The 60,948-nt window shown below is 41.8% G+C and overlaps 2 protein-coding genes across 4 annotated transcripts; one reads left to right on the forward strand and one right to left on the reverse strand.

Annotated features, from left to right (window-relative positions):
- The first annotated feature begins 19,091 nt into the window (after positions 1-19,091).
- On the forward strand, positions 19,092-58,415 carry LOC122571998 (cell adhesion molecule 3-like). Its single transcript, XM_043736435.1, has 6 exons — positions 19,092-19,781; positions 32,709-32,917; positions 40,725-40,860; positions 47,450-47,583; positions 50,741-51,047; positions 55,044-58,415. The coding sequence occupies exons 1-6, from the start codon at positions 19,745-19,747 to the stop codon at positions 55,130-55,132; spliced, it is 912 nt and encodes a 303-aa protein (XP_043592370.1). The 5' UTR covers positions 19,092-19,744; the 3' UTR covers positions 55,133-58,415.
- Positions 26,242-29,245, reverse strand: LOC122571999. Of its 3 annotated transcripts, XM_043736436.1 has the most exons (4): positions 29,158-29,245; positions 28,772-29,036; positions 27,248-27,732; positions 26,242-26,818 (listed from the first exon to the last, which is right to left on the reverse strand). In XM_043736436.1, exons 1-3 carry the CDS (start codon positions 29,191-29,193, stop codon positions 27,707-27,709), a joined length of 327 nt encoding a protein of 108 aa, XP_043592371.1. In that variant the 5' UTR covers positions 29,194-29,245; the 3' UTR covers positions 26,242-26,818; positions 27,248-27,706. The 3 variants fall into 3 exon arrangements, 1 of the variants encoding a protein (XP_043592371.1); XR_006318328.1 differs by lacking the exon at positions 26,242-26,818 and having other exon boundaries at positions 27,265-27,447; positions 27,515-29,036; XR_006318329.1 differs by lacking the exon at positions 26,242-26,818 and having other exon boundaries at positions 27,265-29,036; positions 29,094-29,227.
- Positions 58,416-60,948: the final 2,533 nt, after the last annotated feature.

The raw sequence follows: 60,948 nt of genomic DNA on the forward strand, positions 1-60,948 counted from the left end.
TAAGATATTCAAATTATAATTTGCTTTTTTGTGGTACTTGCTGGGGACTAAAACAATTTCCTACCGAGTTTCTACTTTTTTAATTATATTCCCAAGAACGTGAATTTGCATAAAAATCTACGGTCTACTTAAAACATTCCCTCTGAATGTATACATTAATGGAAAGCGAACCAACTTATTGCTCAAATCCATTAGATTATTCGGTAAAAAAATAATCGAAATTAGTATTTACATTTTTCCTTAAACAAGCCGCATCTCGTTTCAATTCATCGATGCCTATTTCCACTATCTGGCCGCTTATTCTTGCGCCCGACTGTATACACCTACACAGAAAGAGGAGCCCGGGAACGTTGGAAATGGAGAAAAGAGAAACGACCGTCCAGCTTAAGCAATCACATTTTCAAGATCTTAATATAGAGACACGTCATCGTGCCGCTTTTCCACTGCACCCCCTCAACCCTCTTAGTTTCTCTCTCTCTCTCTCTCTCTCTCTTTTTCTTTCTCTCTCAAATCGACGACTTTCTCCCAGTGGAACTGAGCAGCGGAACCCTGGGAGGAGAGGAGAGGAGAGATTGAGAGAACGCAGGGAAGCAAGAGAACACAAGAGCACAAGGGGAAACGGAATGGTACAGCAGGAGGGGAGAAACTGTAGTGAGATAGAGGGTGGCCTGGAGGCGAGGCACCGTAGGAAGGGTGGAAATAACGGTGACTGCAGAAGTTTTCGCATTGCACGTAAATTACAGACGACATCGATGCATCCACCAAGTTTCCTATATTTGCAACGCTCTCCTCCGGGCGAAACAATCGCGGGATCTCGATACTCCTGCCGACAACCTCGCCGGATTCCAACCCTTCTACTCTTCCTCCGTGGATCAGGCCGTTCGTTTGATTTACCAGGGAAACTTTAATCGCGATACACTACGGCTAATTTTATTCCAGCAGCCGGGCTGCAATCAATTTAATAAAAGGGAAAACACGACGAGGAAAGAGAAGCAGGGGAACGCGAACTTGGACCATCTCGACCATGGACTTTATTTTCCGATTACGTAGGAAGATGAGACGAGCGTCTGGTAAGTCGAGACTCGAAGTTGATCCAACGGGCCAACGTCACAGCACCGCATGCAGTGGACGAAAATCGAAATAATCGTTGCTCGATTTTGATCTTGTTATAGCGTTGTAAGCAATATAAATGTAAACGATAATTCCTTGTTTATTAATTCCGATCAAACAGTTGCGCCTGTTACGCCTCAAATATGGAGAATCTGAATAAAGAGACGTATAATTGTAATTTCCAATTTCCAATTTAGACGCGTCGTTCTTCCTTCAAAGAGCAATTTAAAAGAAAAGGTTCGCACCGTCCTGTAATTCTGATTCTTCTGTGTCAAAGAGGCATTTCGCATTACGTTGCCGTATAATCTATTTTCCGCTACAAAAACTGCTACGCTTTATTTCCTTATATCCTTTATTTTGCTTCTTTTTTTAACGAAATCTATTCGTATGGCAGTTACGAAAAAAATGGAAAGATCGTTCGCGATATCGCCACTGTTTATTCAAACGTCACCGTGTGTGCTCGCACGAAGAAACGAATACTCGAGATATTTCAGTCGAGCCAGGGAGTAGGGAAAATGTTAACAAAGATTCGATAAATAGACTTCTACTCGCGTCCTATCTGCTGATATCGAGTTTCGAGAAACTGCGCATTATATGCATTTCTCGATCTTTGTCCGGAATCCTCGTTCAAATGCCGCACTGTAAGACGCGAGACCGTGCACTCCGAGTCTGTCCAGTGAATTTTGATTTTTGCCCCGAATTCTCATTCAAATGCCGCACTGTACGACGCGATCATCTTCTCGAAATAACTTCTGCTTGGATTTGGCTTTAGTTTTACATTATCCACGGTTAAATCGTGAGTTATACGGTGGATACCAGACGATCGTTAGAGGCGATTTAACTCCTCACTCTGCTTAAGGCTATTTCGTTCGAAATAAAAATCCTATTTTGACAGATATTATATATATTACTTTATTAACTTCGTTCTTCGATAAAACGTTGCGTTCTTCCACTTTCTCTGCATGTTCTTCAATTCTACAATTTCAATGTAAAATGGTCGAAAGTACTTTAGCGAATCCATGCGCGATTTTTTATATACCGATTTGTCATAGTCTGCAAAATAGTTCGCCGTTCCATCGTTGATATTCCTTGCTATATATATCGTGTATTTCATGCTCTTCGCCAATGAAGTGTAATGTATTATTTGAAAATTTACGAGGGAAGAGCATAAACGCGAAGAATAAGCAAAAAGAACGGAAGATAAAGTCGTTTTCTGGCCACGATAGGGATCTTCTTCTTCTGTGGGCTTCTCATAAATTCGGGAATTTCGCGTGTGGTGATCGATTTATTATACGGATTGTCAGGAATATGGAACGGAAGGGTACGGAACAAAGAGCAGGTAAACTGTAAAATCGAGGTTTTCTTCGAGGTAGAACTTTTGTTGCACTTTTAAGTAAAATCGTATGCTTGTTTTCCTGTTGTACTGTGCGTTCGAAAGATTTAAGAATATCGTATTAAATCGGTTAGTTACGAGCGGATTGCCAATGTTTATACAAATTCGTACTTTTATGCATGCAATTACTGAAACGAAAGCTAAACGGATGTTCGCTCCGTTGTTGAAATATCAGAGTGCAGGATTCGCTTTACGTATTTTCCGTATTTCCTACATTTTTGTATATCTCCGCATCCCTAAATTGTCCTGCACGCGAATGCATAAGAGTTGGCAGTCTAGTTATTAGCAATGGCAAAGCAGTTGCAATTCACTCGACCAGACAAATAGCTGGGACGTTGCTCGAGAGTCAAATGAATAACCACTAACCACGAATCCGTTTTAGCCAAATAATACGAGGCTTGTCCCATCCGTAGAACGATTCCGGATTAGCCGTCGTCGCGGCTTAAACAATCACATTTTCCAGGTCTCGAACAAAGACCCTCGTCCCTCGTTATTCCCCCCGCTTTTCCGTTTAGATGACAGCGGCGAGACAGGGTACACAGACGCGGGGTTGCTCGAGGCCAGGCTTCAACATCGTCCAGGAGAAGAGTTAAGCTCGAGAGCTCGTTCATCCTCTTCGTTCTATCGTTTAATCGACAAATGAAAACTTATTTATTTATTTATTGATATGGTCCTTGGCGCGATAACGATTCACCACAATCGATAAAGATATGTAAGTTTTATCGCGTGCATCAAAGTGATATTTGCTGAATAATTTACGATTCGCATCGTTCATCGGCGATACGATCTTTTAACCCGTTGACTGCCATGGAGGTCACCGGTGACCGGCACTCGATTTGGCTATAGCGCCGTGGGGGCGACGCAGCAAATATTAAAAGTACATAGCACGATTGTTCGAAAGAAGGACAATCGTAATAATTGTGTACGACGCCGTGGGGGTCACCGGTGGCCCTCGCCACGAAAAATGCTTCAAACTCGTTTTATTTGCTGCAAATAATATTTCAACGTAATATGCATCGCATAATGAAAAGTTCACGTCGGCGCCTTGGGCAAACCGTGGAAAATTCGTCTGGCAGTCAACGTGTTAACGATCATTGCACGAATATACCAGTGTCTTATCGTAACAATTATATCAAGTTAATTTTTGTATTACGAAGGAGATAATTATTTTTCAACGTTTCAACAACATCTTCAAAGTTTTTCAAGTCTGTCTTATTGGCTTTATCGTAAGCAGCTCTTCGCCAGAGATACGGATGTACAGATGTATAGAAAAAGGCGATACGGCAGGAGAAATTCAGAAAGATTACAATTTGTCTGCGCGTTTAAATATTTCCACGTTCATCCAGATTTAAATTCGTATGAAAACGTAGCTGCACTCTTTTAGGAGACAAGGGGGTGGCAAGTGTTCAACGTTGTATTCGTGCGAGGGAAAAAATCCAAGCAATTTCTATATCCTAAGCCTGGACGTTCCCTGAGTGGCCAATTCCGCAGGTTGCTCGACCCGGCCAGGCGTTCTTCTGGTCGTTTCGCTTCTAACGCGGTTCTGCTTTCCGCCAAAGCAGCGCGCCACGGTAACAGATAAAACCGGATAATGGAAAAACTAGCAGCGGGGGAAAAAAGCGGCGAAACGACGAGCAGAGATGGAAGGGATAAGAGTAGCAACGGTGGAGGTAGAGTCGTGAAAGTTTCGCATCGAGCTCTGACTTCGTAGCCAGAAAAACCCGACTCGTTTGAAAGAAGCTGAAAGTTTCGCTTAATCAAAGCAACGCTGATCCGAAATTGCGAGGTGTCTATGTATACTTGTATACTACGTACTACTGGTCGAATGTGTGTAAACGTTTATTTACTTCTTAGCAGAATATAATTTAGTTGCAAAGTTAACCAGCTGGAAACACTCGTGCTGATTTTAGCATTCATTCGAATATTAATTAGTGTTATAAAATTTGCTTCTAAAAGTTAATAATAAAAGGTAATAATTCAATAATAACATCTGTAAATGTCGAACATCGTGGAGAAGTTTCGTCATTCAAAGGGTTCGTTGTTCTCAGATTGTTTCGTTGTCGAACTGTGGGCCATCCATAGCAAAAATGATCCTTTTTTTTTCGTTTACTTTCTAGATAACGGTATATTCGTTAGATTCAAAGTTAAATGGTTTCACAAGAATGATATTTATCAAGGTTCAACGATTTTAAATAAATACAGCTCGTTTATGATATCGATATACCGATATACTTACAAACATTGCGCAGTTTCACGAGTGTTTCGTTTGAAAAAGTTGAAATATACATATGAAGCGTGTGCTGGCGCGTTTTTCTGCAAAAACATGGGCCACAATCATTTTCGATATTTCATTGAAAAAATTCTAAACAAATAATTTGTATTCCATCTGTTGATTCCACGATATTTGTCATAACTGGTTTACCATTCATTCGTATACTTTGGTGACATTCGCGTGTGTCGTTGATACAAATCGACCAAAAGTGTCTACGTATTTCTGAACGCGGTGTGTACAGATTTCCATACAATCGGAAACAACGGTAATTATTAGTTGCGACGAGAACGAGCGAGAACACTGTCGATTCGTACAAAAGCATCGCGTGCCTTCTACGTGTGTTTAAATTAAAAAATGCCTCGTCTAAGCTAATTAAACCGGACGCGCTGCCGCTTCCTTCAAAGCGTCGCTGTCTAATCCGCTCGAGAAGAGCAAGTGGAACGTGTTTGCAAGTTGCTATTGCGTTTGTTAATTAACCTCGACGCCGGTATTTCGGCCGTAACGAGCAAAATTTTTCGCGTGTCAGGGACTTTTGATTGTTTGTTCTGTCTACCGACGAGATACTAGGTTTTCCCCTTTAGCGGTTAGCACAAGAAATGGACACATTAGCGATTCTCACACACGTACGTACGCGTGTGTGTACATATATGCAATGTACAAGAAACAATCAGGCCGTGATTCGTTTAAATTCAACGCTTTTGCATGAAATAAGAACAAACATGTTACGTATACGTACTGTTTACGTGATACAGCGATATTTATTCCACGTGCATAAAATTTCAGATTACCGCTCAGCAAAAAATACTGCAAACATACGATTCATTATAGCGTTTGGGTGGTATTTCTTCGTGAAGCGAATAGCACGAAAAGGAAACGAGTGGAAACAACAAATTTTCATGTTCGAGATTAGTCGAAAATTATGGGACGCCGTTGAATTGGTATCGTTGCTGATTCAAGGTCATTAAAAGATGGAAAAAGCGGAGCAAAGTTCTCGAGTTTCTTCGATGTTCAGTGATTATTGTTCGAAGTTCATTGACTGGTCGTCCCGATAGTTGAAAAGTTTTTAATGAAAACAATAGAAACTCTCAGGACGATACAGAAGATAAATGGAATCGACGCAGTTATGTTAAACGCTTTCCGAAAACTGTCCAGCTACTCTTTAACTGAAACCTGTAAACTTAAAAACTTCTTCTAAACTCTGCCGTCCAAGAGACGTTTCTTCTCGGCTCCTGAAAATTCCATCTCGTTTCGTACCTTTAAGTGCTTTTGTCAGATTCGCGCACGTACAGATTCCCCGGAATCGCTTGTCTGTCTCAGACACGCGCTTCTCTTCAAAAATCTCAACTTACAGGTCTATCAGAGTCGCGAGAAAACACCTCGAATCCGTAAATTCAAAAAATTATAAAACTTTCTCCTTATTCCCTTTTTCCCGACCAAATTCACTTTAAGAGAGGGGAGCGGGCCGAGATCGATCCCTGAAAATTCGGTTGTTTTCCGATTTTTCGTTACAACTCGCCAAATGGAAGAGCTAGAAAAAATGCTTTCGGACAGAGTTGATTCTTCCAATCAGGTTTGCAGAATAATTTATCAACGAGTTACAACGTATCCTGGCGAAGATTCTTACATTCCGAATCTTATCCCATCATCTTCGTCCTACGACTCCCATCCCACATCTTATAACGTGCATCCCATAATTGTAATATCGTCTATGGAATATATTGTGATTATATCCTGATATTTGTGATCTATTTACAATGAATGGATTGTACAGATATAGACAGAAAAACGATGGTAGTTTAATATGAATTGATCGCAATAACGCGCTACAATCTAGACAATTCTCGCCACAACGGACCACACTCTCTCTACAACGCAACTCGCACTCTCTGAATTCTCGATTGACTCTCTTCGACTTCCCAACTAACAACTAACTGCTGCCTTCGCATCTCTTTTGTCTTTTCTTACACCTCGCACATGTTCCACAACCGCTCATGGCCAGGGTAACGTTCATATTCAATTGAAGGACCGACGACACATTTATGGGCCCATCGGCACCTCGGCTCTCGGGACATTGTTTATGATTCACTAGATATTTCTTAGGCCCTTTTCCCCGATACTACATAATCAATACTTCATTTTCCATACACGATGCCACACAAAAGTTGCGTATTACGTTCCACGATCTCTACTCCACTTGCCACGTGTTCCACTATTCACATCCTTTATGCTCTGTATTCAACATTTAGCATTCACCATGTCATATCCATATCCATGTCCATTATCCAAGCCTATTCCACAGTTCACATTCTCATCTCGCATCTAACAACGTTTCATATTCCCTGTCTCCTTTTCTATATTCCTTTGCCAGTATTCTCAGACCGTATATTCCATTCTAATTCACACAGTGTATATCTTCACTCTACGCTTCATATTTCTACATCCTTCGTTCCGTAGCACATCTTGTCCTGGCACACGTGCCTCTCCTCGCATCCTACGTCCAATATTTATCGAAACATAGAGAAACAAAATGGAAATACGTTGGCGTAAAAGATTAGGATACGCAACGACCGATCGAAGTTTATGCTTCGAGCCATTTCTGACACGTGGAACGTCGGTAAAGAAACGTGGATGCGCGTATACTTGGCAATACCACGTGAAATCTAATTCGCGGTACACGCCGACGCTCGTTCTATGATTCGCCATCAACGCGTCAGTGGTTTCGTTGCGCGTCCGAAACGAGTTTTGTTGTTGTTGCTCGGTGTCTCCTTAACGGAGTTCGCAGATGTCATGGAAATCCCAGTGCAGTTGCTTGGGAGAGGAGAAAATTCCCCGAGACGCGGTCGTGCCACCGGCGACAATATCGTAGAAAGCGAACACCGCGTTCCTCCATAAACGTCACAGTTCATTTCGTGTGACAAACGAGGTTTTGCAGCGTTACACCTTTGGCAAATCTCAGCGAACCATCGCGCACGGACTATAATGTAATTCGTTGGATAAATTGAAAACGTAAGGGAAGAAACATGTCCTGAAATGGCGAACGTTATGTAGCATGAAGAGGCAGCTCTTTGCGAGAGGCTTCTTCCTGCGAATTTCGTTGAGCTATCCTAAACTGGAGAAACGTTGCTAACGCCAGTGAGTTGCATCCTTTTAGACAAAGATTTTTATGATCTTCGAGGATAGCGTTTGAAAATATTCTCGACCACGAGCCGTTGATTGGACTTTAAAAAGATCCAGCACTCTAGCGAACGAAACGATTATAAAGAATAACATTGCAGGATCTTACTACAATTAGTTTATTTACAACGAATGGATTAAACGGGCGTTGGTTAAACAGGAAACGATGGCTGTTTAACGCGAACTAATCACAATGACGTACTATAATTAAGACAACTAAATAGTTGATTTGCAACTCTCGTCGCTACGGTTCCAAAGTTCTCTCTCACGCGGACCACACTCTCTCGACAACGCAATTCGCGCTCCCTGACTTCTCGACTCACACTGCCTGTTAATTCGTCTTTGTTCCTTAGCATCCCTTTGTCTTNTTGTCTTTTGTCTCAGCCCCACCACGCACGTGTTTCGCAACCGCTCGTGGCCAGGCTCACGCAGACCTTTTCCGCGTAACTATTCGATCGAAGGATCGACGATACATCGTTGCACTTGGGCTTTCTCGCGACATTGTTTATGGTCCGCCCGATATCTCTTAAGCCTTTCGTCCACGATACTACATTATCGACATTGAGCAATATTCGATTAAAAAATAAACGATAATATCTAGGAACGTTACGTTAAACCAGTTTAGCTCGATACTTTCTGTACAACACGTGACCCTTAACTTTAATCTTAAAGTCTGACACTGATAGGTAATTACCATGCATTGAAAGTATAGAAATTTTAAATAACGTACAATTTCATAGGATGTTCGAAACAAAAACAGCTTAATCTTTGTGGTAAAAGAATTTTCTCGTGTAGCTATAGCGTAGTATCGTCACTACTATAGTTAGTTTATTAATGATAAGTAGATTGAACAGGTGTTGATCGAACAGAGAATAATGTTCGTTAGACATGAACTAATCGCAGCAAACGCATGATAATCAGCACAACCAAGTAATTAATCAACGACTCGACTCAATTTCATCAACGCAATCCGCACGTCTTTGACATCTCGACTCGTACCGTTGTTGATTCTTTTATTGTCCCCTAGCAACTCCTTGTCTTTCGTCTTAGTCTCACTACGTACATGCTCAGCAACCGCTCGTTTATAATTCACACGACACCCCCAGGCCCCTCATCCATGATCCTCCTTTTTTCGTTATTTGTTACGGGGTAACGAGAAACATTTTTTTTTTATTATTTATTTAAATTTTACAATTTGTCCAGTAGGACATTTGGTAAAATATTATAGCTGTAAGTATTTGGTAAAATATAGCATGTGGACGGTTAACCCCAGCGGGACTCCGTCTTCCAGGTTTTATCGTATTTCTATTGTGAGGTCTGCAGGATGCTCCTTCTTCAGTCTTCTTTCTATTACGGTTTTATTCGTTTCAGCAGCCGATTTGGGTGTGTTACAAGTCTTTCTTTATACTTTTTTGCATATCTGGCGATTTCCTCTTTGATTGTTGGAATTTTTAAATCTTTTTCGTAAGTCTCCATTTCTGACGTACCATGGAGCGTTAACTATTGTCCTTGAGATTTTTGCTTGCTCTGTTTCTATTTTATTTACGTGACTCATTGCTGCCATCCCCCATAGTGGGACTCCGTATGTGCAGATTGGTTTGATTATTGTTTTGTATATATTTAGTTTATTCATTATGCTTAATTTAGATTTTCTATTGGTTAACCAGTACATCTGCTTCATTTTTCCACGTATTCTGTTTGTCATTGATTTCATGTGATGCTTCCATGTAAGGTGCGTGTCTAAATGTATTCCCAGATATTTGACACGCTTTGTTTGTGCTCTGTGTGTGTTTTCCCTTTTCTAAGCGTAAATGTTATGCGATTGCACTTACTGGTGCTCGCTTTTATTTGTTTGTTTCGCAGCCACTTTTCTATTTTTGTAACGCGTTCTTGTAGTAGTGCGACAGCCGTTCCAACGAGAAACATATATTTATATCCTTGTATCATAATACTGAACCGTTTATTTCGAAAGTGATGCAAATCCATTTCCTGAATTCTACAATATAATTTATAATATAAACCAATAGCTAGAAACAAATGACAGTGAATGTAATCGTAATCTCTGTACCAATAATATTGCACTCATGGCTGTGAACAAGTTGTTTAAGTGCGATTCGGTAATATACCCGTTAATTATCGTTACATTTATTAAATTATCGATGCTATTATTAAGTTAAATTGTTACGATTGAACGTAATTATTACGACATTTGAAATATTATTAAATCAATTGCCTTTGTATCGCATCGTATCGAAGTGCAAACCTATATGATCGACGAAAGTATTGTTGTAGTATCGAAAAAAGGGGGGGTATACGCTTGGTCTATTGTATGTTTAAGGTATAAACTAAGAATCGTAAGAGTGCTGGGGAAGAAAGGGAGAGAGAAAGAGAGAGAGAGAGAGAGTGTATGCCTTGGTGACGTCAAAGCTAAATGAGTAAAGGAGTGGGAGAAGGATGCGAGGGTTGAGGGTCAGCAATTTTTGAGCCGAGGAGACAGAAGTTGAAAGGCCAGTGTTGGGGTAAAACGTACGAGGAGATCGTAATCAGTTTTTGTATTGGGTATTGCTTGTACGGATAAAACTAAACTTAACTTCAAATAAACCATTCTTTCTCGTCCTTGCTCTACACCGTATTTTGTTACTACGTTGTTCTTATCTTTACTCAATGGATAATGACAATGGATAATGATCCTGACGAAAGATATTCGTCTGGTTAATCCTCGAAAAAGCTGTATCCTTTTTCGTATAATTTGTAGAATGAATTTCCATGTACTTAAACGTGTAGAGAGGCGAACAGACCTTAGACAGAAGTAGATCTTATCAGGATTTTTCAATCGACGGAGACGCAAACGAATATTGAATATTTCGAAACGAAAGAAAATGGACTTATACCACTTTCCATATATATGGTCCAATTATATAGGACGAATAAGATTAGAGTCTTAGAATTTAACGTGCAAAGATTCGAAGGATTCGAACGTTCGAGTATACAGTGGTTTCGAGGTCCCTTTCACATACAGATTTCTCAAATGTCATAGAAACGGTAATATTATTTTTGTTTGATAGCCCGGAAATGGTAAGAAACGTACGTTAGATAAGAATCACTTTGTTTCAGAGAGAAAATCACGGTTTCCTCTGCACGACGAAAGACAGAATATTATCGTTTACAGCTTTGACGAATCTTGTAACGTTATCGCGCAGAAATCGAGAAACAATTTGTCGGATATATGGAAAATATGAGGTAGGAGAAGTAGTTTCGAAGCGAAACTCCGACTTTTATTCGGAATATCGAAACTCTTCTTGCACCGGTGTGCAACTTTCATGGCTACATCGATGCAGGATTTTACGATGCCAGCGTGCTACCATAATATCATTTTTTTCAGTATGTTCAAAGTATTATTTTGAACTGTTTCCTCATAAACGTCGGTGTACTCTTTCCTTCCTCCGGGATAACTTTCATTGTACTTTTCCTGCGAAACGATACCGTCTGTCGCAGAACGAACCAATGATAATCTTAAGATATGAAACGTTCATGCGACAGAACCATCGCGAGGAGTCTACGTTTTTATATGAAAAATAAACATCGTCGGATGTATTTGACGAATTTTATAATTTCGCCCCGGTGCACGGTTTTGTGTAATTAAAGGCGATAAAAACATTTCCGGGAAAATGGTTAGCGACAGAGAACGCCATACTTTCGTTCTAAATATTAAAATTCGTTTTAAGCGAATTGCGCTCAATGTTTTATATAATTTGCCGGTGTTCCTGTTCGTATCGTGAAAAGGCAAAAGAAAGAAAAATTGTGTCGCCGCAGTCGTTGCTAATATTAGAAATTCACAATAACTAGCGTAAGCTGTAACAGTCGGAGTTCATTTTGTATGAGGAACGAGTTCCGCTTATACTACTTACCTTTGGCAAAGATTGTGACCTCGTCACATAAAACCCGGCTCAGTTTCCGCGGAATTCTGAGAAACGTCGCGCAATAAAATTGTTATGATCAAAAGAACTTCTCGTTTTAATGCGAACGTCAAAGTTCATTTCATACGAGAGCCGAGGCTCGCCGTCATTCTTTTCCAAGTGAAACGCACCTTTCTATCGCAAACACTTTGCCAGAATACCTTTCGCACGTAGCACAAACTTTAAATGACGAAAATAGAAAGTTTTAAGCCTCTTTCAAATTTAAATTCAAATTTATATTCATATACGCGGGGATGTGATGTTTGACTCGGGGTTGTTTAAATTCATGTAATCTGACTTTATGTGGATATCTCGTTCAAAATGCATGTCTAAAATAGCGCGGAGGAAAGAGATTAGGTGTGTATGAATGTTAATTGCGTTAATACGAGGCTACCACGACGTGCCTAACACAAATTTTTCCTTCCTCCTACCGTTTCGCCTTTGTTTCTAAATTCACGAGAACAATAACGTTTACCGATAATATAAGAACGTAGGAAAGATAACTTTGGATACGAGTAACCGGGGCAGCTAGAAAACGAACAGAAACCGGAATAATCAGAATTCAAACAACATGGCCAACGTGGGCAAGTATATAAATTCGAAAGAATATTGGGAAAACCAGGTTGCGTAGTTTTAAATTTGTTGAATCCAAATCGATTGCAACTGAAAGAGACTTTACGAGGAGTTCAAACAGGAACTCGAATATCCTATTATTACGCAAAACAATATTTTTCAGACGGTATTTCCAGCAAAGCGATCGGTGAAACACATCGGTGGACGATAATTCTTTAGCGATGCGAGCGATCAGAGCGAGCGAAAGGAGGATTGTACGTTGCACAACGGACGTGTCACCATCTTTGTTTTTCTTTGTTTAGAAGCAAGTTTCATAGTCGTATATTCGCGAATGCGATGCGCGTCCCAACAAAGCAGACGCAGTCTTTCGGAAATATAAAATATAGCTAGGAGACAACGGGGAGGAACGTGGCGAGAAAGAACTCCGTGGCCGTTCGCCATCGCAAACGCGTGCAACCGCGTTTTGTCCTCGTATCTTTCGCAGGGCTCGTAGATGTTGCGGAAAACCTGACACAGTTTCTTCGAACCGTAAAAAAAACTTCCCGGGAAGAAGAGAAAATCAACGATGACGGCACCGTGGGAACGGAACTACGCCGGGGTTCTGCCGCCAACTCCGGCATTCTCGTTCGGCTCGTGTGCAATCGAGTTTCGTCGTCGCGTCATCAGCGAAGTAGACGATCGCGGAAACTCTGACACGGCGTTTTTCGAAATATGGTGAATTCATCGAGGAGCCGCAAAAGAAAAAAAGGAGAAAGAAGAAAAAGGAAAAGGAAAACGATAATGCGAATGGAAGACTTCGTGTTTCGCACTGAAAGAGCCGTAAGTAGTTATCCTTCTTCGCGATTTTAAAACTTCGCGACATTAACATCGAAACTACCGACGATCGCATTAATAAAAAAATGATTAATAAAATCTTACAAGTCACACGCCACAAATTCGTCGATATTATTTACATACGTTTGTCGATGAATGGATCAACAAATAAATCGGTAATAAATCAGACGAAATTTTACAGCTGTCCATTAAAAATTTAGGTTAACAGTTTATTGTTATCTGGGCTATCTTCCCGCGATAAATAAAGTTGTAGAAGTGAGCCATTCGTTTTTCGATAGCAACGACAACATTGTCGATGACGACAATGTAGCGACAGTGAGAAATTAACAAGAAACGAAGTTAATCAGTTTGACTTCTGAAAAATGATGTACGAGACGTCACGGCAATGTCTTGCTCGATTATTATGATAAGTATTGCGCAAGTTCTCGCTTCGTCGCGTCGTCACATTCGTTATTCTCGTGTACTCTTTAAATTACACGCTATATGCGATCAAGATAATCGTCGATAGAATGATCAAACGAAATCACGATGACACTGTTTTGGATAAAATTTCACCCTGGTGTCCTGTTTTTTTTTTTACCTTACCGACCAATAGAGTCAAATAAATGCAATTGAACGTTCTATTAATACCAAGGGGCAAGTTACCTTTTGCAGCTACGTGTCGATTGTGACAGTGTTATTTTCACGAGGTAATAACATTAGCCCGCAATTGAACACGTTCATCGACCTTGCGAAAGGATAATTGTAAGGTAATTTTTTATTCCGTCGCGCGTCCTACGTTTGCTAAAACGTACGTAATTGGCTCTACAATTCTGCTCGTTTTAGCATCTGTTCGTTCTAATATCGTACATATTATCGAAATATGTAATAGACTAGTATTTTGAGTTAATCCATTCCAGGTCAACGATCTAAGGCAAAGTTTCGATCCAATGTGATTTAAACAGAGTGGCTGACTTTAGAATAACATTCGAGAGTATAACAGTTTTACGATTCGGACAAAGTTATGGAATTAAACAGAAAATCTATAAAAAAAAAAAAAAAGCTTCGTCTATATTCGCTTGATTTAACACCAGCCATTACGGTTATCATTTATTCAGATTGCAATACGTTTATCCGAACGGAGAAAGTTTCTGTAAAGGAAGGGGTTGAAAGGCTCAAAGAACTAAACCGAAAGTTCCGCGAGCTAAACTCTCAGAAACATTGGAGGATTACATTACCGATCGTATTAGCACAACATGCAGAAGTGAACAAATATTTTGTTCGACCTAACGAAAGTAGAAAATGAAAAATTGAAGCGCAGGATTCGCAAGAAAAACGAACGACTTTCCTATCGCGCAGAAACTTACAGATAAGAAGTTGACCGTAGCTTCGCGTTTCAAAAAATTCAGCGCAACAGTTACAACAGCATTCTAATAAGAAGAAGTGAATCTGAACATCGTTAAAAGTGTACAGTGACGCAAAGAATAAGAGAGCGTGTAGAAGACCGAGAAGGAAACGGACGGTCGCGATTCTATTCTAGAAAACTCCTTTTCCCCTGAATGGCCGTTTTACCGAAACTCTGCCAGACTATGTACGGAAAAGCCCTGACGCAGCCTCTCAAAAACGCGGCAGCTTGCCGGCAAATTGGAAGAACCAGGAATGACATGGTGTACGGCGACGAGCAATTCCAAGTCTGGCTTCGTTGGCTTCGTTCTCAAAAATATCAAAAAACCAAAGCGCTGTACGAAAAAGCAAGGGAAAATTCAAGTTTCGGACGAGCCACGATCAAAACAAACGGGATGATACGTAACGTGGAAACGCGTATTTAATACGATTGTTCGTTGCAAGCGGAATCGAGAGCCTGAGATTAAACCTGAGCCTGACAGCCTGAGATTTCTTTCTAATCGATTCACACGATCGACATCTATCGAGATTATATCGCGATTCTTCATTGAGGATATTCGTACAAATTTATATCTCTACGAATGTAATTAAAAAGATGCAGCCTAGGTAGAAAGTTATTATAAACGTCGTAGAGTCTCGTATTTCGAATATTTTATATATATTTGGATTTCGTGTAATTTTCCATCTTGAAATTTTCTAGAAACGAACAAAGATACGCGGTGCAACGATTGTAAAAACGAGTCGCACAAATTTGCTTGATATCGTTCTTGTCGGTGTTTCTTCTTCTTCAGACGTTTATTATAATACTAACGAATAATTAACAACTGGAGTAGCCAATTTACAACCGATAATGCAACAAATCGATAACAATTAATCGTCCATTAATTTAAATCGTCCATCTTATCCGCTCTCCATGAATCTCGCATCGGCAGTGTCCGCAATTTTATCTAAAGGGAAGCTCTAACTAGAAAAGCATGAACCGTTCCGGCAAGTCGGTCTTCTAACCAAGACGCTTCGATCGAAAAGGGAAATTATTTTCGTGGAATCATCTTACGCGTTCTTCCTATTTTTATGCCTCTTTCTACATCGTCTCCTATCTTTCCTTCTTCTCTCACGAAAGCCAGCCAGTTTCTTCTATATTACACGCGCTCATCAGCCGTCGACCGATCGAGCCAGCACGAATATTTCACGGAAACCAATACCATAGAAACTTGGGTTCGCGTGCACACGGGGGTCGAATCTGGCCTACCGATAGATGCCGAGCAACCCCTGGCCGGCGAACCCTCCTGCGTTCCATGGCTAGCAAAATCACCCTTGTACGAACCAGACGATAGCCCAACGCGGCGTGTCACGCGAAACTTTCACGAACGCTCTATTCACCCTTTTCTCCCCTATCTTCCGTTTCCTTTTTCGCGACGCACACTGTCGCTCACCTCGCCCTGTTTGTCGCGTTTTCTTCGGTTTCTAAGACACCGAGCCATGACATTTTTGAGACGTTTATCCACTCCCCTACGAAAGGTCGCTCGTAAGTACTGTAATAGGGGGAGGGATCGTGCTCGCGATAACATTTTTTGAGTATTTATGAGAATTTTTATCGTATTTAACTGCGGCAACGAGTTTCGATAAAACTCTATAGTATCAAGTCGTTTCATAAATAATTTCGTCTCTTATTTTCCACTTTGAATTTCTAAGCGATTACATTGAACGATTTGATATAGAGTACACGAAAGAGCGAATGATACTAATAAGGTTCGCATTAAGAAGTGTAAATCTGAATTTGTGAGAAATTCGATATGAGATGGAAGCTCGAGTCGGATAATCGAACTCCAAGTAGAAAATTATTCATAACTCGATCACATTTTCTATTATCGGCTGATATTTTAGATATTTGTATAAATTGGTTATTTTAGAAGATTCCTATTTTCTTGACTAACGAACGGATTGTTTCCCTTTGCAACTACATACGTCGTAGCAAAGTACTCTTATTCAGAAGTCCTTCGTCTTGAAGATCGATAAAAATATAATTCATCGTGTGATCTCCGCTGCAGAGAAATTTCTATTTAGAGAACGCGTCGAATAGACTTCGAAAGGTTCGCCATAGGTACGAGCGTCAAACGTATCTTGGAAAATAATTTCTCTTCGTTATTTTCTGGTAATTTTCGTGCTGTCAGGCGAGTACACGTAATCGCGCGACCATTTAACCGCGTTATAGCCAGTTACGTGGTCGAGCTGATCAAAATCCTCGTTAAAAAGACTCGTCGCTGAAATCCGGATCCTGAAAGACGCGAGCAACAACAATTCGATAAACGAGCAGAACAACCAGTTGGTTTACAATTGTTTCGGGTTATACAGATGCTCGTAGTGTCTGCTCGAACATACTCCACAAAGCAGCTGAAAATATCGTTGGTCGCGCGACCAATTCGAAAGCCATTGTGTATTATTTAATGACTTCGAAAGCCATTGTTGCGGGTCGCGAGGTTCGTCGATTGTCACCGGGCGCAGGAGCTCACGAAAATTTCATTTACGCGGGATAGAAATAAAAAGGAGGACAAAAAATATATCTAAGTGAGAGCCTCGAAAGATCGAGGTGACCACATTACGCTACTTATGCTAACCGAATCCATCATCCTCTGGAGACGTAGCTATTGAAAAACCGTGCAATCCAACGAAAAGAAGTTAAGTGTGACGAAGCACCAGAGCATACACACACACACATACACACACGTACATATAGGTATATAAGCGACAGAGTCTTGCATCCGGTGGCAAATTTTCCGACAGATTATTCTGAAAAATTGCCACGGGAGAAAAGCAAGATCATGGAAATCCATCTCCTATATATTTTCTGGCCACATATTAACAGGAAATTGGATGCCTCGAGTAACGCTGTTTGGATGACGCTTTAGATTCGCCATTTTCCCGACCCTGTCTATGATCCGTGCATTTTTTCAAACGCACTCTCTCACCGGAGACAGCGACGATTTACGACGGGGAATCGTCTTTTTTCCCCGCGAATATTAAAACAGTCCCGCGGTTCAACGATCGAGATACATCGAATCTATTTATATCCGATCGTTCCCGAGAAGACACTCGATTATGCGCGAAATATATCGATACCGAACTTCTTCCCCCCGACTTTACCGCGGAGCGATTTATCCCAGAGATCGCCGCGAAATTGAAATTTACGATGTATCGGTGTTTCCAACTTCGACGAATTTTTATTCGCGTAAAGTCGTTGACAAACACGCGTAATAAAATCGTGTGACGACAACCCCCCTCCCCCCGCCAAAAAAAAACGAAGTACACGTTTCGGGTATCGAATTTCGGACCACGCACGTACGTACGCGTCTGTAATTACGATAATACTCTGCTGGCTACGATCATTATTTAATAATAATACCTAGGCGTTGGTACGAACTGAAAAACTTTAATAAATTTTACCTCGAGTGCTTAACACTTAAGATAACGAATCTACGATAGTGAATGAGAAAACAAACGCGCTGAAGTGCGTTCGACTCTTATCGCGTATCACGAAATATCGTCAGTGTATATCATAAAAGCAGAAAAATGAATCCAAGTTCAACAAGCAAGAACGATAGACTTTCGTACTTGCCGAAGGACAACTTGGGTTTCCTTGCCTCGCGAAACCATCGAAACAAACGTCGGAATCGAGCCACGAGGGGTAACATCGGCCAACAGGTGTTACGCAACAAAATTTCATTAAAAAAGCAAGGAGCGTCGAGCTCCTCGCGAGAGCGAAGCATCTCGGAACAACCTCCTTAAATCCATTCTCCGATCTCCAGTCGATTAGAGTCGACTCTATGGAGTAGAGCGACTTGGAGTCGCCCGCGGGCACGGGCAAAAGCATCTGTCGGGCATCCGTGCGGACAGAATCTCCAAAACGACGAGCAATCTCGCGAGCTCTTCCCTTTCTTTTCCCTCTCTTGCCAGCCTCTTCTATGAAACAGAGACGACGTGTGTCACGACGGTACCGGTTGTAAAGGAATTGCCGGTATCGGTGGCCCGGTACCTAGCTCCGCTTCCAGAACAATAGAAGCATGCACAAAGGGCAAGGATGCGTCTCTGTGTGTCGCGAAGAAGGATGCTCCGCTACGAGTTTAGCGTTCCGCGTTGCACAAGGGACGCGTGTACGTTCGCGTCCTCTATGAACACATACTCGCTAGCTTACGAAGGACGAAGAGGTTCCTGAAACGAAGCAGCCGCGAGTTAACACGGTTAGAAGAAGAGGAGGAACAGAGAAGGAGGAACGGTATTGTGGGAAGGGTGGGAGTAGATGATTTTAGAGTAGGGGGTAGGGAGAAGAGAAGGAAGGGGTTGGCCTATCGGCTCGGGGTTGCTCGGAATCTATCGGTGGGCCAGATTTCACTGACACAGTGTACGGCTTACCGGCACACGCAAACGATATCCTCTCGCTTTGCTATCGCGCGTCCTCCGCGACTATCCTCGCCCCTCGTCGGCTGGCTTGGTGGTGGTGAAAGACGACGGCGACGAGCCAAGAGGAATAGCGGAGAGAGATCGGTTGCGGAGCGCTTGCGCGCGCACTCGCACTCGCGCCGCTCCTCGACGTCGTTTTGCAAGGAAATTGATTCTGCGCGAAACGCCAGGCTACGAGGGAGCATCGTCAGAAGAGCCGGGCTCCGCAGACCGCGCACACACCGCACAGGGGGTTGTTCGCATCGTTCGCCTCGCACGACACCGTCCGATCCGCCACTTGGTCCTTCGTCTAGCCGTCGGGGGCACGACTGTTCGTCGACCGTGCGCGACGTTGCTATTATGTAAGGGGACGTCGTGGTCGTGGTCGTTGTCGCGTTCACTTGGGTGCCAGCGGGAACATAGCAGAGGACGCGAACACGCACTGGACACGCGAAGGGGAGAGAACACGCGCTGGAAGGGCGACATGCGAAGAGACGCGTCGCGCCGGCCGCGTTACGACCACACACAGACGTGCCACGATCATCGTAACCACCACCGATCTGTGCAGGAGTAGGAACGTGATATTCGCAGGACGAACACTGCAGGAGAGCATCCATGGAATTGAAAATCCTGTGGTTCGTTCATATCGTGGGTGAGTGGAACGATATCGTCAAATTCGTGTCTATTATTTGTAACACGATCCTGTGATCTTTCGGTGCATTCTTTCAACATTTTCATGCTCGTTGTGTGTAGAAATTCCATCCGACTGTTCTCGCCCCTGATCTTCGTACGTTCCTTCTACTTCGTCCGTCGTTCTGCCCCTGCTTGACCCTCGCTCCTCGGCCATCCTTGCGGGCCGTTGCCCCTCGTGTCTCGCGTCCTGTATGGATTAGATTCTCCGTTCCAACGAAGGCCGTTATCCTAAATGCACGATAAAATAATGTTCACGCGTACAACGGTTCGAAGTTTCGTCGCGTGTTCTTAGGTGATTGAACGAGGTTCCAGTTATTTTAGATAGATTTAAGAGGATTCGTGTAGATCGGTGGCGTGTGTCGGCACGTCGATGTCTCTCAGTTTCGTCGGTGGTTTTCTCTTTGATAGAGCGAGATTGAAGCAAGCTGGAGGGTGGAAGGAACACGAGCTGCCGGATGAGATCAGAGGCATGAATTTTAAGTATGATTTCATGCACCAGCGGCGGGGTTGTTTGGTGAAAAGCGTGCGGCTCGTTCTTTGAGGGGATTGAAACGCGATTTAATTTCACCAAGCGCCGAGTTTCTTTCCACTACTTACGATGGTTACATTTTCGTTTATTTTTCGCTTAAGGAATTAGGAAACGGCACGCGCGGTTACACGCTGAAACGTGTAAAAGATTTCTGTCCAGCCGAAAGGCGATAAATCAACCAACACCTGTGAATAACGAGAGAACGAACGGATGTTATCGAATCAAAGAAAGTGTATCGAAATTTTCGTGAAATCATCGCCGTCGGATTTCCAACCGATCTGGACGCTTCAATTAAAAATGAACGCATGAAATCAAGCCGTTCGAACGTGAACAGGAGACAGAGAGGACAGAGAGAGAGAGAGAGCGCGAGAGAGAGAGAGAAAGAGAGGGAAGGAGAAAGAGGGAAAGAGCGAGATAGAGAGAGAGAGAGAGAGAGAGAGGAACTCGTTGAATATCGACGCTTCCGTGAAATTTTGTAATTTCACCTCGCTTCACGTGTCGCGACCGTGTGTATCGACCGACTCTTTGTTTAGGGGATGGAAAAAGCACAAAAAAAAGGGAAACAAGCGAAAAAAGAGGTAAAAGAGGAGAAACGAAAAAGTGAACATACGCGTGCACACATGTACAGGTACAAAATACGCACAGGGGATATGCAGTAGAGAGGAAACGGGACAGCAAGTTTGAAATGAGCGAAAAGGAAGGGAAAACTGCGAACGAAAGTCAGATGTCGAGATCGTTTTTCGCCGATACAACGAGGGGGCGAAGAGGGTGACTCCTCGTCATCGGCCGGTTAAAATATTTGTCCTCGCAACTATTTATTCGTCGAACGCGAATCGAACAGCTCGATTGGCGAACACGTTTCAGAACCAATGTCTGATCGACGAACAACCATATCGATCGATTCAGAAAAAAATTACTCCGTGTAGATTCGTGCAGGGAGATCAAGGAGCAAAAAACCGTAAGAAGTTGCAGAAGGAGGGGTGAGGCAGACAAATGATGGTGGATAGGATACGAAAGGAGGAAATGGCAGGAGAAACGAGTGGTACATGGACAGACGTAGACAAAGACATAAACAAAGACCTGGACAAAGTACGAGATACGAAGGAGAATAGGAAGTCGAGAGGATTCTCATCCATCGGAGCATTGAACTCGCGAAAGGGGGGTGGCTCGCGACGACGAGACGCTGTTTGCAAGGGTCACTGCTCTGGGACGGTCGAACGGTCGTTTCGATGATGGAAATTTAGCGAATTTGACGATTAATTGTGTCAATGGATAATTGCGTTAACGCTGCACGAACGAGCACTGCCGGTTTCAGGCCAGATCATCCCTCTCTTTCTATCGTAATTCATTCGCCGCAACAAATCGCAACCCCCTCCGTTAGTTTGGCCTCCATCATCGAGCCGTCCTTCGCGTTCGTTCATCGTCGAGTTATTTCATTGACACTCTATCGAATTCTTCTCTCTTTTTCTCCCCCCCCCCCTTTTTTTTACCGCCCGTTTCATCCAGCTGATCTCTCGTCCCTTTCAACTTTTTAAACACAACCGACGATAAACTCACTGTTGAAAAATTCGTGTCGGAGAACTGCGGTTTAATCGAACGTGTATATTCGTGCGGTTTTACGAGCTCACGGATAGAAACGCCGGGAGCCAGAACCGCGCACGAAACTCGCGCGTCTCGTTTTGGTTCTCAGCCGCGAGAACACCCCTCTTTCGTCGAATCGCCGACGTGAAATACGATCGCGCGGCGTCGAAACGTCGATTCCATTGTAGCGATTCCATCGACATCGAGCGCTCTTTTCTTCCTCTTTTTTTCCCGTTTCCCGACCGGCTTTTTGTTCTTTACTCGCGCGGCGCCGCTAGATTGTTTTCCTTGCCTCTTTCTGCCTCTTCACCCTACCCCGCGCCCCCTCCCGTGTATTTTCTTCCAGCCTGATCCTTTCTCCGTTTCTACCCCTTTATTCTATTTTCCATTCTCTCTCTTTTTTTAATCATATCTCGCCAGGCCTCCCCCGATACGCGTGCACTTACACGATCGTATGAAAGATTCAAGTCGGTCGGATCGGTTGGAGCCTGTCCCATCTTCGTCACCCAGACTTTCTTCTTTATTTCCTATCCCCGTTCTTCTCCTTCCTCATCCCGTTTCGCTCCCTTAGGAAGGAGCAGGTGCATTCTCTCTCGCGCAGTTCTTTCTTCCTACGTGTTTCTCTCTGTCTGCTCTCCGTCCTCCGTGCTACCCTTACAGCTACCGTTTCTTTCTTCCTCGTCGTAGCTGTTCTTTTCACCCCCTTGCCAAGCAGCCACGAGAGGTTAACGAGTCACGACGATTGTCATCTTTCACGCAGCATCGCGCTGCCAGCTAGACTCCGTTGAATAGCTCCGCCACTCTTGCAGCGTGGATCGTCGTTTCCCACCGCGGCCAAGCAATTCTCCCGGCGAGCAAGCGACCCGATTTATTCAGACCCATCCGGTCGCCGCTCCTTATTCCGTTCTTACGCAACCAGCGATTCTTGCCGCGCCCAACCCCCCTACTATTTCTTTCGGAAGAGGTATAGACCGCGGCTACGAGAAACCGGAAGAATTCTTCGGGTTCAATTGATGGCTAGAAACCAGTCTGGGACACGAGTAACTGGCTGGATAGGACGAAATATAACGATACGTGGATCGTAGATTAAAATATCAAGGAATGCCAGCGTTTGATGTTTCGGGTCGCTGGCTCCATTAGTAGTACAACTCGGATTTTTCACTCAACGAGGTCAAGTATCTTTCAAGCGACGTTTGTTTCGCTTGTTTTTAGCGCTGGTTAAACGTTCAATTAAAATTATATTCCGAAATAATTATTTTTAATACGGTCGAAACTGTTCTTCTATGCTCGGAGATCCAGTTTGTTTGACAATCGTTAAAAGGGAATTAGAGAGAGGGAGAAGGTTTAGAAGAGATTGGGAATACTACGAAATAGAAGAACAGAAATAACCAATTTATCATCTTTTGCATATTATTACTTAGGACGGAGATTTGGAGATTTGGAGATTCGGTGTACGATACGTATGTCTTTTTATATAGGTTTTCGTTCTGACTTTTGTTTACATTTGAAACGCACATTTTCATATTTTGATAGAATAGTCGCTGGTATTAGCGTTAAGAGGCTACATTCCAACTTGAAAGCGTAATTGTTTGGTGACTTTTAGGACGAGGATGCCACGAATTTCAGGTTACCGTAGCATGGTGCGCTCGTTCACGAAGATTTCGAAACCCGATTTTCTTCGAAACGAGAGTCTCCCAACGAAATACTTATTTTTCACGTAGAAATGCCACGATAACTGCAGCACCGTGTACACAGCAAAACAGACGAAATTTGCCCTGATTGTAGTGGCATCGTCGGCGTTAAGGCACTACGCTGGCGTTAAACGCAATCCTCGCGACACCATTCGCGCGATCTCGCTAATTTGCATCCATGTTTATCATCCGGAGTGGGAGATAATTGCCTTGGATGCGTTTCATCGTCGAAGGAAACGCGTGTTCCTGCTCGGAAGTCAGCAACATGTTCTCCCTGAACGTTTAATGTCGCGCCCGAATCCGAACAATCGTAAGGATAATAGGTTCTACGATATGGCCAAGTGTCGTAACGCCGGTTAGGTGATCGAAGTTTACATATTCGAACGCTTGCACGAGCCAATTTGTCGAAATTTCGGAAGATACGGCTACGAAGCCTCAATTTGCGTGTCGTGAAATGCAGCTCTGATTCGGCCCCCTGTCCAAAAGCTTGCAACAGTCGCGCATAGAATTCTGGTTGTCATTGGATCAATTGGCATGCTGTTATTTGCCACCTCGATTGTGAATCTCACTAGGTGGAAGTTAGTATGCACTTCTCGAGGTTCCAGACTGAAGTTTCCAACCCTTATCTTCTATGGTTTCCCTCACTTTCCTCGCCCAGTCACCTGAACGTGTAAACTATGACGCTTGACCGATTTTACGAGCCGATGGAGAATACGATACACACACTCCCGTTCACGAATATTGCGACGTGATTCGTTTAAATCGCCGAGCGAATGATTTTCCATTCCTGCCAGACGATCCTCGAAAATATATAGGTAAGTTGCAGTCAGAAGAAATATATTAAGAGATCTTCTCGCGGCATAATTGACCCGGTCGTTTTGTCATCGAATCTGTAAGCTAGAGTTACGTTGGCACGTCCCCTAAAAGATCGCATCCTGAAATTATTAGTAAATTGTTTGCATTGAATTCAAAGAACTTTATGATTTTATGATAATAGACAATGAACTTTATGGTAAATAGGGAACTCTTTGGATAAATAAAATGTACACCACCGATACATTAACGACTTTATCGAAACATGTATTTTCGTAAGAACACAATTTGCATAAATATCCGCAGTGCGGTCGTGCAACCATCTTTATTTCATGTTCTAACTTAGAATCTTTTTATTAGTGAGAGTGTACGTACTGTATCTTCCTGTATATAGTATCTCCTGACCCATGACCGAGGTTTCGAAACTTTATCGTCTATGCTTTATGTCAATTTACTCGTCGATATACCGGAACACGTAAACCATGACGTTTCTCAGTCTTTTACGGTCTCACGGAGGATACTATACGTCCTGTTAAAAAATGTAGAATGCCACATAAAATTCCTGTGTCACTGTGTCAATTTCTCGGTCTTCTCATTCACAACCTTGCTATAACGAAAAAGTATTCCTTTCTGTATCCGATCTATGATCTCTTCGACTACTTATTTTCCGTCATTTCTATTAACTTTTACAACTGTGTCGTCTAAGCTTGTTCGTCGAGATGACGTCTGACTGATTTTATGATTCCCTAGAAACTACTATACTTTAGCTTTAGTTCCATCTCTTATTGAAAAATTTATAACTCCACGCAGAACCACGATTGTCGTTGCAACAATCCACGTAGCTGCTCGATTCTTCGATTTACAGTCCTTTCCTTTTTTTGAACGTAACTGTAATGTTACGGTGACTAGCTTGTACGTCGTAATCGGTAATTCTTTTTTTAGATTACACATTCTACTCCACCGATTTTTATTATTAACGCGAAAAAAAACTTCCGAGGTGTAAGGTATAACGAAACAAGTTTTAGCAGATTAGATATCTAAACTGAATAATTGATTATTGTAAAACTAAGAAGCAGCGTAAATTGAAAATTTTTAACAATATCACGGGCTACATCCTTGGCTTGTTTCCATCACAGCTCTCTCTCTCTCTTTTTCCGAGTTTCCTCGCATTCATTTAGTTTGCAGACCTCTTTCAACCTAGCCTTTTCCTTCTACAAATTTCGTTCACTATTCAATCAACCATCTGAACTTTTCACTCCTCTCGTCCAACCAATCAACCACTTTCTTTTAACGAAAGATATATATTGTCCAACAGAGTTCAAACACAAGAATTTAGTTGATATATCCGCGTTGTATCGAAATAAAAACTTCGATATTCAACGATATATCCGATAGAAGAATTATTGTAAAACAATTTCACTGTACATTGTGAAATAATAGTAATAATTCCTGTTGCGTAAAGGATAACTTGTAACATTGACATCGCATGTCACCGTTATGCTGTTTTTACTGTTCCTCTTTCAATTACGTTATATACCTCTATATCTCGGCGCATCGTTATAGTTATTTATCTTGTTTCTAGAAAAATATACGTTTTTCCAGTTCTCGCTAAGCTCTACAAACGATAAAACGAGAAGCAGAGCAAACTGCTTTTTTCATTCCTCTTAACGTGACAAATTGACGCAAGGGATGACAGTCAACTCCGTTACGGTCCTCAAATTTTTATATCCTCATGCTGTTTGAACGAATAAAAGAGACTTTTTAATATTCCACGGAAAAACATTGTTACAAAACTGAAACAAAAAGACCTCGCTGGATCTTGAGGAACTTTTTAACGGCAAGAAAACACGATCGGATCGAAAACGATGCAAATCGGTAAAGTGTTTTCGCGCCATTAGGTTGGCCGGAGAATTGAGAAATTCGTAAAACCATTCACCATAAGAAACGCGACTCGACTTACCAAGTTAAATCCATCAGATTTCAAACTTCTTATATAATCGGTTTATTTGCCATGAGAACCAATTTTCATAGCTCGCGATCGCAAGGAAGATTGTTCGCCGAGTCTTTTGATAACGTTATGAGTTATCGAAACCATTTCTATCCCCGATGATTTTCACTGAACGAACGAGCTTTCACGGGCCCAAGATTTAATCGTCGCCGCCTCGTAATGAATTCGCCAGGGTTTTCTTAAACGACCGGCACACCCGCCGCCAATTACATCGCCGATTAAATTACGACCGCCTGGCAGAAGGTGGGTCGGTGTCGCGAATGAAATTCCGGCGAACCGACTGCTCTCGAAATCTTGATACTCTCGTATATTTCATGCTCTTTCATCTGCTCACTATATGGGCGGCTTACATTTTCATGATTTTCAGAGATACTCTATAACGAAGGTTTTGTTTAGTAGGATGAGAAGCTTAAGTAAAGTCTACTTCAGTTACATTATTGGAAAATTAATTTATAGGTTTAAACGAGATGAGTCCGAGTTTTGTTGAGTTTCGCGCGAATTAGGCGTTTCTCGTCTGATCGGTAGCAAAATTTGGTTCGTTGATATAGCAATGGCGAATGTTAATTGAAAGAAAGAAAAGAACGTGAAATTTTTCTATTCAAGTATTCTAGAACTTTTTGAACAAGTTTTCGTAAGCCGAGAACGATAAAAAAAGATCACGTGTGAATATAAATGATCCGGTTTATACCAAACGCATCTATATTTTTTTACCGTATCATGCAACTTGAGAATATACACTGTTTTTATATATCCGAGGTATCAGCGATAATTTTAAGTACCATTTTAACGACATTTTTACTTACCCCTCTAGAAGTAACAGTCTTAGGAAGACTAATTGAATTTCATCCGTTTAAGGTTCATAAAAAATACATTTCGAGATATAAAAACTGGCAAGGCTAAAGGTGAATTTAATTATAGGTAGCTGCCTTTAATTCTTAAAAACTAAGAATCGATCTTTTATACGCAGACGTTCATTCCCAACAAAGGGCATGTTTTCACAAAGCTGCAAACAGTGAACATTTCCATATTATTCTTTTAAATCTACCTTATTGCATAATATAACGATATACCATATTATTATACTACATCATCCATCTTCCAGATCTTTAGCACATCGTCAAAGTTGTCTAACGCCAACTATATCTTCTTACGTCACATACTTCAACGATATCCTCCATTATCCTCGCAATATTAGCCGCGTCCTCGAACCTGCGATTAGCGATACGTCCTTCCATTTTCTACCCACTGTTAAACTTCCATTTTCATCGGAAACTACGTTTTCGCGGACCTGTAAATCGTTCCCAGACTTTTCCTACATTTACTTTATGTACTAAACCATAGTAAGGTCATCGACGTCATTCTACTTCAAAGTTCTTGCTACGCTGTCTCAAAGTCACTTAACAAGAACTATATCTTACGTCAAACTCTCCAATATCCCCTGTTATCGTCCCGGTATAATTTATTCCCGCTAACAAGCGATTTCCCAATTACCTGGCCGACAACACGTCCTTCCATAAACCTCCATCTTCGCTAAAAAAAAATTCGTTCCCGTAAGCTTAGTAATTATTTCAAGTGGTTCTTCTAAAAATCTGCTCGTCGCGCACGTGTATCGCATCATCCTTGTAAAATCGTCTATCCATTCTACTCGAAAATCCACGATACAATCCTAACGCGAGTCGTATCTTACATCAAACACTCCGACGATACTCGCATTATCCCTTGATATTACTCATTTCCCGAAGCATGTGATCCCCTAATTACTTCCAACAACACGTGCTTCCCCCATCCGTGCCGAAACTTCCGTCTCGAAATCCGTGTGCCATCCCTCGCTCCATGGACCCTGCGAAAACACCCACGCGCCCTGACGAGGCAGCAACAGCTCCGTTTCAAACGTTCATCAAGGATCTTCTTTAAACAATCCTAGCCAAGCAATCTTGTCGACGATTAAATTACGGGGGCCGGGCAAAGGTGAGCTACCGGGGCCAAGTCGCAAATGAAATTCCGGCGAACGGAATCCGGCAGAAATCTTAACGATCCTTCGCTATCTTCTCGGAACAGAGTGGCAGGGCGACTGGGAAAGCGTGGCTCAAGGGAGCCGGTGCAATTTAAATCTGGCCAACCTCGCGACGCCAACCCCCATCGCGCGGAGGATGGGACAACGGGACGCTTAAAATGCCTCTGTGTCCGATTAAATCTTAACAACCTAATTTCCCGAGTCCCGCGCGTTCACCTCCGTTCGATGTTCCGCTGTTCTTCGATCTCTCCGCCATCCCACCAACCTTCCGGTTCCCAACGTTTTTCATTCTAACTTCTATTCTTCCTTTTACCTCTGCTTCTATCTCTATCCATCTTTTCGTTCGTTGGATCGCTGCTTTTCTTTTGATTTTCTTGAATCGAGACTTGAATTGGAACGAACGAGTCTCGGTAGGGAGTTCGTGGTTGTTGTACTTGATTCACTAGGTCGAAGATCGTCTCCTTTGAGAGCTCCAATTGCCCGATTGTGGACACCTGTGTGCTGCCTTCGATTCGGTTAATGGAAAGACCTTCCTTTCGTGTTTTCACTTGCATGCGATTTCCAGATACAGCGTGGACCTGTTGTTGTAAAATCGTTAGAAAGATCGACCAATCGTTAGAGAAATGTTTACAAACCACGTGTATCATAAAAATGTTATTAAATAGATTTTAAGGTTCGATATTCGATTGATTCACGCACAGATTCAGTTTTGTATACTCTGTATTTCACCACCATTTATAGCCATTAAAACACGCTGGATACTCTCTGATAATTAACACGTGGCGGACGCCAAAACAAAAGAGCGTCGTTAAAAGTCGTACCAACTTTGCACGTAGGAACTAGTGATCATACCAACCTTGCAGTTTCCTCAACAAAAAATTCCGAATAGTATTAGATGCTTTGCGACTTGCGATTTACTGCGATTGTCTATATTTAAATAATTTTATTTTACTTTATCCTACTTCGTTTTACATATATATGTATATTATTGAGATATGTATAATTTTGTGTGCTAGACTAGATTGGCCGCGTAGTAGTGACACACATATGTGAATACGAGTGTGTGGAAGTATGTGCATGCGCGGCGTCTCGAAAAACAGATGAATGTTACTGTTCCGTTGGTAGCGTGGTATGAAAGATGGCGAGACAAAGGAAGTGCTGAGACGCGTGCAAATGTTTATTAAATAAGTCTAAAACTATTTTAATATGAATTCTGAGTGTAACCTTAGTGTTCCTTTACTTTTATTTCGCCAATTAAGATCCACAATTCTCAACATATATATGTGTGTGTAAAGAGAGAGAGAGGGAGTGAATTTCCACTTTGCTAGATACAATTTATCAGAAAATTTGATACGAGTAAGTAAAATCCTGTGTACCTAGCATTAAGACGTGTATAAATTCGCAAACATCATCTGGAAACGATCTATTATACATACGTACAATACGTTGTTGGCGAATATTCTGCGCGAACCGTTGTATCGCGTGTCGCCCTGCTATAATATATTATGTATCCTTAGACAATGTCCGTAAATATACATACGTGCACCCTTTCTACAGCGATATAAATAAAACAAGTATAAGTCGTCCGTTATAGAACGGTAAGAAATTTACAATAGTTATCAATAATCTAATGGACACGTTATAAGATTGTATTCAATATCGATTTACGTTGTTCAATTGCAGTGGGAAGTTGCAATCCGACTTAAATACTTAAGCAATCAAGACGAGCCTTCGGTTCTCGAAACTTCAATATCAGATGTCTTCGTAAATAATGCATATTCATCCAAATGCATGGATACGGGTTTGCTCTAGATTTGCCCGCACTAGGTTCTACGTGCTAGACAAAATTTAGTTGAAATCGATGGTCTTCGCTGCTGTAACGTTTCCTTGCGACGGGATTTAGTTAACTGCTTTCTTGCACTCACGTTGTTAAATTACGCTGGGCCGACTTGCCAAACTAATTCTCGGCAATGTGAACATTTTCGGTGTACAGAGTGCGGTTGAATAACACGTACGAACGGCCATAAGCTATTATCCGACGAAGAAGTAAGAAAACAACTAGTAGAATAAAATTGCTTTGTACGACGCCTAGTTTTCGAGAAAACCGAGCTACAAAATTTGTCAAGTGCGCTTCAACTTGGTTAATTACTACCTAGGTATGAGTAAACAATCGGCAGAATTCCGCATGTGAAATACGTGCAACGAAATTTTATGCGTCGTAGCTCGTACATGTTACTCGGTCGCACCCTGTATGTAACTGGGTAGCTCACAGAAAACTACCTCGAGTGAATGTTAAACGCGCATAGTATATTTATAAAAATGCTCTACTTGTTAGTGTCCAAATACTTTCGCGAATCGCACTATCTTTTTTAATTTTATTCCATTTCGATATCATTTTACCATCGTATTTTAGCAATGTAGCATCGCGATAATACTAAATCGTTGCTCGTATTTACGATAATAATTAAACGGAGATTTCAGATTAAGCAAACAAACTGTAACGAATTACAACTTTTACGTCTCGCGGGCAAACAAAATTTTGGTTGTATAAGGGATAAAGCGGAGGTCAAAATTTTGATTTCACATTATAATACGATTATAGGATTTTCAATATAAACAGCGATACGTTAAATAATTACGAATACCATTATACGCGATAACGCGCAAGTGGAATTAATTAGCGAGAAAAAACACACGCTTACGTAGTCGTACAATAATTCGTTGTTTTCCCAAGCTTAAAATATCTGTAGAAGATTGCGCCTAACTAGCCCGTAGGATATTAAATTCTGTTGACCGTAATCAGCGAAATTCATTTCGCTCGGTTCATGCGGTATTTGTCTGTTGTGCTTTAAACTGCATTCAAAGTGGTGAATCTGTTCCGGACAGGTCGATTGAAGTGGCCTCAAACCCTTTCACGATTTCCACTGATGACAAACATCGATCTTCCTTCAGTGTTGCACGCGAAACGCTGTTCTTGCTTCTCTATGATCCTCTATAAACCTCGATTATCGTTATGTCAGCCTTTATTGCTCCGTTTACGAAACCATCTTTAGAAAAACAATAATCGACAACAGTACATTACGGTATAATATCTCTTCTCTTCTCGAGAAATTTTACGATAAATATTTCCGGAAAATTTTGGAAAATTTATTGGATCATTCAGCGGACCAATTTTAAGAATTGTTTCAACATTTTATAACTAATTCTATGATCATCGCAAAAGGTATCTTTCGTCGAGGATAGAACAATATATGACGAATCATCTCCTCCTTTCCTCTTTTCTTTCTTTTATTTATTTATTCCTCCGATCACATTTGTTGCTACGTTTAAGAAATCAGCTTGGAAATGATGATCAAGGGCGAAATATTCCATTACGTAATTACCTTTCCTTTCTTCGACATTGCTGTACTCCAGAGAATTTATTATTTCATTTATATCCGTTATATTAAAAAATTTATCTGGAAAGATCGGGGCGAGTGTAGCGTGTCCGATAAGGTGAACTACAAAATTCACCATTTCCAAGCAGCGTTCGAAAATCCAAGCACGTTGAGAAACACACTGGACGAACGAGTTGACGTGCATTTTTCCAAGTAAAATATTCACGTCGGAATTTTTATTATTCAGCGGGATCGCGGCGGAAGTCGCAATTATTTCCGGTGAAACGCGGCTGTCTCGAAGACCGTGGAGCCAAGTGCATCCGCAAAATTACAAACACACGACCCATGAACGAAAAACTTCAACATTTTCAGTCGTGTAACTCAATGAAACCTACAATTCGCTCGTGTACGCAGCGTAATATACCAGCATGAAACCGAGCTTACAATTCGGTTTAGCTTTTCCTTCGACCAAAAAGGCAACGAAAAAAGGAAACCCGCAGGCTCCTTGACTGCATGCTGAAACAAAACCCAACGATAAAACCCCTGGAATAGTCTGAGCAGGAGCTACCTGTCGTTAAACGCATCGCCGCGGTTCCTACAGCCGCCACCTTCTTCTCCTTCTACTCCCTCGTCCGTGTTCTCTTTCTTTTTTCTTGCCTCCTCTTTCTACCAAGAAAGTTCGAGAATACTATTGCAACTTGAACCCAGGTCTCGAGCTCATTAATTCTCGCTCAAGAGGGTCGACACCTTCTAGGATCGATGTTGTCGGTGCGAGAAGGAAACGGAACGCACCAACACTTTGTACGCTGTGCACGTGCAATATCAAATACAAAACGACAGCTATGTTGTATACGTGCGAACCGTATGTTGCAGGAATTTGCTCCGGTTTGCGAGAGGTGCGCATCCAGATACCGACGGCCGTGAAGAAAGGTGACTCGGCGATACTCAACTGCTGGTATGACACCGAGGGGGATCTTTTATACGCCGTCAAGTGGTACAAAGGGGGTCAAGAGTTTTATCGCTATGCCCCGAACGAGATCCCGGTCGTCAAGACTTTCCCCATCGGCAACCTGACGGTGAAGGTGAGCATCGTGTTCTGTCTATGCATTTTCTTTCGCACACTCGACCTCGTAGCCTGCGAGCCTATGCAGAGTCTGGAGGGTCGTCGATGCTCAATAGAGAGTGTCAGGTATCGCGATGATGATTGTTGTACAGGGAGCCCAAAAAATGAAAACACCACGAGGTTTCTAGAGTAACGACGAATATCGTGTTTCGTCTATTATTACTTTTTTACTTGTTCCTTTTGTTCGTTTCCTTACTTATTTCTAATTACTTATTTCTTTTTCCGGTATGCTCGACCTCGTGGCCCGCGAGCCTACGCGAAGTCTACAGGACTGTCGACGTTGAACAGAGAACGTACGAGGTATGCGAACGAAATCAGATTATTATACAGCATGTCTCAGAAATGAAGTCACGACGTAGTTTGGTGGAGTAACAGCGAGCATCGTGTTCCATTTGTATTTCGTGCCTTCCTCGTGGCATTTCGACCTCGTGGCACGACGACTAAAAGGGAGTCGATGCTTTAATGGAGAGTACGAGAACGTGGACGACGATATCGGAACAACAAAGAGCGTTGTACAGAATGTCCGAGGAACGATATCGCGATCAAGTTTGTCGATTAGTAATTCACGTAGTACGCTGCAATTTTTCACGTAGCGGATAATGAAAAATTGGTAGATTTCGATCGCCAATATATTCATTTTTATGGTAAAGTATTACGGTTACAGAGGATTCACTGAATGAACATGGATATTTGAGATTCAGAGTGGCACGTGCAGATTTGTGTGGAGATTTGTAAGTGGTGCACGTGGCCAGAATGTATATACGTTGCACGCGTGAGACATTTAAAAATGCAGCATGATTGAGAATCGAGAGTATGACGTACGAGTCGAGAATCAGAAATTGAGTTCACAGTCGTTTTACTTATTTTACTAATAAATAATAGTAATAAATATCCTCTTCGTTGATGATGTCCTCCTTAATTTCTCGAATGCTTAATTCTGTCGTATTGCTTTTTGCTCTGTATTCCTCTTAAGAATACTTCAATGAGTACTGAACATAAGTAGTGATCAACTACTGTTTCAAACAGAACAAACAACACATCTCTCTCTCTCTCTCTCTCTCTCTCTCTTTGTAAAAATTGGAAACGTGCGATTAATCGCATTTCTTATAAAAAATAACGTTTCATCTTGCACTCGTAATAGATCAAAATAATTCAATGTGATTTCTCTTTCAGAATCAATAAAGTTGCTAATGTTATACAGATATCATATGAACGTGGACGGGTTAGATTAATATTTTAATACGTAGATAACGTTGTTACTGCCATGCTGCGCACTAAATACACTTAATCCCACCCCCTCACACCCACAAACCAAGAGAAAAATAATAAAAGGTAAAGCAAGGTAGAAGGCAGCTAGCTAGGGTCGAAGAGGACCGTTTATTAAGAAATTTATCGCAACGAAGGAAGGTCAGATGGAACAATAACCGATCGTTGTAAAATACGATAGAAAGATATCATCGTCCTCTCCTCGACGAAGCTTCGAGTCGCGTTGGTTTCTTTAATAAGCCGAGAGAGGCAAAGCCGTCAATTTCGTTGAAGAATTATTCCAATGTTCGTTTTTACGAGTGTGTCTCGGAATGAGCAAAAGGGTTCCTGGAGAATCGAAGTATTATCGCGAAGACTTTTGCGATCATGGCCAAAGATATCGTAAACACGGCTCGTTTTCTCGTGGATAACAGGGGTGCGTGACTCGTTAAAGGCCGAGCAGTGAAATAATGCGTAAAGGTTGCGCGAAGGCGACGTTACAAGTAAATTTTTCTAAACTTCTGTAAAAGTACCATTGAACTAGAAAAACAGATGCTTTAAAAAATAAACTTGCTATGTAGAACGTTCGTCCGATTTACGATTTAAAAGAAAATCATAGTTTATCATAGTACCATGTGGTTATATGTTTCGTCGAATCTCAGGAAGGTTACGTCTGTACGTAAATGTCCAAAACTTCGAATCACGTGCGAGAAAGAAAATCTTCACCTTTGAATAAAATGCATAAAATAATACGTTGCCTTTCATTTCGATTTCTTCGACAAACACGAACTTCATAGTTTCTCGTTGCTGGTTACAAGCTGAATAGATTAACGTGGAAAGTGACTTTTTTTTTAAACCCCGAGAGAAATATTCTGTTAACATTAACATATTCGTTAATTTTTAGGAGTGGCAAGTAGAAGGATATTAAAACGGTAGAATTGCCTTGGTCAAATGGCCCGAGGAAATGGGAAATTCTATTCATTGGTCGGTGCTGATGCTGATGAAACTTGGGCTGGTAGACGGCAGGATTAAAGAACATTTCATAGACGTTCGATAGCTTGGAATATTCGGGCGATAAAGGGGGTGTTTTATGCGGTAACGCGTAAAACAGCGGCGAGCTGGAACCCCTTACGAGAGGAACGGCGGCTTAATGGCAACCAGTGGTCTCATAATCGTCCGACCCGAATTTTAATACCGTCAGGGTATATTTTTTCCTCCCATTTCGTCGCTGCTCTTCTCCTTTTCTTCGAAACCAGCATCCGCTCGCGAAAGACTGATTAGATCTCCACTTCTCCGTGAAACGGTGGAAAATTCGTTTTCGAACGTAAAACTAATCACGGGAAGCACAAATTTCCCTCTTTTTATTTTCTTTTTTTATTATTATTATTTTTTTTTTTTTTTTTAGATCAAGGGAGGACCGTAATTTCGAAAAACGTTGGAGATTAAACATTCTCTTTCACCAATTTCATACTTCAGAAGTGTATCTTTTATGAACTTTAATACAGTGAGTTCTAATTAGTCTTCGAAGAGTTGAAGAAGAAGCTAAAGTTCGAAAGAAAAAGTCTCCTTCGACTGGATTTATAGCGGAGATTGGTCGGCGAAAGAGTGTCGTTTAAGGCGTTCGTCATAGACGTTTTGCATATACCAATGTAGTATCTTCACTACGATTAGTCTAGTATCAAAATATGGTCTGGAGCAAGGACAAGAAAGGATGGTTTATTTGAAGTTAAGTTTAGCTTTATCCGTACAAGCAATACCCAAAACAAAAACTGATTACAATCTCCTCGTACGTCTTACATTAGTTTATTTACAATAAATGGATTAAACAGACGCTGATCAAACAGGAAACGATGGTTGTTTAACGCGAACTAATCACAGTGGCGTATTATGATTAAGACAATTAGATAGTCAATTTGCAACTATCGACAACGCAATTCGCACTCTCTGACTTCTTAAATGACACTGACCGTTAATTCGTCTTTCGTCTTAGCCTCGTGTCTTTTGCCTTGGCCCCACCGCGCACGTGTTCGACAACCGTTTGTTTATAATTCACCCGACACCTCCCCCGGCCCCCCGTCCATGATACTACACTAATAATACATATTACAAAACATTGCGAACACGTGTCACGAAATGGTACGATGAGAATAAAGTATCTGTGCAAGATTCGTGATACTAGGTGCGATTCCTTACGCAGAAACAAAGATTTGGAAGGAAGAGACTGGAATTGTAGAATAAAAGTTTTTTGCGTGCCAAGCTTTGTTTTTCATTTGTATAGATGGAACAGAAGCACGTTTGTAAATACAAACGTGTGTAGGAGTATATTTGTCCATGGTGAAAAAGTCGCTTCACGATAAACGTACGCATGCTGGAAAAAGATTTCCAAGTGTTTGTTTTCGAAAATAAAGCCTTGCATGAAAAAGGTGCATCGCGAAATTTAAATTTCGCTCGGAGTAAAAAGTCCCCTCTTCTTCGCTCGCGCCGCGTACATTTTCTATTTTACAGCTATAGCTACCAGCACCGTAATAAAAATTAATGTCAAAAGTTAACGGAAAAATGTAGAAAAATCTGAATTCTGTCATTCTGGCGAATTTGACGAATTTAATAGCGAAACAAATCGCGATAACTTAATCACGATTCTATCCAAGTAGAGGTAAAAATGAATTTTCATAAGACCAAAAATAATTATCAGATTCGTCAGCTCTAATAATAAATATCGAAGGGATTAAAAAATGTTTGCGTAAATAGGGTGAAACGTAGATGTCTAACGTTTCGCGATTCTCCATTCGCCTGGTCCGAATGAACATTTTTCGTGGTTTTCTCGCCACGGCGAATTAACATCGGAATTCCCTCGTTTCTTGACAGAAGTAGAATACCAAGTGGTAAGCGCAATTCCCACTGAGAGAGCAGCAAAGTTAATTTAATTTGTAGCGTTAATTTTCCTAGCCATCGTTTTCCGCCAAACGCGGAAATGAATATTTGACGATCGAGTATATTCGCAAAAGCTGGAACAAAAAGATGAAACACCTTTCATACAAGCGTACATTACACTTCTTTAAAGTTAAATACACGAAAAAGAAAAAAAGAGGACGATTGCATGGGCTAACCACTGACGAGTTGGCATTCGTCCATTTGAAGATCGAATCAACCCTTATGAAATCTATCTATTTTCGTGAGTAGATAAAAATCGATGTAATTTTTTAAAATTGAAATAAAACCATCGGGGAAATTCAATCTTCCAACCTGTCAGTCTTCCACAAACAAGAGGGGAGGGAGGGGGGTTGCTCTCGCCATTTCGAAACGGAAAAACGAATATTACTTCCCCTCAGTACCGTTTCAAACTTCCGAACAAACTATACGCCAGCTTACAACGGTTCCACTAACTGAACAAATACATTTTAATCCTCTGCAGCGTGTCGTGTAACGTAGAAGTTACACACTCGCGTGTCTGTATTTTTTTAAAAATCTTTTATTTACTTTAACACCGCGCTACTATATTTTATTACGACACCTCCGCGTGCCAAGCTGGCCGTTAAGTGATTCCATAAGCAATATCGTGTTTACATATGCACGTAATTTTGTAAATGATGTACGAAAACTGCAGTTCACTTATTTTTTAGGCGAATAGTATATTACACGTTGCTTTTTTTTTTTTTTCTTTTTGATTTATTTAATCTTCCTTTTTAGGACGATGTTTCGCCTTTCTGGCGAACTTTGTATTTTTTCCAAATTTCTTCGAACAAAGGTCGTTAAGATTCTAGCAATCGATCGTTCCTCCATTGTATTAATTCTCGACCATCCTTTGTATCAATTCGATAACGTTTACGTTTAATGAAAAAAGGACAGCCCTCCACGTCACTTTGTCATTTGTCAACAAAGCGAGAGAGTGTTATCCCATTCTTTTTTTTTTTTTTTTTTGTTTTATTTGTAACGAAAGAATTTGCGCAATTTTTACCATTTTATTCCACTGATCCTTTTACCAGGCCGACATCGAGGGCAATTTATTTACCAAAGAACACATTAGATTAAAAACATACCGTCCGTGGTGTTTTATCATAAAATACGCTCTGGAAACGCCTCTAGTAGCTCGTTCTATTCTATGCACTTCATGATGTAACAACTCGAACTTGGAAAAACGACCATCTAAATTATCAACCGCCGTTGCCCCCGACCGAAATGTAAAGAAAGACGGTAATTAATTAAAGCGTGTTTTACGAGCAGGCAAAAATTTCCTATTACGAAGGTATAGTCATCGGCCCTGCGGACTCCTTTCGAAAGCCACAACGAATAGGTGCAGCGAAAATGTCGCCACGCCATAAACATGCGGCCAGTCAGCGTCGGATTTTTTATCAGCTCCGGTAAATCCGAGGGAAACCGCGTTCGCCGATCCCGTCGCCATTTACCTCGGGCGAATTCCCGCCGCGGGGACGAGCCTACGCGCGAATAAATCGCGAGGTGTCGCGAAATTTCGCGTAACCAGCCGTCGGAGCGCCGTTACGGAGCCGTAATGTTGCTCGTAAACTGCGCGAAAAGCCAACGTGCGGTCGGCGAGGGTGACATCGAGTGGCCCACGCAATCGATATCGCAAGGAGGCGTTTGTACGGTCCGCTGAGCTCGACTCGTCTTCCTCGTCGTAGAAATGCTCTCGTGGCTCGATTCTGCGACGAAACAATGCGACGAGCTGACCATCACCCTTTGTCTTCCGGTCGATTGATCGATGCTCGCGCGGTCATTCTTCGATGTTCGTTTTTTTCCCTTCTTTGTCTCTCTCTCTCTCTCTCTCTCCCTCTCTTTTTTTGTTGTGTCGAGTTTTTTCCATGCCGTGGCACAGGTTGCTCGTGCATGGACAGGTAGAGTCATAAATCCTGGATTGTCAGAGCCGATTCATAGGCATCGAAGATGCAGGACTGGTTGTGACAAAAGGCTAGTCACAGAGTAGGAACTTGAAACTTTTCCTCGTGCGCTGTTGGATGACGGATGGAACGTTGACGTAGCATCGTGGTACGGATTAATCGATTGACAGCGTAATCGAACGACGAAGAATCCCGAACGAACGATATAAGCGGGAAATAATTATTTCTTCGACGCGAAGATGTCGCGGATTTTTGATGGAAAATTTTCCAACGGAAGAAAGATGCGCGCTTTCAACTTTTTCCAGGGAATAGATATCAATGTTTAAATATATGTATTCAGAGGTGTGTATGTGTGTGTGTGCGACAGATTGCTCGAGATTCTCTCGTACCACGTTCGTTGCGCAGTTTATCGCTTTTGAATCGTCGCGTAGTTTCGAATCAAGCGATAAAACAAAAGATCGAACGATAGCGATGGAACGGCGATGATTCCTTCGTTGATATCAATTGAACGTAAAATTGGCGTCGGTGTTTTCCTAAAAGGAGAAATAGATCAAAGAAAGCAGAGTTGTTCTGGAATATTCCGGTAAATGGCGGTGGACAATAGGCTTCATAAATGACAATGGAAACAAAAGACATTTGTCGTCATTGTTCGGCTCTGTTGCGCACCTGCACCATCTCCAAACGTGACAAATCCAAATGAATAGAAATCAAATGCTGACATATTTCGACCTTCGCAATGAACACGTCTGACGGACATTCGTTTAACGTTAACTTTGTACAACTGATTCGATACGATGTTTAATACATCTGATGACGTTGTATACTTTTCATTTATCTTCGAGTTCTAGCTGTGTGCAACGTTCGCACAGATTAATTATTCGTCCGTGTCTTTTGTTTTCAACTTCTAATGGAACTGAAATTGCACTAAACAAATGCAGTAATTACAGTACTATGCGAAAACCTTAAACCACTTACGGAACGGAAATGTTTTGTTTTTACGAACGAGTGTGAGGATCGTTTTAACGCTACAACTGGCACAGTGGGCAAAATGAACAATTCGTACTTTGTCGGGGAAATTTTACGAATATAACATAACTGCATATTCTTCAAACGTTTGTCCCTGTCGTACTTGTAAAACCGCTTTTATACGAAGATCTTCAACTCCTAAACTAAAAAAAAAAAAAGAAAAAAAATCCTCCTTCTGTCGGAATTAGCCCCTTTCAACTCGAGGAGGAACATATCTCCGCGTTCTTCGCGCTATTTGCACCTTTATTCCCCGTTGCAGAAAGAAGCAGGGTCGCGATAACTAGAAGAGTTTCTAGTCCGGCTTGGGCAAGAATATGTCTACGTATTTCAAAAGAAATAAAATCGAGATAACGACAACGATCTCTAATCTACAAAAAAAAAAAAAAAAAAAAATTCCCCCATCCACGAGAAAGCCTCAAAGATCTCGCGATACACCTAACGCATCTTCGAGGCTATGTCCGCCCTTTTCCCTATTACCTCCTCTTCCTCCTGCGTCGTACATCGACCAGCTCCAAGAAAGAAAAAGAAAACGTCTGAAAAGACCTTGGAATAGAAAAGCGAATGGCGACTGCTGGCAAGGGTTAAGCGAAAGAAACGAGCGTCACAATACACGACTGACTACGACGATCCTGTCTGTTGCAGAAAAGCGAAAGCAACTCGACCCGGGTTGCCCTGACGAACCTGGAACTGGACGCAGCGGGCGTCTACAGTTGCGAAGTGTCCGCGGATGCTCCTTCGTTCCAGACGGCCTGCGTCCAAGGCACCATGAACATAGTCGGTAAGAGAACGTGTTTATTAACCCTCCGGTCAAAGACTCGAGCTGCTTTACTTTACGAGCCGCCATAAGCGCCACATAGAACCGAAGGGTTCGGTCGTGTGTACATATGTACACGTACACGTGTACATAGCCAAAGCTGTGTTGGCTTGCGAGCGCACTTTCGAACTGCGAATTAATGCCAGCCACCGGCTCGGTGGACTTAAAGGCTTACGCGAATCGCTGTGGACCGAGCCGAAGATAATACTGCGGGTACACGCGGCGGAATGAACGGGAATTAGGTGTCTTAGGCGCCCAGGGAATGAAGCCACCCCGGGGTTACGTTTTGCTGCTCCTCTTTTTCAATCCGCTTCACCCCCTTTTCAAACTTGCTGCGCGATTCGCCACTGGCACAGTGAGTTTACGCCGTCGTTCGTAAATACGAGGAACCTGCACGAAACCATACATCGGCGGTAAAATCGTATACACGTTGCTTGTATCTTGCAACGAATTTTTATGCAAATTCGTACGTTTTTCAGAGTGTAATTAAAAATGTAGAAGCCCGGTAGAAAATTGTTTCGCTCGCGGAGTATAATAGAAAACATTATCGTACAGTTCACTTCGAATATTTTACGTGTTTTCGTCGTATTATGTGCACTCTGTTCAATTTTGCTATAATACTGTACAAAAATCGCCAGTCCACATTTACCAATTAGTTAAGAAAAACCGGTCATTCGACGATTCGACCTTTCGCCATACCGAGATCTACTTAAAGTTGCACGAGACCCATAGAATCTGCAGTGATTCGCTCTCTTCAGCTAACTCTTCGGTTAACGCAGTCGAACGAACGTCCAAAGTCTTCGTACAGGTTTCAAATCAGATAATAATTGTCGGAAACTGTAACAAGTTGCCAACCATTCCTCGGATTAACTTCGTTCCTTGTAAATGCCTCGAGATTAGTACGTCGATGTTTCACTCGCTTCGTTTTTCGTCCCTTCTTCTTGTCCCTTTTTTGGCAATTTTTCCTTTCTTTTTCCAAGGATTTAGCAAGAGAATTTCGGTATGTGGGCGGAGAACGTTTGTCAACACTTGGCAGCTCGTCGAGCGACAAATTGGAGAGCGCAGAGTAACGAAGTTTCAATCGCGAACGTGTTGAACAGGTTCCTCCTGTGTATCGCGGGTGTTGCGGAATGTAAATTTAAGGAGCGTTTCTTCGCTGTCGTTTGACGATACGTTTCGTATGGAGGCGAAAGGACGGTTTCGGTTATCATCTCGTGCTTCTGTCGAGTTGCTGGAAACGGAAACTTGTTAAATGATGTAATTAGGAGAGTAACAAGGGGAATATGTTTAATTTGTTTCCGAACAAATATTAAACGACTCGATTGCAGTTTAACCCTCCGATTCTCGTAACTGAGATTATTATGCAATACAGGGAATTTTCATCATTTTCTATCCATACTGATGCAATATAAGTTGAGGGCTAGTTTAGAAAAATTCATTTCGCGACGCGCACAGACTTCGAACAAGCTTCGAGCTTTTCAACTTTAATTTCCATAACGTGAATTTAAGTAATTTTTATCCTTACAAAGGTAGACAGTGCAAGATTTTCGAAGAGTTTGGTTTCGTATAAAGGAGAAACATTTGTCCTATGTTTGTTAAAAATTCTATATTTTCTATCGTATTTCGTTATTGTGGAAAGCAACAAAAAAGCATAACTCGACGATAAAAAAAGCGAACGAGGTAAAACAGGGGCACGGTAAAATTACAATATCGGTATTGTATCAGTATGCAATGTGTTGGCGAAATGCATATAAAAACTCAAATATCAAACAAATATTATTATAGTAAATTCTGTATGAATCTATCATGTAGGATGTTAAAGCGTGCGTGGTAGGAAAATATTTCACACGTTCCTGTGATTTTAGAGTTATTTTTCAAGTTGCAAACAATTTAATTCCCTGTAAATTTCGTACGACGATGCAAATGCCAGATATATCATTCTTTGATTTACCCTTTTCTCGAAACCGTAATCGCAAAGTTGACCAGAACGGGACGGAGAAACGTGAAAATACATTTTCTAAGAAAATAAATCGCTTCGGTAGGAGCAATCGAAAGAGCAATGAAATTAATTATCCCACCGACAGTATCGTGAATCAACATAATGAAATAGGTATCGGACTGATCATCTTGCACGCATTTTATATCATGGAAATTAAAATTAAAAAGCTCGGAGCTTCTTCGAAGTCTGTACGCGCCTCGAAACAAATTTTTCTAAACTAATCTTTAGCTTTTTAATATCGCATCAGTTCGGATAAAAATGATCAAAATTTCCCGTATTATAAAACAATCTCAGTTACGAGAGCCGCAACGTGCCAACTTGCTCGTGTCATAACGACCAGATCGTGACGTTTCACGGAATATTAAAAAATCAAGTTTCATCATTTTAAATCGTATGTCACAAAGACGATTCCTTAGATTTTAAAGTAATGCATTACGACGACGATACATCTACGAGCGTGAAAATAATTACTGAGAAAGAAAACGTTTCGTAAATCGCTGTGACGAATTTCATATACGTTGCCTGACCTAACACGATGTTAGCATATCGATACAGCTTATGGAACAAATGAAAAACGATAGCTGTAAGAATCGGACGGTTAGTAGAAGCGAAAGAAACTTTTTATTAAACATAAAGAAGTAAATCAGCGTTGTTAATTTCGACGTTCCATATTACCAGAGTATTTAAAAGGCCTTTCTTAATTGTTCGCGTGGAATAGAGTCAGACAGCCGGAGTTATCATTTTGATGTATTAATTTATACGCAATTGTCGTTTGTTCGAATAGAATTACGGTATAACGAGCACTTTACGAGGTCGTTAAATTTCTCGTCTGCGTTAACCGGAAAATTGTAGGCCAGAGGAACATAGACGTCTCTAAATTGCAAGCAACGTAAGAGAGAAAGAGAACGAGAGTTGCCGTATCGGAAAATATGATTAAGACACCAATAGAGGGTAAAAGTAACGTAGAACAGATCCGTTGTAAACGCGTTGCAAGGGCGGTGTGTAGGTTGATGCGAAATAAAGCTAATGAGCTGCAACGTTCTCTCCTCTGACTGAAGCTTAAGAGAGAAGAGAACGATGCGAACTTTACGAGAAGTTTCGCGTGCGCGGGCGCAAATTATTGAATTTTCATAAACCAATCTGTTTTTGATTCATTAACGAGAGATACGATGATGGTGGTTGGAAATACACGATCGACGATACGCGTTACGGTTCATAAGTATCCGGACATTTTCCTCCATTTCCACCAACAGCATTTAAATGTAAACAAAGTACGTAAATTAATAACGAATTAACGATCGCAAATAGTACTTGGTATCGTTTAATGGAATCAAAAGACTATAAATTTCAATTATTCGCTGTAAGACGGGGCAACGATATGTGCGACTACTTAATGCACACGGGTTCGCGATATTTCAGTCGGTTCTGACAATTTGGCAAGAAAGGAACATCTCTCGGACAGAAGAGCATCGACCATAGCTTTCTCATCGCACATTAGTTTCTAAAAATCATAATTATCTTCATCGTTTCAATTATTCGTTCTAAGACGGGGCAACGATGTGTGCGACTACTTAATGCACACGGGTTCGCGATATTTCAGTCGGTTCTGACAATTTGGCAAGAAAGGAACATCTCTCGGACAGAAGAGCATCGACCATAGCTTTCTCATCGCACATTAGTTTCTAAAAATCATAATTATTTTCATCGGTTCAAGTATTCGTTCTAAGACGGGGCAACGATACGGCGCGACTACTTAATGCGCACGGGTTTGCGATATTTGAGCTGGTTCTGACAATTTGGAAAGAAAGAAACATCTCTCGGACAGAAGAGCATCGACCATAGTTTTCTCATCGCACATTAGTTTCTAAAAATCATAATTATTTTCATCGGTTCAAGTATTCGTTCTAAGACGGGGCAACGATACGGCGCGACTACTTAATGCACACAGGTTCGCGATATTTGTAGAGCATCGACGATAGTTTTCTCACCGCACATTAGTTTCTAAAAATCATAAGACTTGGAATCTACGCGCTGATTGGAGGATAAAATTCTCTATGAAGAAATGCTGGTTGCACAAGATAAAATGATCGTACTTCTACTTATCCAATTTTGCTGGCAACCTATAAGTATCGAGATACTTTTGTGCGGTAATGTACACAGTGCGTGTCTAAATTTCATCTTGTTACGAATCATTGAATTCCTTTCTACATAAATATCCACTTTCGTGAATATTTCTACATAAATATTCAATTTCAACGTCGCTCTCCGACCAATTTGTTTTATTCATTCGTAGCTGCCGCGTTAACACAAACGGGACTCGAATCGAATTAACCGTGTTTTCCACGAAACGACACCGTCGCTTCGTCCGAATTACAATTATACGAACAGTGCAAAAACACCGATCGTTTTGAATTTTCTCGCTGCCTGCGCCCTGTTTCCCAGTGAATCAGAGCTCGTTGTCTCTGGCGAGAAATTTTTGTCGCGATCCTTTATTTCCGGTGATCCCGTGGTTGGCTAGAAAAGTTTCCTCGTATTATAGCGCGGTAAGGAAAGGAATTTTTCGTACGAAGCTCTCGAAACCGATATTTATATTCGGATTACTTTTATTAGAAAAGTATCGAAAAATTGGAAATTTCCGAGAAACCAGATAAGATAAAGCGCGCTGTGGAAACAAACCGTTCTCCTTTCTATTCTTTTCATTTACTTTTACACCCAAAAAATCATGTGGCGAATTTTCATGGAAAACAGACACCGGACGGAAAGAGACGGAGAACTATGAAATTTTCTTAGCAGAGAAAAAGCTCCAGCTCCCGATAGAATATATTCGTGTCCGAAACGGTTTAACGAGGATTACGAACGAGTGCAGGGAGAACAAAATGCTTAGAATATTCCAACTCGCGACAACGATGAAATCCTACGACCGTATTCTCTCGCCAGTTTTTTTTTTTTTTTTTTTTCTACCTTTAATAAGTCCCAAATTTCGAAGGAAGAACGACAATAAAAAGACCTTACGTATGCGCACGGTAAGAGAAAACTTTTACATCAGAGACGAGCATTGCTCGCTGGTCGGGGGAAGTTCCTCCGCGCTCTTCCCGCGTTTCCTTCCTCGACGATCGCGAGGCTAGTGAATTCTCCCTGGCAGAATAACAAAAAAAAAAAAAAGAAAGAAAGAGAAAAAAGAAAAAAAGCACACAGGAGGAGAAAGAAAGGGAAAGAGGAAAAAAAAGAACTCGAGAGGCTCTCGCAAATCACGAAAACGATACGAAACAAAGAAGGGTAGGATAAGGGGGCTGAAAAAGAAGAGAGTCACGGGATCCGTATGCTTAAACGGTCCCGTTATATCCGCGAATGGAAAAACGAAACACGCGAATCTCCTCAGATCCGGATACGTATACGTATGTTCGTATCTATAGTTATATATACATCCCAGGGCATCCTAAGATTTAACAGCTGAACTTTGCGCGATACGTATCAGTCGCTCTTGCGACGCTATCGTGAAAAATATAGTAATTCACGATTCAACGTGCAATTATCAGACGAATTAAGCTTGCGGCATAGTCGCGTTAGTTACATTACAGTACCATGTTTGCCGTAACACTCGTCTCTTTAATCCACGTAATTAAGAAGGAGAAAAAGATACTCGACCGTTCTTCGATGCGAAAATGGCTTTCGTACAAAAGGTCTGGTACGTCCCATGAATATAACCAAGCACGCAATATTATACAAACATCTAAGCTTTTATATTAGAAAATGAATTATAATATAAAATGATCTTCTCTGTATGACCTGCCCCTTTTACGTACCACTTTTTGTTTGGTTACCCTAATAGAACGCAGCGACCAAGTTTACCTAGGTTAAATCCCCCAAGCTAACGATATAAACTGCCTGCTGGAACCATTTGCTCCGGTAACTAGAACGATAATTGAAAAATTTTGTTCCACGTCCTTATACCGGTTCTTTCTCCGAGGTATACCTCTGTCCGTTATATTACAATTTACCAGGCCCCTGTATAACGGTGCGCACGCGTTCACGCGTACACGTACATCGGTGTAGAGACGAAACGAAAGGTATCAAACGCATCCCGCTTCGAAAACACTTCCGCAGAAACATTTGGCACGGTGAGTTCTCTGTAAGGGGGGATCGGCACGATGCTGTCTCTCTTACGAATGCATTATTCCGATATCGAAACGCGAGCTCGAATTGCCAGGCATAAAAGAAGAATTTTTCATCAGCCAGGCAGCTGTTGGTGCGTTGGCGAGAACACACGGTCGGATCTATCGGCTCGATCTGTGCACACGTGAGTACACTGGTTGGTTGGTTGGTTGGTGCATCCGGGAATCTTGAAAAGTCCCCTCCCCGTCACCGCCCCTGCAACCAAACCACCCGACGTCCTATCTATATACATATATTTGTTATATATATATATATGTACGTACGTGCACGTGTGTGTGCATATACACACACGTAGGAAACGGTCGAACGTCAAAGCGATGTTTCGAACATGCTTCGCATACTTCCGGGACCCGTGTGTACCTGACGTCTCTTGTTCCGCAGAATTACCCTCTCAAGGGCCGTCGATACACGGGTTAAGGAGGAAATACCGGATCGACGATATGCTACGTTTGAACTGCACATCCGGACGGAGTAAACCCGCGGCCAATCTCACCTGGTACATCAACGATCGACAAGTACGGTTTGCTATATGAAATCGTGAATAGCGGCTACAAATTGCTAACCTCCTATCGCCGATGTCTTCCCATACCTCTCGTACCGTATTCTGTTCTCGCTCTCTGGCTCCTGTTAAGACGCAACCAGTAGGCAGCCCCGCCCCCTGCCCTGTTTCGCGTTACAACCCCTTTCCGCCGTTACGAATGCTTCGAGACTGTGCATTACGCGGCGGATGCATTGGCTAGGAAACAGTTAGCGGATCGCGTCTGAGATTTTAGAGTTAATTGTTATGGCGGTTGAGCAACTACGGTTGCGCAGTTTGATGGATTTAATCCATTAAGGGGCTGCAATCAAATTGCGGCAACGCTTCGCTCTTGCGTTCTTTTTCGATCAAAATTTATAACGCGCCTCTATACTCGATCTATCCCGCGTAGATTCTACGGTTTTTCGCGAAATTTAACGAAACCAAGGTATTTGCGATATCGCGACGATCTGTCGCCGCTTCGTCTTTGACGCTTTCAACGATACTTCGGTTTGTTATCGATTTGTCTCGTTTCGCGAGATTTTGGGAGATACTTGTTTCCAGATTATTTGATTGTAGGAAAGTTCTAGATTATAATATCGTCTTGACGCGTTCCTCCAGCGAGTTTCCAGTTATACACCGCGATACTCGAACGCAGCGAGGTATTGATTGCGCTAAATCCGTGGCTCAGCTTCCCGGCTTTTATCATCCATCGAAATAGAACAGAATTGAATTAAAATGTTGAAATAGATGTACGCTGTGTGGAGGGAAGACAACAGCAGTTACGGTCGTTTCCATCGTTTCGTCGCGCCTTTCGCAATAGCGATACGCGCAAGACGTCGAATACGTGGTCTCGTTCTCAATTTCATTCGTTCTATCTTGATGCGAAACGAAATTGAGCGGAGAAATTGAATTATACGGGCATTGGATCGAAATTCCTAGTACAAATGAGATCGGCCAGCTACCACTTATAATAGAATCGCCACAGAGAATTATAAAATTGCACTGCAAGCATCATTTTCGAAAATCGAATATCGAACCGAATTGAAAATTTCTCAAATACGCTTGATCACTCCTTTGCCAGATATTATTCCATAGGCGATAATGAATCGAAAATGTAGAATGCAATTTTTTCCACATCGAGGTTCGTTCTCGCGACAGTTCGATTAAAAAATTTGTTAATTCTTTCGTTATTCTCGAGTTTCGTTTTATTCCGAGCCATCTCGTCGTCTCGTCCTAATCTCGTTTGTAGTTGAACATGTTCACTGGTAACGCGTACATGTTATTTTTCATTATTATTATTATTATTATCATTCGCCGTATCGAATTCGGGATAGTTCGTTGACTTTGCCCCATAATTTGTTCGGATGTGTCCCACGCTATCCCGTGTCACCTGAAAGCTTTATATTTTTTTGCGACTTCGGTGAACGACTTGGGTAAGTTTATTCAGCTGATCAAATTCCAGACTGTTTTTCAATACACAGTCGTCTCCTGCGTAGAATCTGTCGTTGGATCCAATTTCTAAATTGTCGCGTTTTAAATGTCGTTCGCTGTTGCACGTTTCAAACATCGATACGTTTTACTCTTTAATCGAGTCACGTTGAAATATCGAAGACTCGAATTATACTTTCGAGAAGTTTCTTCTAGAGAAACGTTCCTTGTTTCATCGGGATGCGAAATATTTCGCGAAATACCGCATTTCGGACATTTTTGTCCGAGAGAACGAATACGCATATTCCGATCGGGACGAGGCACGGAAATTTGATTTCGCGATGAAACGCGTTACCTAACGAAACCTCGTCGCGTGTTTTTCTCCTGTCTATTCCTTCGATAAAATGACATATTACGGAAAAAGCAACGTTGCAACGTTATGACGAAAAATAAGGGAGAAAAATAAAAGAGAGAAGAAAAAGTAATCGAAGTTTCTTGGACGTGTAATGACGGCGTTATCAAAACACGGTCCTGTCGAATCGGTTGTCTATCAATTCGGTGCTACGTGCGTGCCCGGCGATAAAATCGCATTGTTGCTCGAAATATCGATACTTTTGACGTGCACCCTCCTCTTTATCAGCAGTTTGGAGTGACAGAAAGCCGCTGCGCTTGTCTTCTGCTCTTACGCGACACCGTACACCCTTTTAAAAATCATATTACTCTTCGAAGAAAATATCTGCAGCGGAAGTAACGAATTTTCGAAAAATCAATTCAATTCGTCATTTCCATTCGTGAAAATTCCGCGCACTTGCGACGGTATATTTTTAATAGTTTGAACGATTCTCACGTTGTAAAATATTACGATAAAAGCCTGTCTTTCGTCCGTTACTATACCATATTCGTTTAGACTTCTGCACGAGTTTTACATTTTACTCGCCAATGATTCTAAATTGATCTCTTCTTAAACGGATTCAATGTTCATTAATATTCCATTATAAAGTTTTCGTTAAAACATTGGAAATTGATGGTTGAAAGCAGATATTGCAACATAAATTTAAATTAATTTAACGCCTGATAAAATTGCAGAATAATTAACGGTATATCGAGCACCTCGTGCACTCGACAGACAATCCCAGTCTAACGATAAATGTCATCGTCTAAGAAGTGCGCCGAACAAAGTATCGCTTCAAACTTGATAGAGTTTTAGAATAATTAACGAAATACTAAGCACCCGATATATAGACAGTTTCGACTGTAAGATCGGACGTTGTCGTTCGAGAGATTCGTCGTTTGACGAATCGATCGTTTGAAAAATCAAGCGACGAGGACGAGGACGAAGATCAATGATGCGAATATTTTTCTGAAAATTTCCTTACGGAACGATCCTTAATTTCCGATACTGTACGTAATGACGCCTTTAATAGCCATTAAATACCAACATTTTACGCTCCCAGCATATCAGGTTCGCAAACTATCGTCGGTCGAAGACCACAAAGGAGCCAAGTAGCCCTAAACGTCGTAGAAACCTTATTATCGGAAACGCTCGAAGCGATTAGCAAATTCCTCGGTCGCAGCCAATTAATCGGGCTGAAATTTGTCCTTAAATCGATACGACGACGTTCGGATTAATTATCGGGAAGCGGAAAGCCGAACGGGAGCCAGAGAATTTTCACGAACATGGCGGGCCACCTGTTTAACCTGTTCATACAAATTGTCACACGCAGCCGCTGAAGTCGCACGTCCGCACGTACAGTCCCTTGGACACGAACGAGTCCGAGTGGCACGTTTCACAGATCGGCCTTCAGTTCCTCGTTACGCACGACCATTTCGCGGGGGGCAAGCTGAAAATACGATGCAGCGCCTCCATATACGACATTTACTGGCAGAGCACCGAGGTCAGCACCGAGGAGGACAAACCGAGGCTGATACACTACGAACCAGCGGCGACCATCGTTGGGATCAACTACCTACAGCCGCCACCCAACTTCCAGACCGGTCAGAAGAAACCCGATGGACACGTTGGAGTCAAAGGTAAAACCAATCTTTGCATTTTCGTTTGTTAAACTATTGGCTTGGCAACCAAGCGATCGCGGATTTTGTCATTAGGTGGGGTAGTTGCCAACCCAATATTAACTCTCCTACAGTTTTTGGGGAATTTTCCATAGAATTTTATCGTTTTCATCGTTAGAAGATTTGTTAAGCTTGAGAAACCATTGTTTTTAAGCATCAACGATTATTATTCGTCATTTAAGAATTATTGTTATATCAAGCATCTGCTCTCGAGAACCGTTTTACAACGTTCGCTTGCAATTTTTTCGATTGAGAAATATTAGCGTCTACCACGTCTGTACGTTAATAAGTAAATGTAGAAGTAGGTTCACGCTTTATAATTACTAACTACTATATATTCTATGAAACGATCGCACGAGTGATTGTATTCGAAATTGTAGAAAGAGATTCTTCGGCCTTCGTCGATCGCAGTCTCTGATAGGTAAAAATCTGATAAATTTTCTTCTAGAGCGAAGCGTTTCGTGAATTTGTATCATTAACTTGACGCTTCAACTTGCGAGAGGAAAAAAGGGAGTAAGATCGAAAGGCGGAAAATTCCAGGATTGCAACGGTATGAAAGAGCGTTCTTGCGAAGGGAGAAGAAGGGCTGCTCGCTTAAGTCGTATAATAGGCTTAGCGAGTTCTTAGATCTTTTGGGGTGTTTACAAGGAGGGAGGCTTCGTGGAAAGCATTCCACCCGTCGTTGATTGAACTTTTTGATAGTGATACTGTTGGGGGTTGGTTTACTGTTGCAGACTGTGGGATTGCCGTCTTCCCTTTCAAACTTTCAGTCTTCATTGGTTATTTCCAGAGAATTTAGTGGGATGAAATAACGATGTTTGATAAACGTTAAAGATTAGCATTCCGGAGAATCTAGAACCGTCGGGATTAAAACGCGACGATAAGTTTCTGGGATACCGAAATTTTCAAACTTTCCGATAAATATCTTAAAGACGGGGAAAAGGGGAGATTGTGAATTTTGACGACGACAAAGACGGCTTATTCTTCAGAAACTTGCCACTTTATCTACGACAGCCAATATCTTCGATATGACTGCTCGAGAGATGGTGCTTTCCATTCTAATCTAATTAAATTAACGAATATTCATTTTTCCTACGATCATCGCCAGAAACATCGTCGCGTTTCACGCAGCTCCCATATATGCGCTTCCAATATTTAATTAGCAAAACCAATTACTTAAACCGCGCGATCGCCGCCGTAGGCTTATAGGCGTTAACGAATTCAAACCGTGTCACTTCTATACGAAGATTAAAAAATAAAAAAAAAGAAAAAATCCATTAAAAGAGCACGTCATCGATCGCGCGCTAAACTGCAAAGCATTACAGGCAAGTTGGAAATTTGCAATAGCGTTTCAATCCGTGCCTGGTTTACGACGACTCTGCCGAACGAAAGACGCCCGTTTTACAGATTAACGAGTTACGAAGCCGATTTCGACCGATCAAATCGAGCAACTGACATGTCTGCTATTTTTTTCCTTTCGTTTCCTCCCATTTTTTTCCTTTCGTTTCCTCCCATTGAGCCATTAAACGGGCTGCGCACGACGGCCGAGCATCCGGTTGTTTGTCCACATCGTGGTCCGGGATAATCTGACCGGTCGAATTATCCTGGTTAACGTCAAATAGCTCGGCACGCCATCAAATAATTCGTTTCACGCCAGCTAATCCGAGGCTGCGGCGAAGATAATTCCCGACGTATTCCAGGATTATTTGCTGCGGCTTTGGATTATTTGGCGTCAAGTGAGCCGCACTTCAGCGGCGCGCCGCGCTCCTCTCGAAAATGACAACGGCGCAACAACGACGAAACAACGACGACGAGACAACGACGACGATCGTTATCGCGAATCAACGACAGCGAAAAACAAGAACGGAAATAAATAAATGTACAGAGGGAAGAAGCGAAAGGTGCATCGCGGACAAGCGTTATGTAATAAACCCTGTGCCAGTCACAATTCGATCGAAATCATCTCGTCGAAGCAAAAAAGAAAACACACACACGGTCGAATTCATTGATCGTGGCTTGTAAAAAAACTTGGTTTTGTTATTTGAGTTAGCCGGTTTGCCTCGTTATAGAAGCGGCTCTCCTAGTTTCCATCAGCATCGGCGGCGGCCCCTCTTTCGTTTCATCCATCCTTTCTCTGTATTCGTTTCTCCGCTGGATCGTGGCAAAGCAAGTTACCTGATAAACGAAATATTTGCTCGTTAGATCGCCTATCGATCGCCATTCCACCGATGATATCCATTCGCCTTTTTCCCTTGATGGAGCCCCGCTGGATAGTCAGATTTGCGGACGAATTAACCGCGCGCCCATTGCGCGTAATTGCGACGATAAATAAACGTTAATATATAATATACACGGGCAAAGCCGCCGAGTGTTTGTAACAAAGTGTAACTATAATACGATGTAATAGTGAACGGGACGATTATTAACGATAATTAATGGCAGCGTATGGCATCCACGGCGACCATGTTACTTTATTTAGCCTGCGGTCGGTGTTTGCGCGATTTACGTATAGTTAGGAACGCGTTCAGCTTTAAATTTACTAAATTAACCATCGGGCACAAACGAGCATTGTAAAAGGTGGTAATACTACCGATTAACCGGCGTCGTAATTAAGCGTCGTTTATGCGGATAGAATTGGTGATAAAGCGGGCGAGGAGGGGATGACAGACGAGGCCGGGAGAAAAGAGACAGAGTCGCGTTACGGTCACGGTTCGCTCGCGGTTCGTTCAAATGTTATTCGAGGCCTTGAAGCGTGACTGCAGCGATCCAGGTTAGTTAATTCACTCGGAGAGCATTGAATAATATTTGATCGAAGCCCGTGACTGGATCGGGACTGCCAGTGTAAATCAAGTCAGCGTGGTTAGGGGTTAATTAGTGGGTCGAGAAAGTCCAGCCTAGCGATCGAGCGTCGACAGGCCAAAAATCGTTTCTCTTCTATCTATGTTATTTATCGTTTTGCCATCGCGTACAAGCGTCGAGACAGACAGACAGACAGACAGACAGAGACAGGCAGAGACAGAGAGAGAGAGAGAGAGAGAGAGAGAGAAATTTTTGTTCATTCGCAGTAGCGCGTAGGAAATCCGTCATCCATCATCGTTCGAAAGCCTCGATCGAAATTCTATGACCTACATCCGGAGGCGGCTGTTAAAGCATAAGCGTACCCTCTATTTGATTTTTTTTTTCTTTCTGCAGGCGTTATTATGCTCGGAAGCGCCGTTTTATTACTTTCAATTCCCGGTGCTCAGCACCTACATCGCTGACTACACAGCGATGTATTAGCACGTAGAATGGCGCGTATTAATTCGGAAAGTTTCGCGCCTCGACGCAAGAGGATCCCCGTTAACGCTCCCCTTCTCCACGCTTTGTTCTCTGTGAAAAAAAAAAAAAGAGCCGCCCTATGGAGAACGTCGATTGGTAATTCGATCCATTAGCGACGATTCTAACCTGAACAATGTTCGTAAACGTCGATCACGAGCGTCGATAAATTCCATTCATTTGACGATCTAAGAAATTCGTAGCTTTCGCTTCCAGCGAATAATTCGCTTTCGTCGCGTTCTCCGATTACTCCGTTCATTTTCGAAACGATCGGAAAAGCGTTCTGCTCGATCGTTAACTGCGCAGAGGCATTTGTCGGTTCAAAGTACAACGTTGCTGTATCGCGGAAACACTCGCGGATAGCACGGTCAAATACGCAATTTAGCCTGTTACCGCGCTGGTCACTGCTCCGAGGCAAAAATTCATAATATTCTCTGTTCAAACATCGTCGAAAACGTAATCTCAGCCTGGTGGAAACTCCACTTAACCCGTTTCGTACGTCTAAAAGCCAAAATGGAAGCGGTGGGTATAAATTCATTTATTCATCCATCGAGTCGCGGGCGAACGATCGCCGCGAGCGCGCGACGAATCCAACGAACGCAGAACTATGAGTGCAGCAGCCTGTGTATTCTCTGTTTTCAGTTCTCGGCTCGTCCAGGTCGGAGATGCGGCTGCCGTTGGCGCGGCTGGTCCTGGGACTGTTCGCGTTCCTTTTGATCGCCATTCGTTAACCGTACCGCATTCAACTACGCGCGCTTTGGAGCTGTTTATATAAATCGACGTGCTTGTAAGAAAGTCCAGGCCGCTTTGTGTCGCGCGATGGTCGTCCTCCGGCGACGCACGTGCCGCCGCGTCGCACCCTTCTCTGGACCACAGTGAGAGAGAAAGGAAGAGGAACGCGGCTGAAGATCGAACGAAAACGAGACGAAACGACGGGTTATTAGGAAGTTTCGATGCTGGATAAGTCGGTTGGATCGAGCTGAAGAAACGGAGCAGCAGCGAGAAAGGCAAAGCAGAGGAGGCAATGGACAGGGGAAATTCGCCGGTGAATCGCGGAGAACTGGATACAGCTATAGCTCGCGGCATCTTAATTTTCTCTATGACGATGGCGATCGACGAACCAACTTCTCGCGAGAGGAGGTACATCCGCGATCGGCCAAAAATCGGAGAAGAAACGGGCAACGTCCGAGGAATATTTTACTATTAGATACTATGTATTTGCTTTCTCTTTGGCAGAAATCGTGTGTTCGCAATGTGTAGTACACCGTTTACGGTGCCATCGTTTCCAAGATGAAAATGACACTTTTCTTTTTCATACTTTTATAAAGCCCGAAGAAGGACTAACTAAACTCGTAGCGTGGATGTATATATATATATATACATGTATATTCTATATAATATATATGTGTGTGTGTGTATAATCTGTCTCTATATCCGTCTCTCACTGCCATTATTCATTGCCTCTAATTCTCCTCTTCTTTTAACTCTGTCATTCCACCCGTGCGTCGATTTTAATTTTGAAAAAAAAAAAAAAACAAAAAACAAAGCGGTCCTATCACATCACGCGATTCACCTAAACGAACAAGAAGAATGAAACGGAATATCGAAGTGCGTAAGAAACAGTGAGCGAGTAGATGTACCTGATGAATCGGATATTCGACGAGTCACTTTGCGTTGCTACTGTTATCGTGTCTAACATTCTTGTAATCGAGGACGATGAACGAAACCGAAGAGAAAGGATGGTGCTGTTGCGCCACAACGTTCTTCCCGCGCGAATTGTTCGCCGTCGTGAAAAGCTCTCGTGCGGGGAAAATAGGCGGCAACGGAGAAAACAAAAGGGCAGGACGAAAGAGGGGAAAAGATTAAAAAAAAAAAAGAGCCAAACAAACGAGGAAGAAAAGAACATTGGTGAAAGAAAAGTTTATCTGTTTACGGTTGGAAAAGAGAACAAATTTGGTCGTTTGTTATCCGTACGCTTTTCTGTTCTATCCGCGTTCTGCACACCGTGTAATTCCATCGGCAGAAGGTTATTACGTATTCGGTTTATTAAATTAATAGCCATTTACCGTTCGATTTAATGCGTTTCCCTCCGATACATTTGTCAACCGCGTGTGACACGCCTTCGTACGTAACGAACAACAAAAGCGATTTACACAGTCACGTTCTGTTTACAATGAATATCGAGCTTACTGTTCTCCCCCGTCTGCTTCCGGTTTGGAACGTTGTTTCCTGTTGCTCACGCCGGTGCATCGTTCGCCTCGAATCGGTACGCGCGCAAACTCCGCGTCTTGCGACTCGCGTCGCTCGAACAATTATTTACTTATTCTTTTATTTGTCGTTACGGACGTCGACAACGGACGAGGCATGACGATCGAACAAGAAAGAATCAGAGAAAGAGAAGACGAAAAAAGGAAAAGAAAAGGAAGAATCGAAAGAAGCGATACGAAGAATATCGTATATATATATATATGTATATGTATATGTATATTATGTATTAACGAGCGATGTGTGCTAGTATTAGTTACGAATTATCGATTAAGGATCGCAACGACTGAATAATACTCTACATGATTTTCTAATTGTAATAAGTATTTTTGAAACCGTCATCGTTTCTACGTAGCTAACGCGAGCGAGCGTTCGATAGGGAACGTGTTTCATTCGGAGAATTAGCCAAAGAGAACAAATAAAAACGAATAGACGAGGGCGAAGAAACGAGAAGGAGAGAAAAAAAAACGCATGAGAGCGGTGTAATTGATATTTTCGAACGAGATATTGTGCGTCTAATAGAAAGAAGAAAGAATAAAATAATTGTAAAGTGTCAGAGAGAGAGAAAGAGAGGGAGAGAGAGAGAGAGAGAGAGTGTGATATCTCGCGTGCACGCAGCATAGTTTCACGATTCTTTGTGTAATAGAGACGATGTTAGCGGAATTTTTGCCAATTTTTTGGTATCGATGCTCGTTATGTTCCTCAGCTTGTCACGATACGAAAGAATATTTATGATAATAATAACGATATGACCACAACGTCGTATTTCATTTCATTTCATTTCATTTCATTCAAAAGCTCACCGTCGTTTTCTTTCTTCCTCGCTATTACTTTTCATTCTACCGTCTATCGTCTTTAATTCGTATCATTACAAAACACTATGTAAGAAGAGCATAAAAAGGATATCGAAATACAGAGTAATATCGTACTCCTTTTAAAGATATAAATCCTACTCCCTTCCGCTGTTTGACTTCTCGCAAGAAATCGGTCGTCCCTTTAAAAATCGCAGCGAGCGGACGCCCTGCGAGGGATAGGGGACGGAGGAAGGGTAAAAAGGAAAAGTAGCTTACTCAGAGTCTCTCAATACCACTTAACCTCCTTTTTTAAATCCCTGTTTTATTCGCCACGATATAACGTAATTCCTAATGACCGTTCATGAAAATGCAGCATAAAACGGACCAAATATTCCAGCGCACGAATTATCCACGGCTTTACGTATTAGTACGGATAAGAGGCAATTTCGAGAAGCGATCTTTTTTCATCGACGATATCCGTGTTCCTGCCATTGAAACAACCCCTTAACGAATCAGCCGATTTTTCACCAAAGTCGATCCGAACGCCGCCGATTAACAAACGCTATTTTATCAAACGCTCGCCGATTGAATCGTGTTTCGCTGGCATTATCACTCCATTTGTTTCCGCGTCACAGGCAATAATGCTGATGAAATAATTCAATTACCCGTTTTGCATGCGATACGATCATCATGGCGGTGCGCGTGCAACACGGCCTCGCTCTACTCCTAACTTTCGCCCCTATTAATCTTCGAAGATGCGCTATTCACCACCGACTAATCCGTTTATTCTTTTAAATCCGAAATCCGATATCTCGTTCGAAGGGCCACGCTCTGCCGCGTCACGCTTTTACTTACACGAGAGGCTTAAACGCTTGTTGTGTTTTGTACTTTTGTTTTTTCTTTTTTTTTTTTCGATCTTCCACCTCCCTGAAAAACCAACGCTGCATGATATTTGTTCTGTCCACTGGAGGATTCGTATTTTTCTTTTTTTTTTTGTTTCCTTTTTTTTTTTTTTTTTTTTTTTTTTTTTTTTTTTTTTTTTTTTTTTTTGAAAAACGAAGAAGATGAGCGTTCGTCAACAGATCACGGATTTTTATTTTTCTCCTTACAAGTGGAATCAAAGAAACGGAATCTACGTGGAAATTTTCATACTTATTTAGAATACCGGCGCCACCTGTTAGATATCTTGCGTATTTAATGACTCGCTTTGATTCATACGCATGATCTATCCGTTCCTCTAATCCTACGTATTATCCTACGTATTATCCTAAACCTTAACGTCACACAGGTTAATTCGGTCTAAAATGTTCAACGCGTTTCAAAGTCGAGATACGAAACTGTCGATAACAACGAGTTTCGCTCCTCTAAAATCAAATTAATTTCAAACGTAGGAAGCTGACGCGACGAGTGTTGATCCTTTCGATAAATAGAATGTCCTGTTTTGAATTATTACCAATTTCCTCGGCAACTTTAAGCATTTTTCTGTTATTTTCCGATCGAGTTTCCACGAAGTACGAATTTCCTACCGATTCTGATGTTTACAGTTTCGACAAGTTCACCCACCACTGAGGTAAATATCGGCGTGTATTTAGTTCGATGAAACTAAAGATATTTCGACTCTTGTTTTTGGTATCGTATTGACTCGTACAAGTTACGCAAGACGAATATTGTCCCACTCAGCGGAACTTTGCCGGCGATAAGCAACTTTTTAACGATAAAAACTGTCCGCAGATAATTTAAAGAAAGGAGACGAATTAGACGTCTCCTGCGATACATCCAATTTCGACGAGTGGATCCTATAACATTTAAATGAAATGCAAAAGACGAAACGAACGTTTCTGTCTGTCTACTACACGCTGTACCATTCGAGAATTACGAATTAATTCCTAGTAAGCCTAGAAATAATTTACGTTATTTCTGATATTTTTAACTATTTTTTAACCACCGAAACACATCGATACGGTCGACTTTATCTTGATTTCAACTAGAATTTCTTGATGGGCATAATCGCCACTATTATACATTTGTATTCGCAATAAACGATATCGTGGCATGCGTTTGAAACTACATATGTAGCAATCAATGGATGAATAAACAGTATTCAAAGTTTCTCGTTCAGTAGCTGTAACACAAAATCGATTCGATAATTGCTATCGGGATGTATTGTAATATGCACGGTATTTGTTTTGAAATAAAAGTGCATTCTGGATATCCATCTTCGACAACGTCAATTTTCCCATTTTGCCGGGCGTTACGTTTTTTTATTTACTAACACGTGTCTGTCCCATTCGAAAGATTAATAAAGAAAAGTGTTAACATCTGAAAAATATGTATGGCTGTCTTTCATTAAATCAACGTTAAATCGTTTTCCTGTTTAATTCGTGGAAAGAAATTGTACAAAATATATTTAAGCAGTTTATAGATTCCAATTTATAAAACATCAATGCGAAACCACCGATAAAAGATCCAGACGTCTATATTTCGCTACATTCAGCAAATAAGAAACGGTAACGACGTTTCCCCGATATATATTTTATAAATACAACTCGTTAAACGACCATTTTCCTGCAGTGACTCGAACATTGAAAGATTTCAATATTTCACCTAAAAGAGACAGAAATAGTCACGAATCCCTGAATACTCGAAACATTCTGTAACTTGAAAACCATTCAAACCCATATAAAACCCAAAATATCATGAAAACAAACTTTCAATTAGAACGACATACATTTTCTCGTCTCTTTCGAATTCTCTATTTCCTCTCATTCGACCACAAAACGATATACCACAGAGCGACCACACACGTTATTTGCATAGCATTGTATTTATCGTATCATCGACACGACGCTGATTAATCCGGACCAGCTACATTTTTCGTATCGTTTAGTCATACTTTCGTACGAATAGAAAGGTTACATACCGTGACAATAAAATGTAAGATCCGGTAAAAAAAAAAAAAAAGAAAAAGCTTAAACGAAAAATAAAGATATGTAAATAAGGTATAGCGGTAGCTGAAATTGCGCAGACATTCAATTTCCAAGATATAAATCCACTCATCTTGTTCGATTAAACTCTATTTCCGCTTGGTGAATGTATCCGCGACCGAAGCGAAGGTAATGTCCTAATCGGCTGGCCACGGCACGCAACTAATCAAACGTATTTTTAGTTGTTCCGCCGGACGTGCCGATTTTACAATCAAATTAACCGATAATGGAACATATCATCAAGCGCGTACGAGTCGATGGGAATTGGCGAGCACATAATACAGGTCCATGCGCCCGTTGCCTAAAGGGCAATCGATGCTACTTCTCTGTATACGTGACGTTATATGTATGTATACACGCCAACGCACTATAGCCAACGAGCAAACCAGAGACTATCTGTATGTAGAGAGAAACACGCGCGCATACACACACGGATAGTCGCGAGCTTCGGTTGCCTGGAGACGGGAAACACGGTGGGCGGAGGAGCACGGCGAAAGACAGAAA

Source organism: Bombus pyrosoma, linkage group LG10 (assembly GCF_014825855.1).
Source record: "Bombus pyrosoma isolate SC7728 linkage group LG10, ASM1482585v1, whole genome shotgun sequence".
Classification (NCBI taxonomy): domain Eukaryota; kingdom Metazoa; phylum Arthropoda; class Insecta; order Hymenoptera; family Apidae; genus Bombus; species Bombus pyrosoma.

Bases quoted from the DNA above. Each gene is read 5' to 3' on its own strand.
- LOC122571999 (XM_043736436.1), bottom strand. From the start codon at position 29,193: ATGGTGGTGAAATACAGAGTATACAAAACTGAATCT. The intron at 29,037-29,157 runs GTGCGTGAATCA...TTACAACAACAG, and splicing joins GAGTATACAAAACTGAATCT to GTCCACGCTGTATCTGGAAA. The intron at 27,733-28,771 runs GTAAAAGGAAGA...AACGATTTACAG, and splicing joins GGATAGAGATAGAAGCAGAG to GTCCGCGAAAACGTAGTTTC.
- LOC122571998 (XM_043736435.1), top strand. From the start codon at position 19,745: ATGGAATTGAAAATCCTGTGGTTCGTTCATATCGTGG. The intron at 40,861-47,449 runs GTAAGAGAACGT...CTTGTTCCGCAG, and splicing joins AGGCACCATGAACATAGTCG to AATTACCCTCTCAAGGGCCG. The intron at 47,584-50,740 runs GTACGGTTTGCT...TGTCACACGCAG, and splicing joins GGTACATCAACGATCGACAA to CCGCTGAAGTCGCACGTCCG.